General features: G+C 45.3%; 1 protein-coding gene across 1 annotated transcript; it reads left to right on the top strand.

Moving 5' to 3' along the window:
• The first annotated feature begins 13,472 nt into the window (after nucleotides 1-13,472).
• LOC122946704 (cytochrome P450 2F2-like) lies at nucleotides 13,473-62,549 on the top strand. The gene is made up of 10 exons (XM_044306483.1): nucleotides 13,473-13,583; nucleotides 16,891-17,066; nucleotides 18,613-18,775; nucleotides 35,631-35,780; nucleotides 35,979-36,139; nucleotides 36,764-36,940; nucleotides 37,044-37,185; nucleotides 43,698-43,885; nucleotides 56,573-56,714; nucleotides 60,717-62,549. Exons 1-10 carry the CDS (start codon nucleotides 13,562-13,564, stop codon nucleotides 60,896-60,898), a joined length of 1,503 nt encoding a protein of 500 aa, XP_044162418.1. The 5' UTR covers nucleotides 13,473-13,561; the 3' UTR covers nucleotides 60,899-62,549.
• The last annotated feature ends 9,540 nt before the right edge of the window (nucleotides 62,550-72,089 follow it).

Below are 72,089 nucleotides of genomic sequence, written 5' to 3'. Positions count from 1 at the left end.
CTTCAAAGAGACTGGCCTGAAAGTGCTAAAAATGACCCCTCTTCCTCCTCCTCCTCCTCCTCCTCCTGGGCCACCTCCTCTTCCATCATCGCCCTAAGTGTTTTCTCAAGGAGACATAGAAGTGGTATTGTAACGCTGATAACGGCGTCATCGCCACTGGCCATGTTGGTGGAGTACTCGAAACAGCGCAACAGGGCACACAGGTCTCGCATGGAGGCCCAGTCATTGGTGGTGAAGTGGTGCTGTTCTGTAGTGCGACTGACCCATGCGTGCTGCAGCTGAAACTCCACTATGGCCTGCTGCTGCTCGCACAGTCTGTCCAGCATGTGCAAGGTGGAGTTCCACCTGGTGGGCACGTCGCATATGAGGCGGTGAGCGGGAAGGCCGAAGTTACGCTGTAGCGCAGACAGGTGAGCAGCAGCAGGATGTGAACGCCGGAAGCGCGAACAGACGGCCCGCACTTTATGCAGCAGCTCTGACATGTCGGGGTAGTTGTGAATGAACTTCTGCACCACCAAATTCAGCACATGCGCCAAGCAAGGGATGTGCGTCAAATTGGCTAGTCCCAGAGCTGCAACGAGATTTCGCCCATTATCACACACCACCAGGCCGGGCTTGAGGCTCACCGGCAGCAACCACTCGTCGGTCTGTTGTTCTATACCCCGCCACAACTCCTGTGCGGTGTGGGGCCTGTCCCCCAAACATATGAGTTTCAGAATGGCCTGCTAACGTTTACCCCGGGCTGTGCTGAAGTTGGTGGTGAAGGTGTGTGGCTGACTGGATGAGCAGGTGGAAGAAGAGGAGGAGGAAGCCGAGAAGGAGGAGGTGGCAACAGGAGGCAAAGAATGTTGCCCTGCGATCCTTGGCGGCGGAAGGACGTGCGCTAAACAGCTCTCCGCCTGGGGCCCAGCTGCCACTACATTTACCCAGTGTGCAGTTAGGGAGATATAGCGTCCCTGGCCATGCTTACTGGTCCACGTATCTGTGGTTAGGTGGACCTTGCTACAGATGGCGTTGCGCAGTGCACACTTGATTTTATCGGATACTTGGTTGTGCAGGGAAGGCACGGCTCTCTTGGAGAAGTAGTGGCGGCTGGGAACAACATACTGTGGGACAGCAAGCGACATGAGCTGTTTGAAGCTGTCTGTGTCCACCAGCCTAAATGACAGCATTTCATAGGCCAGTAGTTTAGAAATGCTGGCATTCAGGGCCAGAGATCGAGGGTGGCTAGGTGGGAATTTACGCTTTCTCTCAAATGTTTGTGAGATTGAGAGCTGAATGCTGCCGTGTGACATGGTTGAGACGCTTGGTGACGGAGGTGGTGGTGGTGTTTTTGGTACATCCCCTGTTTGCTGGGCGGCAGGTGCCAACGTTCCTCCAGAGGCGGAGGAAGAGGCCGAGGCGGCAGCAGCAGAAGAGGCCGAGGCGGCAGCAGCAGAAGAGGTAGCAGGGGGAGCCTGAGTGACTTCCTTGGTTTTAAGGTGTTTACTCCACTGCAGTTCATGCTTTGCATGCAGGTGCCTGGTCATGCAGGTTGTGCTCAGGTTCAGAACGTTAATGCCTCGCTTCAGGCTCTGATGGCACAGCGTGCAAACCACTCGGGTCTTGTCGTCAGCACATTGTTTGAAGAAGTGCCATGCCAGGGAACTCCTTGAAGCTGCCTTTGGGGTGCTCGGTCCCAGATGGCGGCGGTCAGTAGCAGGCGGAGTCTCTTGGCGGCGGGTGTTCTGCTTTTGCCCACTGCTCCCTCTTTTGCTACGCTGTTGGCTCGGTCTCACCACTGCCTCTTCCTCCGAACTGTGAAAGTCAGTGGCACGACCTTCATTCCATGTGGGGTCTAGGACCTCATCGTCCCCTGCATCGTCTTCCACCCAGTCTTGATCCCTGACCTCCTGTTCAGTCTGCACACTGCAGAAAGACGCAGCAGTTGGCACCTGTGTTTCGTCATCATCAGAGACATGCTGAGGTGGTATTCCCATGTCCTCATCATCAGGAAACATAAGTGGTTGTGCGTCAGTGCAGTCTATGTCTTCCACCGCTGGGGAAGGGCTAGGTGGATGCCCTTGGGAAACCCTGCCAGCAGATTCTTCAAACAGCATAAGAGACTGCTGCATAACTTGAGGCTCAGACAGTTTCCCTGATATGCATGGGGGTGATGTGACAGACTGATGGGGTTGGTTTTCAGGCGCCATCTGTGCGCTTTCTGCAGAAGACTGGGTGGGAGATAATGTGAACGTGCTGGATCCACTGTCGGCCACCCAATTGACTAATGCCTGTACCTGCTCAGGCCTTACCATCCTTAGAACGGCATTGGGCCCCACCATATATCGCTGTAAATTCTGGCGGCTACTGGGACCTGAGGTAGTTGGTACACTAGGACGTGTGGATGTGGCAGAACGGCCACGTCCTCTCCCAGCACCAGAGGGTCCACTAACACCACCACGACCATGTCCACGTCCGCTTCCCTTACTAGATGTTTTCCTCATTGTTATGGTTCACCACAACAACAAAAATATTATTTGGCCCAATGTATTGTATTCAAATTCAGCGGGATATAAATTTGAGGCCTAGTATTTAGGCGCTGGGTGACCGGTATGGATTTAGTGACAGAATTAGACTTGGAAATGCACACTAGCGTGTGTGTGAAGTTATTCTGAATGACCCTATGTGCACCTTGAATATTATATACCCTTTTAGGGATAGATTTCAAATAGCTCTGATATAGCAGAAACCACTAAATTATGAAATTGCTAAATTGGGAATTGTATTTCAACCCAGAACAAAAAATGTGCTTTGACGGACACTAAATAACTTGCCCAGCCACAACAGGACGGCGGTAACGACAGATGTAGCGGGATATAAATTTGGGGCCTAGTATTTAGGCGCTGGGTGACCGGTATGGATTTACTAACAGAATTAGACTTGGAAATGCACAGTAGCGTGTGTGTGAAGTTATTCTGAATGACCCTATGTGCACCTTGAATATTATATACCCTTTTAGGGATAGATTTCAAATAGCTCTGATATAGCAGAAACCACTAAATTATGAAATTGCTAAATTAGGAATTGTATTTCAACCCAGAACAAAAAATGTGCTTTGGCGGACACTAAATAACTTGCCCATCCACAACAGGACAGCGGTAACGACAGATTTAGCGGGATATAAATTTGAGGCCTACTATTTAGGCGCTGGGTGACCGGTATGGATTTAGTGACAGAATTAGACTTGGAAATGCACAGTAGCGTGTGTGTGAAGTTATTCTGAATGACCCTATGTGCACCTTGAATATTATATACCCTTTTAGGGATAGATTTCAAATAGCTCTGATATAGCAGAAACCACTAAATTATGAAATTGCTAAATTGGGAATTGTATTTCAACCCTGAACAAAAAATGTGCTTTGACGGACACTAAATAACTTGCCCAGCCACAACAGTACAGCGGTAACGACAGATTTAGCGGGATATAAATTTGAGGCCTAGTATTTAGGCGCTGGGTGACCGGTATGGATTTAGTGACAGAATTAGACTGGGATATGGCCAAAAAATAACCACACTATTGCTGGTTAAATGCACCTGGTGTGACAGCTTGACCAACCACACTACTGAGGGTTAAATGCACTTGGTGACGGGCGCAGCTTGCCCCTGATGTAGTATATGGCCAAAAAATTAACAGACTATTGCTGGTTAAATGCACTTGGTGTGACAGCTTCACCCTGATGTAGGCTTTAGCCAAAAAACAACCACACCATTGAGGGTTAAATGCACTTGGTGACAGGCGCAGCTTGCCCCTGATGTAGTATATGGCCAAAAAATAAACAGACTATTGCTGGTTAAATGCACTTGGTGTGACAGCTTCACCCTGATGTAGGCTTTAGCCAAAAAACAACCACACCATTGAGGGTTAAATGCACTTGGTCGCAGCTTGGATGTACTTGGTCGCAGCACCGCACAAGACACAAAATGGCCGCCGATCACCCCAGAAAAAAGTGACTGACAAACGGTCTGGGCAGCCTAAAAACAGTGAGCATTTGAATTTCAGCAGCTCAATGATGCACAGCTGCAGATCGATCGATTAATCAAGTCCTTTGGAGGAGTTAATCTGCCTAATCTCGCCCTACTGTCGCAGCCGCAACCTCTCCCTACGCAAATCAGAGCAGAGTGACGGGCGGCGCTATGTGACTCCAGCTTAAATAGAGGCTGGGTCACATGGTGCTCTGGCCAATCACAGCCATGCTAATAGTAGGCATGGCTGTGACGGCCTCTTGGGGCAAGTAGTATGACGCTTGTTGTTTGGCTGCTTTGCAGCCTTTCAAAAAGCGCCAAGAAAGCGTCACAAAAGCGCCAAGAAAGCGACGAACACCGAACCCGAACCCGGACTTTTACGAAAATGTCCGGGTTCGGGTCCGTGTCACGGACACCCCAAAATTTGGTACGAACCCGAACTATACAGTTCGAGTTCGCTCATCCCTAATCATGACCTAGTTACATGTCCACATACCATGTTCTCACTCTGGCTCTTAAAGGGTCACCTTAGTTCACACCAGTAAATGTCTGTTTTTCTGAAGTTACATAAGGCACCTACCCAGTGGGAAGGTGCTTAAGCAATGAGGTCTCTTAGGATGCTAAGTCACAGCAAAGACATTGTTTTAAATTGTCTGCCCATGTACCCACCAGTGTCTGTTCACCCGTACTTGCTGCCTGCCCTGACCTAGGACCTATTTTACATATTGGCCCTGACCTTACTATTACTGACCATACATTTTTTTGATTTGTCGGTGCTCTGCACTAATGTTTTTGATCCCTGTTTCAGCTGTCAATCACATCAGGACTACTTCAAGAGGTAGCAGCCTGGTGGATCTCCTGTAGCAAACTTCAGATCCCTGTACAGTGGTTAAAGGGTGAAAAACAGGGGACTGCCAGGATAATACCCTTAGGTTTAGCCCAAGGTCAGACTGGTTGGTTGATGCTATGGTTCCTCACCCACTGCTAATACACATAATATTAGATTGAATTTAAAGAGGACCAGTCATGATTTGTCTGTTTTAGCAACTAATTGCATTTTCCTTGTAATAACAATTTTAAATCATGATTTCTTACATCAATTTTTTGTGTCATTCTTCTCTTATTTCTGCTGGAAGTTTATGGATAAAGGTGGAGATGAGCATTAACAGCTAGGGGTGTTTTTCTGTTAAGTCTGCCATAAGTGGCACTAATTGGACAATGTCAGACTGTGCAGGAGCAAACCTGGGGGTAACACGCTCTTGTACCTTTATCCATAAACTTCTACCAAGAATAGCAAAGAAGGGCCCCACATAGAGTCATAAGCATGAAAGTTCTAGACCTGTCATTTTATGTGAATTAATGAAATTGTTTACAAAAACAGACATATCAGTAGTCATTAGTGTCCAGCTAATCGAAGTTGCCGAAGTGGAATTCGATCCAAATTTCAGTAAAAATTTGGTTTGTCACAAATCCAAATTTTCTTGCTCTTCATAGTAACAAATCTGATTTTTTGGCAGGAGCAGCATTAGCTCCATCAGCAGCAGCTTAAGTCTGGAGTCTCTAATGAGCACTTTTCTTCACCTGACTACTAAAGAAACCACTCAGCACCAGCAAGACATACAGATAATCCTCAACCAGCAGGTGGTGGCATTCTTATACTGCAGCCTGCCACCCCAGCTCTCCTGGACTAGTGGGCAGCAAAACTTGATTTGTGTCCGTAACTGGCCAAATTTGCCCAGGACAAGCTTTCCTGCTCGGCCAGCAGTGTGGCATCAGAGCGGGTATTTAGTGCGGTGGGGGGCATAGTTATCTCAAAGAGAACTCGCCTCTCAACACAAAATGTTGAGAGACTAACCTTTGTAAAGATAAATCAGGCGTGAATCAGCCAGGATTTCCACATGCCAGTGCTTGTTATATCAGACTAGAACATTCTGGCAGTCACACCAAAACCTTGTGAAAAATGGCCCTTTACTTCTGGCATCGTGCTTCAGCCACTATTCTGATGCCACACACTTGCTGCCTCTGCTTTCATCTTCTTCTACTGCCCCTATCTTGCGCTTTTTCTGCCACTGATCTTCCCCCAACTGTGTGACTGGGCGACTGTGTTAACTCCTCATGCATCAGGATTTGCTCAGGATTTGGAAGGCAAAAGCAGGAGTGTGTCTAAAATATATAGGACATGCAAGTATTTCCATCACATGTTATCTCTGTTTTGGACTCATTCCTATTTTTGCCTTACCAATACTGATCCAATGCTGATGCAAAAAACTGACCAAATACTGATTATGTAATAGAGGACATTAAAGTCATACATGCGGGACTTCTTATCCCATTCAAGTCAACGGATCCGCAAATTGCGGAAAGCATACGGAAACCATTCCATATGTCATCCGTTTTTTGCGGATCTGTTTCCATGTAATTGAAGTTCTTGCTCCCTGACTTTGGTGCAAAATATTCTGATACTATTGCAAAATGCGGACACACGGAACGGATGCGGAAACGCAACAGAAGCAAATTATAGACACACAGTTCCGTTATTTGCGGCCCACAAAATGAAAAAGGATTACACACGGTCATGTGAATGTACCCTTAAGTACGAAGGGTTAGAATTTGCGAATATTTAGAATATAGTGCTATATATTCGTAATGATGAATATATATTTTTTTTATTAGCACACTACATTTCAGGTGATCATCCCTCCCTTCTTCTAGCTTGTGGATCAATGAGAAGGCTTTGTCACAGCTTAGCAACATTCCTAGCAACCAATAGAAAAGTCGCCTACCCCACCCCGATATTTTGCGTGCATTACACGAATAATACATTGCTGATTTTCACAATCTTGAGTAGGGTTATTGGCTATGCTCGGGTCCCCTTACCTGACCCATTTAACTAAACCACCCCCACTTACCATCCCTAATAACCACACACAGCCACTGTTTGGATTAAATCGGCCACAGCAGCCGTTCTTTATTAAATAATATAAATAACATGAACAAAACATAAACATTTGTATAAATATATAACTGACGAGGGAGGTCCTAGAAGCCGCCTAACTGCACCTTAAACGACCACAAACCACCACGGCTATTCCATCTTGCCCCCAGCCGCGTACCACAAGCTCGGGGACACCAACTGACGGACGCCGTACCAAGCCAACCAGGTGCCCCTACTCTGAGAGTCCAGCCCCACCATTGAGGCCCTCTCATTCACCGTTACCATCCAGTAGCCCCAGCTTCTATGACCTCCCCCCGCCAACAACGCGCAGCTTGACCGCAACCTTAAGCTCGCGCGTTCCGCCACACCCGGAGGGCCCTCTCAACACCTCCCTGCAAATCAAGGGACCACAAGTCAATACCCACCGCATTAAGGTGGACCCCATCCTGTCTCCAAAAACCTCCAGTCCCTGCTTCCAACTCAGGGTGCCGCACCACCACTGCACCATGCTTGGCACAAAACCGCCCAATAACCCGGTTCAGTTTAATCCTGGCCTTATTGAGCTTGTCCACAGATCTCGCCTCCCTCCAGACCTTCCTGGGCACAATGTCAGACCATACCGTGACCATTGACGGAAAAAGGGACCATAAACGCAAGAAATCGAAACGAATATCCCTAATCAATTCCCTGCAGGGACGGACCCCAAGGTCATTCCCCCCAACATGTAATACCAAGACATCCGGGGCCCTATCCAGTCTAACGTGACGATGAACCTCCTGAAGCACACTACCCCACAACATACCTCTACGCCCGATCCATCTCACCACGGCCATCCCACGCTCAAACCCCAACTGGCGCCCATTCTGTCGGACGTCCGCCCTCAAGGCCCCCCAAAAAACGAAGGAATGGCCCAAAATCCATACTAACAACGGTGCGGCACCTGCAAAGACAAGACAAAGACGGTTAGCACAGCCCTAAACCGCCCCTAAACGGACATACAGCCGAAAACGCTCCGACTCCCAACGAGCAGCCTCCGTGGCAGCCCCAATTCTGAAGGAATGACCCGTATATTTGGCAGAGTCCATTCCCAGATTACGCAAGCATTTCTTAAAAACTGCTATGAATTGAAATCGCGATAGAAAAGAACCATCCTCGTGCCTGAGAAGCGGGCCAGCCGCGACACCAGCCCCTCCTTGAAAATCCCGCAAACACCGTACCGGACACAACAAACATCCCGGCACCTCAAACAAGGAAATAAAACGACCTCTACCGTCCTGATCCATCTTGGAAAATCTCAGAAATATCACCACCCTGTCGTCATATAAACTGACATCCTCCCATCTCAGACCCCCCTCCTTCCGCACACTCGCACACACTAACTCCCCCAAACGGAAGGCCCCGAAAAAGGCAAGCGCAAAAGCCAATCTGAACAGTCTGACCTCCCAAACCGAATGACACACTGCCGACACCTGCTCCCCCAGCTGCAATAACAATGAAAAAGACACCGGGAGACGGGAATCTTTGACGCGCTGAAACCTTCTATACCCCTTCAGAAGTTGCCGAACCAAAAAGGACTTAGTAACGTCCGGAGCACTCCTCAACTTGAATCCAAAGGCCAGGCCTGCGATGCAGCCGTTGATCTTTGCCACTGACCAACCTTGTTCCTTCGCATGGCCAATGAAAAGCAACAACGGAATCTCCCCGGCCAGCACCTCGACCCCCAGGTCAGCACACCACCGCTGCCACATACTCCACGCCTTATCGTACATCTTCCAAGTCCCCTCACTCAATGACGCCTGCAACAGAAACGCTAAGGTACCTCCAAGATCTCCCACAACGACTCCGGACACACCATCCCGACCCGACTCGCCTCCGGGGCCAACTGGCGAAACCGCTCCCACTGAAAACGAGAAAGTGCGTCAGCTATGCCATTAGAAGAACCAGGAACATGCACCGCCAACACCCAAGCATTCAGGGACAAACACCTCAGGACCAACTGTTGCAACAGGCAAACAACTGGGGGGGAAGAAGCAGTTACGCTATTGATGGCTTGCACCACGCCCAGGTTGTCACAATGGAACCTAACCTTCTTGTGCCTAAACTTCTCCCCTCAGAGCGTGACTGCCAACACAATGGGAAAGAGTTCCAACAACGCCACATTCTTAACCCACCCCTTCAGCACCCAAGACTCCGGCCACTCACCCGCACACCATTGTCCCTCACAGAAGGCCCCAAAACCAACTCCACCCGCAGCATCCGTAAACAATTCAAAATCAAAGGCATCAACCACACCGCCCATAACCAATGCTCTGCCGTTAAACTGTTGTAAAAAAGAATCCCAAACCTTCAAGTCCCCTTTTAACTCCCTGCCTAGCCTAATAAAATGATGCGGAGACACCACACCCCCAGTCGCAGAGGCCAACCTCCTACTAAAAATGCGGCCCATGGGAAGGATCCTACAAGCAAAATTCAATTTTCCCAATAATGACTGCAGGTCCCGCAGGCGAATCTTCTTAGCCCCCAATGCAGCCGCCACTCCTGCTCTCAAATATGACACCTTCTCTACCGGCAGCCTACACTCCATCCGCTGCGTATCAATGACAATACCCGGAAAACTCAGCTCAGTAGTCGGCCCCACCGTCTTATCCACCGCCAACGGGACTCCGAAAAACTCAAAAACAGACTGCAATGTTGATAACAGCAAAGAACAAACTCTAGATCCTCCCGCCCCTAAACACAGGAAATCATCCAAGTAGTGAATGATCGAACGACAACCTGATTCCTGAACAACCACCCACTCCAGAAAGGAACTGAAACGCTCAAAATATGCACACGATATGGAACAGCCCATTGGCAAACACCTGTCCACAAAATAGCCGCCATCCCAAAAACAACCCAGTAAATGTAGACTATCCGGGTGGACCGGTAACAATCTGAATGCCGCTTCAATGTCACATTTTGCCAACAGGGTACCCGGACCCAACCTCCTTACCCATTCCACAGCCGCGTCAAAGGAAGCATAAACCACGGAACAAAGCTCCGGGTCAATGCCCTCATTGACCGACGCTCCCTTAGGGAATGATAAATGGTGGATAAGCCGAAATTTGTGCGGCTCCTTCTTAGGGATTAAACCCAAAGGGGAGACCCGCAAATTACGTATGGGTGGCGTATCAAACGGACCATCCATCCTTCCCAGAGAAACTTCCCTAGCTAACTTCTCTGCCACTATGTCCGGGAACTCCAATGCTGAGCGCAAATTCTTCCGCTTCTCCGCCACTGGTACCGGGTGAGAGGGAATATGAAAACCAAACCTAAACCCTAAACACAAAAAGTCTGCTAACTCCCGGTTCGGATATCTATTTAGATGATCCACCATCCTTTCCACTCGTACCGGAGTCAGCCCCTTTTGCAAAACTATCCCCTCCCCTTTGTCTACCCCCTCTAAAACATCTGCTAGCCCCATGGGCACCTCCACACACGGAACATTCATGCCTAAATTTACATTTCTGGCCGAATTTACAATTTCCCTCATTGAAAATGAAGCAGAAACCCCTCCCAACTGGGGGTGCCCCTGTACCTTGCTGCCCTCCCGCCCCTGAGTCGGTCCGAAAGGACTGACCACTCCTACCTGGCGCTGTCACCCTCATCCACAACGCAATGTCTTTATGGTCCCATCTCATATTGGGGCGGACCGCTTTCCTTTGACGAAACTGCTCGTCATAACGTAGCCACCCTGATCCCCCATATACCCTATAGGCCTCCCCGATAGCATCCAGATAACAGAACAAAGGGGAGCAACATTCGGGACTCTTCTCCCCAATAACACTGGCCAAAATAGCAAAGGCCTGCAGCCAATTACTAAATGACCTAGGGATAAGGCGAAAACGCCGTTTATCCTCATCCTCCTTCCTTACACCATCTTTCTTTACCACGTCTAGATTGAACCGTTCCAACGGGAGCAGCGAGAAGATCTCTACATATTCCCCCTTCCAAATCTTTTCGCGTACCTCAGCCTTCAAATGCGCTCCCAAGGGACCCTCAAAGCAGACATACACTTCCCCTTTAGCCGCATCATCTAACCTGGGCCTATCCTCCTCACCTCCCGCCTGCGTCTGCACTGACACTGCCTCCGCCATACCCGTGCTCGCTGGCTGCGGTATACTGCTATTTCCTGTCCCCAACCCCCACGCTGTTAAGGGGGTGGCCCCCACTCCACCCCTATCCTGACTAACCCCGGCTAAACCACACAGCAAGCGCCCCAAACCCCCGATAATATCACTATTGCTCCCACCTGCATTGGGCGCCCCGTTAAATAAAGATATCAAAGTTCCCAGTGATGTCTCACCTAACTGCCCAGGTGCTGTGAGCCCGGCAGCCGAAGATCCGGATTCCTGACGGACGGCTCCTGGATCCGCGACGGTCCCGGTACGGTCACTGGCGGTGTTCGTAGGCTGCGCCCCAGCCAGGACGCTGCTGGGCGCGTTAGGAATGACTCTGGGAAGCCCTCTGTCCTCCACGCCGTCCGGACCAGCAGAAAGCTGTCCGCCTGCCGCCAAAGGCCTGCACATGTCCCTGACCTCCACATACGCAGCCTCGCGCCTATCTTCCCGCCCAAGAGGCCTGCTCTGTGTAAGGGGGGCGTCCAGAGCAACCTCGTCCTCCTCCTCCAAAGGTGGTGAATCCTGGCAAGGCCTGCGCCCGTCCCTGGCACCGCCAGGCGCAGCCTCGTGTGCCAATGAAAGGGGCTCATCCTGTAAGGGCCTGCGCCGGGCCGCCCTGGCCGACCGCGCAGACCCGCCGCCGCCACTGCTGCCGCTCCCACGCTGAGCAGGCCTCTGCCTCCCGGGGACAGGAGGGGATCCCGCAGGACCTGGTCCGGATTCCCTAGACGCGGCTGCATTGCGCTGAGGGGGAGGCCCCGCAGCCTCCTCAGGGTCCCGCCGGACATATGGATTCCTCCCACGCCGGGGGGCCGTAGGAGCGGGGATGCTAGAAGGCCCCCGGCGTGGAGGGTCCCTTGTGGGGCTCCTGACACGGCGCCGGACCCGGGGGGGTAGATCAGGGCTCAGGCGCGCCGGCGGCCGTACCCGCCGCGACCGTGTAGCAATGGGATTGGGGCTAGCTGTACCCCCCTCCGCTCCCCCCAGTAAATCCATCACCTGCTGCTCTAACCATTCCGGGCCCCTGGAGACCGCCGCCTCTCTCAGCCGCCGCAGCATCGCTTCCACTGCGTCCGACATGGCAGTATGCGATGCTGCAGAGATAGATAGATGTGATGCCGGCTCCTCGCTCAGGCAAAATGGCGGGCGCTACCTCGCCTCACCCTTCCTTAAGCGCGCCGCTCCCCGCCTCTTCCTGGCTCCTCCCCCCCAGCACGTCACCCCGTTAACCCATTGCCTCCCCTAGCCCTCGCTGCCACAACCCCTCATGCCGGCCTTCCCTGAAGCGTACCGCTCCGTCCGGCCTCACTTGAATATAATCTCGAATTCGCGAATTCACGAATATATGATGAATATTCTACTAAATATTCTCAAAATATTGTGAATTCGAATATTGCCCCTGCCGCTCATCACTACTCTTAAGTACATTATGCCAGAATTCACACTTCAGTTATTTGGTCAGTTTTTGACCCGTAACTGCCCAAATAAGTGAAGCGTGAACTCATTCTAAGGCCTCTTGCACACGACCGTATGTATTTTGCGCTCTGCAAAAAATATGGATGACATCCGTGTGCATTCTGTATTTTGCAGAACGGAACAGCTGGCCCCTAATAGCTGGCCCCGCAATGCAGACAATAATAGAACATGTTCTATTTTTTTTTTTGCGGAACGAAAATACGGAAATGGAATGCACACTGAGTGCCTTCCATTTTTTTAAGGACCCATTGAAATTAATGGTTCCGTATACGGTCCGCAAAAAAAACGGTACTAAGGGTCTAAGGGTCCATTCACACGTCCGTAGTGTATTGCGGATCCGCAATACACCCGGCCGACACCTCCATAGAACTGCCTATTCTTGTCTGCAATTGCGGACAAGAATAGGACATGTTCTAGTTTTTTCCAGAGCTGCGGACCTGAAGATCAAGGCCCCGCTCTGGAAATGCAGATGCGGAGAGCACATAGTGTGCTCTCCTCATCCATTGCTGCCCCGTTGAGAATGAATGGGTCTGCACCATATTGCGGAACAGATGCGGACCCATTCTACGGACGTGTGAATAGACCCTAAGGGTGATGTCTGTCATCTACCTGTCATACTGAATCACAGTGTTGTGCATGTTACTGCAATGAACAGTGTTGTACACAGATATACAGGCTGTCCCTGTGCCTTGGTATATTCCTGATTTTCTGTCTGAAATTGTTTCTTTCCTTTATTTGTACAATAATTATTGTGCGTACATTTACACTCTGGAGAGAATCCAAAATAGGAGTATGAGTGATGGATGATCATCGAAAGAACATTGTGGAACACAAACAGGGTACTATCCATAGTTGCTGCAAGTTGATTGTCAGTGTCACACTACCAATATTTACTGATGAAAAGAGACCATCCTAATTCTTCGGAGAGAACGTCTATAAGCAAGACACAGAATAATTGCACCAAGACTGGAAATCAAGCCTGAAGATGTTTCTCAATATGCTAACAGGTCAGGATATTTTATATATATACATTTTATATGCAGCAAGTTTCATTAAGCTAACAGAAGAATTGCGCTGACTCGCAGATCACCCAATCAGGTGTCAATGTTATGTTATCCTATACCTACCTACCTTCAGGTAGACTATAGAATTTAGACATTTTCCTCAGAGAAGGTTCAAACAATTTAGAAAATTATAAGTTTATGGTTCGACGATTTTTCACAAAATGTCAAGAATTTAAATCTTCTTCAATTAAAATTATTTTCCATCTATGAAAAGTAATCCCTCAAGATACAATGGCTTTAGAATACAATATTTTCAATATACAATGGTCTTTTCTGGGCCATAGTAAGTTGAAACTAGACTAAACATACATTGCCTCAGACTCTGATGCAACCAATCAAGGCCACTTCTCTGGTAAAATGGATTATTTGCTAGTTAGCAGCTATTCCTGACTGTTATAAGCAAGGACTTGTTTTATCTGTCTTAGTTACCTGCTTATGTTTCTTAAATCTTCATTTTCTCTTATCTTGGATAACATTTTGGGGCTTTGGAACCGATTACTCAACTTACAATGGTTTCAACATACTGTACAATGCTCATTATTGGACCAATGGAAATTGTAACTCGAGGGACTACTGTGCATTAGATTCTGTTTATATATGGTATAGATTTCTAATCCTTTTAAGGGCACAATTTTTGATAATCATGAGAATCATAGTTTATGTAAGTGATCATACACCACAGTCAAATTACATTTTTTGCCTTTAGATTTGTAGTAGAAAACTACTCCACACATACAAAGAAAACACAAAATAAATAAAAGTTATCCTTTTCTCTGTGACATTTAAGATGATCTGATGTTCATGGCTCATATGGTTTTGTACTAACAATTTGAATGTGATTTGTTTTTCTTTTTCATTCCTTTTCAATTTTAAAACATAATTTCAAGTGAATGTTTAAAATTTTCAGACTGTATTGTTTGGAGATTTTCTCCTGAGCCTCTGAGAAGGTTCTGACAATTTAGAAATGTATTGGGGTGAAGGTTATAGTTAGACCATTGTTTAAAAATGACAAGAACTATATTTTTATTTTTTTACCAAATTCACTTACTTAGCGACTTTACAAAATTAAGGACAAGAACACTCTAATAAGATACAAATTGGAGCATATTTATAGAGTATAGTTTTTTAGCCCTTTTTGGACACAATTTCCATGTTATTTTTAGCATTAAAGTTCCCAAGCCAGTAAAATCACATTTTGCTTTTACTTTGAACTATTCCACACTTATATAGGACACACATGATAAACATTAATAGATCATTTTTCCTGGCTTTATTCATGGCTATTATTGGTTTTGTATTGAAGTTTTGTATGTTTTTTTTTTCTTTTTCATACCTTTTCAATTTTAAAATTACAGGGCACATTTATTCAAATTGGCTAATAAACCCCTAAACTGGTGGTGGATCCACCAGGCACAGATCCACTACCAAGTTGTAGAACTGTAAGGCTTTTATGGATATTTCACAATGTATTTCAGGGTACTCTGGATCCCTTTTTCAAGTCTGACAGCTGGCGTCAGGTGCTTGCTACTCACTACTGAATCGGAGCCGATGCTGGTGTGATGGTGTCAGTGGGAGCAGTTTTTTGCTTTTCAGCAACAATAAAGTAATTTTAGTAGATTGCAAAAATCAATCTAGGCCAATAGTAGTAAGGCACAGAGATTCATCCTGTTTGTGACACAATGATAGTGCAGTGAGCTCCTGGGGAGCCGAAAGTGGAGTGAAAAAGATGATGGTAAAAGGAACCAGGCAGAGATGGTAGAACAAAGAATGTAATTTTGTACTCTGCTGACACAAATACACCGTAGTGTACAAATCTTCCGTGGCCTAGGACCCTTCAGTTTATTTGGGGCAATGATGTCCTCCTAGATTAGTGATGAGTGGCATAGGCAATATTCATTTTTGCGAATTTTTCGCATTATACTTGCAATAAATTCAAGAATTCGTGATCTCCAGTCATTATTTTCGCGATTGCACAAATCGGCACTAATGACGCGCATATTTTTTGCTCAATACATGCAACTTCCTATTTTATCAGGTCTGTGTAGATATTACTGATTGGTGCACTAAGTATTGTTGTGACATCACAGCACTATGTCTGTAGCATGTATGTATGGCCAGCAGAGAAACAGTAATTCCTATCACACTACCTAACACCCTGCACTGGAACTTATCAGGATATAACCTACACTGACTATCTCCCACTAACTATCTGTATTATATATATGAGCTAACTAACTATCTAATGTAATTGGATAAGGGATAGGATCCAGATGAAAGCACAGAGCACAGCAATGTCACTGCTCTCTCTCTCTCTCAGAACTGCAAAAAAGCAGCAGAAAATAGCTGCTGGGGAGTTTCTTATATAGTAAGGGGTCGGCAACTTTCCTATTGGTTGCTAGGGATGTTGCTAAGCTCTGGCAAAGATATTGCAGCCTTCTCATTGGCCCACAAGTAAGAAGGGAGGTTACTGATGAAAACAAATCTAGAATATTAGAGATTATGAATATATATCACTATATTTTACATCTTTGCAAATTTTGATATTCGCGATAAAAATTTGCTATTAGAATATTCGCAATCAACACTATCCTAGATGAGCTGCCTGTGTGGTCCACATGGCCAGGAGAAGCGGGATATGGATCGTATGCTTCCTTACGTTCCTCTATGTATCTCTAAATTGCTCTAACTAGCTCTGCCCCTCCCTTGCAGGAAGTCAAGCTAGCCCACTCATTCCAAAAGTGGAGAAATGGGATAGTAAGTCCCATTTCTGTTGCCAAACACTGCTAACCATACCACATCTGCAAGTGAACAAAGTGTATTGCATGAAAGGTCACAAAAAATTGCTAACCAATTGTAGTACCCCCAGATCTGAGGTACTACAGCAAGTAATGGAATCATCTTGTAGAGGCAATGCCGTCAGGCTAAGCAATGTATGTAACCACCTATCTAAGTAGCATAACAAAAAAATAACCCCTCTTAGTCACATTGTAGGACAGATTGTCTGGATACCATTTTTATATAATTGCCATAGAACCCCTTTAAAAGACATCAGCATTCACTCCATCTTAGTGACCCCTCCAGATAATCCGTAGAGGTGCCAAGAGTAGGACCCTCACCAATCTGATACTAATTTCCTAGTCTGGGGATAAGCCATCAATTTTTCAAAACCAGGATAACCCATTTTATTTTTGATTTGTCTCATACAGTTTTCATGGAGTATAGTTTTAACATTAACATGTTCATTTCTCAGGTTGGGAAAGAATTTGGTTTGGCTCTATGACAATAGCACTCGCTGTTCTATGTTTTTCCTTTCTGATATTACTTCAGAGGAGAAAGAGCAAACTTCCTCCGGGTCCTACAGCCTTGCCCTTCCTGGGCAATTTACATCAGCTGGATTCCAAAGATGTGATCAAATCTTTAAGAGAGGTACAGTGTGTGTAGAACATTGTATATTTACTCAGTGTGGAGCAAAGATAATGTGATAAAGGTTATGCATACTTTTGGCGGCTATTAATTTTAGCATTGCATTGTAAGCATTGTGGGCTAAAAGTAATTTTTTAATTGGTCTTTTTGTTTTACAGCCTTAACTTCCAATGTATCTGTCAGAGAGCTGCTCTGATGGCTCAATCTGTAGTCCTTATCTCTGGGCTCCTGACAGCTCATAAGCAATCATTCAAGTAATATTCTTATGAAAATGAAACTGTGGCTTAAATGAGTGTTTAGGAGCTGTCAGGAGCTGTAAGGTGCACTGAGGATGGGCCTAAGCCACTCTGTGCACCCTTTGCTCCATTGTCTTCCTCTGCCAGTGACTTACCTGGCCATGTCAATCAAGAAGGAAATTAAGGGTGGGGGGGGTCTGGCAGAGGAAACAAGAGGAGGAAGAGTGCATAGATTGTGGATACTATCTCAATGCAGTTAACTTCTCATTTGCATACGGATTAAAAGGTTTGTTTTTCCATAGTGAAGCAACAGCTCATTAAGTGAATGGTATCATTACCTTCAGCTGAGTTAGCCCTACAAGTCGACCGATTTGGCTGAATCGAACTTCGAGCTCATCTCTAATTACGAGCCGATGTTTTTAATTAGTTGGTGGGAGAAATGCAGAGAAATGTGGTATATTTGTAAATGTTACCAGCATGATCTAACTTCAGCACTGTGATACAGATTGCAGTCTGTATCCAGGTGCAGGCCACATCTCCACAGCAACTGGGCCTCTCTGATGAATTCACTGAGCACTGTCCTTAAAGGGGTTGTCCGGGTTCAAAGGTGAACTCGGACATATCCCCATTTTCACCCAGGAAGGCCCTCTGATATAAGCATCAGAGTATTTCATGCTCTGATGCTTTCCTTTTCCCTGCACTGAATTTTTTTTTTTAGAGATCCAGTGACGTACTGGGCTCTCCATGGGTAAAGCTAAGCAGAGGCTTCCGCCTAGCAGTGAGCCCAGTGACGTCATTGGCACTAAAGGGCAAGCTTTAGCACTACCCTAGCTTGTAAAAGAGCTAGGGCAGCGCTAAAGCCCGCCCAGCTAAAGCCCGCCCATCAGTCTCCACTTAGCTGTACCCATGGAGAGCCCGGTACATCACCACATCTCCAAAAGAAGCCTTTGTTCTGTGCAATTCAGCGCAGGCCAAAGGAGAGCTGCTCCGATGTTCATATCAGAAGGCCTGCCTGGGTGAAAATGGGGATACATCTGGGGTCACCTCTGAACCCAAACAAGCCCTTTAAAATGGAGGTAGCGATTGCTGGACCTTGCATGTGAATAAGGCACTTTTATCTCAATCATAGCCATGGTAATATATATTGCTCTTGTCTTGCTTCTCAAGGTTTGTCACTTGTTATCTGAAATTAATTTAAAAAAATTGACAGTCCAGATAGAATGCCACTAAACAATGTATTAATTTGCTATTTTTCTTAAATTTTTCTTAAAACATGCATCTTATGTCTTATATTTATGCCCTTCCATCTAAAGCTGAGCCACAGATATGGTCCAGTCTTCACCATCTACCTTGGACCAAAACCCAATGTCGTCCTCTATGGATACAAGGCAGTCAAGGAAGCTTTGGTGGAACAGGCTGACAATTTTAGTGGCAGAGGAGAGTTTCCTGCATTTCACAGATTCACTCGAGGAAATGGTAAGTGATTTAGTATAATGAGCTATGGTATTATGGATTTGAGCAGAGATCGTAAGCCTTTTTTTTGGCAGAAGAATATGCCCTTAGTTAAGCTGATTTATTTTTATTTTATTTTTTTTTTGTTCATAACTTAAAATGGTTGTCCTGACCTCCAACTATCTGAGGAGGAACAAAGTAGAGCAAGTGTTTCATTTTTCTGCAGCACCACCACAGAGGATATTGAAATAAATGGGTTGTCCTAGTAATGAATGTTCATGCTGAGTTCTCCAGAGTGATAAATGTTCTTTGCAGCTACTCTTCACTGTTTTTGATAGATGAGGTTCTGAAAAGAGCCTCTCCACCCTCTATTAACTATAAAAAAATATAGCCTTCTTTGGTGGCATTTTTTTATCAGTGCATTTAGCTCATCTTGGGCTAAAAAAATTATGTTTTCAGTTGATCTTTGTTAAACAAATTTCAACAGTTTTTCCTCTACAGCTTTTACTTTAAGTGTGTTTACAAACAATTTGATTCTGCTTTACAATGAATGAGCGAGCTGCCCTGATTTCTAGATCAACGGCCCTTATCTCTGAACTTCTAACAGCTCATAAACACTCATTTAAGAAATATTCTTATCAGAATGATACTATAAAAAGTGTTTATGAGCTGTCAGATAAGGGTTATAGATCCAACTGTCAGAGCAGATGTCTCATAAATTCATTGTGAATCAGAAAGCAAGAGTCTGTACATACACTAAAAGTGAAAGCTCCAGAGGAAAAACTGTTGAACAGTTTTGATAAAGACCAACAAAAAAAAAAAATTTTTAGCCCAAAAGGGAGAATATGCACCAATAAAGAATTTTAACAAAGATGCCCATAAACTTTCCTTTCCTTAAAGGGCTTCTGTCAGCCTATACATAAGCTAAATAGTCATTTTCGTTCTGTAGATTTTGCTAAAAAGCTATTTTTATAATATGTAAATTACCTTGCTACCAGCAAGTAGGGCGGCTACTTGCTGGTAGCAGCCGCATCCTCCTCTCATAATGACGCCCCCTCCGCTGTGTGATTGACAGGGCCAGGGAACGGGATCGTTCTCTGCTGGCCCTGTTTGAATTCAAAATATCGCGCCTGCGCCGTACCTGTCTTTAATTGGCGCAGGCGCACTGAGAGGCGGCCGCTCTCTCGGCCGCTCCATCCTCAATGCGCCTGTGCCGGGTGTAGATGTGACGTCATCGGCGCAGGCGCATTGAGGATGGAGCGGCCGAGAGAGCGGCCGCCTCTCAGTGCGCCTGCGCCAATTAAAGACAGGTACGGCGCAGGCGCGATATTTTGAATTCAAACAGAGCCACCAGAGAACGATCCCGTTCTCTGGCCCTGTCAATCACACAGCGGAGGGGGCGTCATTATGAGAGGAGGATGCGGCTGCTACCAGCAAGTAGCCGCCCTACTTGCTGGTAGCAAGGTAATTTACATATTATAAAAATTGCTTTTTAACAAAATCTACAGAACGAAAATAACTATTTAGCTTATGTATAGGGAGATCGCAGTGTAGGGATTATTATTAACCAAAAAAAAAAAAAAAACGGTTTAGTGGGCTGACAGAAGCCCTTTAATATATTTGAAAATGAGTTGTATAAACCAGACAATCACTTTAAATAAACAAAACCAGTTCTGTGCCCTAGCCCTGCACCAGCCGAGTGCGAAACCCCCAGCTCCACCAATGGTACATCTGTACCTTAGGCCTGGAAGCTTAGCATTTGACCCTAGTTTTGGTGTCCAGTGAAGTTTTTGTAGGTTATTATTACTGTGCCATCCTTTCAAAGTCTCTCTTCTTACAGAACTCATCAACTCAATAACCTTTATATTGTCTTCTCCATTGCGGTCATGCGTGCAACACAACCTCAGTGATTTTGAATACTGCATGGCTGTACTCCCCACAGCGGGCTCTAATTACACTAATGAGACTCTTTGTTGGTCTGTATTGGTAATGGCAGTGCAGCACCTTCAATATCTCTTAGCCAGTAACAAGACAGACCTTCTGAACAGTGCAGTCTCATTAGTTTGATTAGAGCCCACTGTGGCCCATATGGCTGCTTGGTACTCGACCTCAGCGCAGCCATTTCACAAGTGCCACACGAATATGCTGTGTAATTGTACCCTTAGCCATAGTCCTTTCTCTTCATAGTGTCATTTTACTATAGAATTCATATGCATTTGGCTTACAAAATCTTTCCCAATGAAAGTTATTATTAAATTAATTGAGAATAAATATCTAATTGGAGGCGACCAATTATGATCTGCCACAATCAATAGAACAAAGCAGCAACAGTCATATGAAAGTGCAGTGCCATTGGGTCTGGTGATGGCAGTATTCAGCAATTTCCAGAAGCAGGAAATACAGTAGCACAGTACTTTCTTAAAGGGCTTTTCCAGGAGTAAAATATCGATGACCTACCCTCAGCATAGACATACATTTCCGATCAATGGGGGTCTGACTTCAAGCACAGCACCCCCTCTAACCAGCTGTTTGAAGAGGACAGGTTGCTCTGTTGAGCTGTGTGGCCTCTTCTTAGGCCAGTGATGTCACGTTCATCAGCCACATAACCTATGTGCAGCTCACTACCATTCAATAGAATAGGCCTGGCCTGCAATACCAAGCACAACCACTATACAATGTATGGCGCTGTGCTTTGTAAATTGTGAGGAGGCCTGAGAATTCACTCTTCAAAGAGCTGAACAGGGGATGGCTCCTTGTCAGACCCCCACCAATCTGATATTGATGATGTATTCTGAGGATAATGACCTTATGTTCCAATATGTGTTGTGTAATAGTATAAAAAAAATCCAGGACATAGAGACACGGGAATGTTAGTTATGTTACATCAACCCACAAAAATATCTAGCATTGTGACTGCTGGCTTCTCTCCCAGTTCAGGTTACATCATAGAACAAGCAGAATTCTGCTCTAAGCCTTTTATTTGGTGGCCGTCTTCTGACCTATAGCTTCACAATAACCGATAAGTGCTTGTATCTGAGCAGTGGGGAATAGATATTCACGAAGCTGTGTTCCTACCATTATTCAGACACGGACACTTCTCAGTTCTCAAACAAATCCTGCCCCGTTCTCAGAGGATAAAATGAGCTGCACGGTAAATATTGTGAAAGCTGCAGATTAGAACCGTAACTGGATCCTCCATTATGTAATTCAGAACGCTCTTGGCCCCAACCCTGCCCACTGGTCTGCAGGATCTGGCATGAATATCTTGTATTAAAACATGCTGTTACTATGAAGTGCTCAATTCTCAGCAGAAATGAATTCTTTTTATATCCAATCAAAATCCCTAAAAATTTTGGAGAAATGAATCTGTGGAAAAGTCTGTGCTTTGTAAGTTGCATAAAAAGCGGAGTCATTTTGTAAACGTATTAAAGTACTTCTTGCACTCACTGAGCCTAAGTTACAGTTTGTCTCAAAGTCCAGAGCTGCACTGAAATTTTTGCAAGCTTCAGAGCTGAAATCTACTCTATTGGCTTAATCTCTGCATAGAGATTGGTGATTTGTATTCCAGGAATTGTCATCTTTTACAGTAGGCACTGTGCAGTTATCTGGCGTCAGAATAATGATCAACTGCATTAAAACAGCGACTGTTTCCAAAAGATACTAGCAGAATTTAAAAGACAGCTTTGAACATTACAAATACAGTCATAGATTTCATTTTTAACCTTTTAATTCTAAATTTACCCAGTGGTAGAGCTGCTGGTTGCAGCCGAATTCTGGAGGCCCTACCGGCATGAGAATCTGTGGCCAGCTTATTTTTGGGGCAAACTTCATCTAAATAAAACACTTTGAAGAGATTTTTCCATCACATTCATTAATGGGATATCAGAAGGCAGGACCACTGGGAGGTCTGACCACTGGGAAAGCTTAGTTTAACAGAACAAAATGTAATGTTAATAAAGTACAGTGCCCGGGGCCCCATAGATAAGGGATCCAATGTTCCCAGTAGGGGATCTGAGCCAATTTATTTTGCCTCACAATTACTGATGGATTATTAGAGACTTTAGAGGGAATACTATGGGCCAGATTTATCATTAGCTCAGGTCAGAATAATGGAGTGAAAAAGTCCCCAAAAAAGTCCCAAACGCTAAAACTGCACACAAATTTTTCTGCTCTGCACTATGCTCGCCAGTTTTCTGAAAGTGGGCGTGTTTTCTTATGTAAATGAATCTCTAGACAGATTTACTATTGGGACTATTTAAAAAGTCACAAAAAAGTCGCAAAAAAGTTGCAATTTCACTCCAGTGAGGACCATGCTTATCTTATGAGACTTTTTAATAGAACATGCGACTTTTTCATAAAATGTGCGACTTTTTCGTAAAAACGTGCGACTTTTGTAAAGCTGCTTCTGATGGATAAACTGCTACCGTCAAACCACATTTATTACAGTCTTAAAACTGACTTTAGCCATATGTTAAAGTGGAGTGAGCTGTCAGAGTAATGATAAATCTGGCCCTATGAGTTGAGCTATTAAAGAATTAGGACTAGTTCACACTGAGTTTTATGGCACTGATTTTGGAGCATTTCAGACGCAAAATCAGCACCAAAAAGGCTTCAAAACAGCCTCCCATTCATTTCAATTGGAAGCAGTAGTTGCTTTTTTTTTTTTTACACGTGTAATAAAGAAGCTTGGGAAAAAAGAAGCAGCATGCCATATTTTGGGGCAGAATCAGCTCTGAATTTCCCATTGAAATGAATAGGAAGCTGAAAAAAACAGCTCCAAAAAAGTCAATACTTTTTTGTGCATTTTCATTCCTTTTTTGGTGCAGATCTGCTTCAAAAACATCCTATTGGTTAAAAAAAAGACCAAAAACTGCATCAAAAACTGGACGAAAACTGCTTGTTTTTTTTGCGCAGATTTTTTATTGATCGTTTGGACTGGCACTAAGAGGCTTATAAACTCTCCTCTCCTGTCTGCGTCGGCCCTGACAGCATCATTCCTGCCACCCATTCCCATTCACTTGAATTAGGCTATGTTGCACTGGGGCACCTTTGTTCTACAAATAAGATGCTGTTGAGTCCCCTTAATTAGTAAGTGATGGCACTATTTGCTTTAGGCCTCTTACCCACGACCGTATGCCCTCCGAGATATACGGTCCGTGAGCGGGCCATATGTCCCAGAGCGGCATTGATCATGTGCACGGGAGCACACAGCATCATAGATTACAATGATGCTGTGGACGTCGGGCTTTCGAGTAGGCTACTTTCAAACTCGCGTTTTGGGCGGATCTGTCATGGATCTGCAAAAACTGATCCGTTCCAATAATACAAACGCATGCATCCATCATGAACGGATCAGTTTGTATTATCTGTAACATAGCCAAGACGGGTCCGTCATGAACTCCATTAAAAGTCAATAGGGGACAGATCAGTTTTCTTTTTGTGCCAGATTGTTTCAGAGAAAACTGATCTGTCCCCATTGACTTACATTGTGTGCCAATATGCATCCGTTTGGCTCAGTTTCATCAAGCGGACAGCAAATCGCTGCAGGCAGCGTTTTGGTGTCGGCCTCCAGAGTGGAATGGAGACTGCGGAGGCAAACTGATGCATTCTGAGCTGATCCATTTCCAGTGTGAAAGTAGCCTTATTATGAAAAATTTAAATGGTTCACACTACAGTGATATTATATCATGAAAGTATGGCATTTAAGTAAAAACACGCAATGGTGATTTCCTCATCTCAAAAATGTATTGAAACAAAAACCAACAACAGTGGTGGTGGGTATACCCCCACAAAAAAATGTAAATGTCTGAATAACTTTTCATGTGGCCTTGAGCATAAATAACAGCTTGAGAACGATGTCTAATGCTGTTCTCAAGTTGACATATTGTCTGCTGAGGTATGGCATCCAACTCTTCTTGAAGGGCATCCCTCAAGTCATTGAGGTTATGGGGAACAGAGTTACAAGCCAATGGCGACTCAGCTGATAGGTTTTCAATGGGATTCAGGTGTGGAAAAAGTGCAGGCCACTCCATTTCAGGTTCCCCAGTCTCCAGCAGCCATTTGCTAATGATGAGACCTCGATAAGCTGGCTCATTGTCATCCGTGAAGATGAGATTAGACCTGTGTTGTTTATGCAGAGGCACAATGACTGGATTAATGATGTTGTTGAAGTAGTTTGTCACTGTACCATTCACAAAGTGTAGGGCAGCTATATATTAACTAGAAACACCTGCCCACACTGTAACACCACCCCTAAAGGCTCGTCTGTGGCTGATGCATAGCGCTCTCCTTGACATCTCCAACATCATTAGCGGCCATCATTTCTGCCCAACTTGAATCGACTTTCATTAGTGAACAGCACTGAGGTCCACTGGTCCCTCATCCAGAGTAAATAATCCCAGGACCAAGCAAGATGATGACGCCTGTGGTCAGGTACCATTGCAGGTAGTCTAACTCACAGACTGATGTAAAGGGTTTTGAATGGTCTGGCGTGACAGTTGGCTGTTTTAAAATGTGAACAGCATTATGAGGAGGACTGTTTGAATACCAATTCTAATTGAACCAGGAAATTTATTGGGTTTTTCATAGATCAAACATCTGTTGTGAATTTTGCCGGTAAGCTTCTTGTTAGAGAACAGCAAGTTGTGCAAAAAGTATTAGAAACATTGAACAGTTGTACATGTGCATTCAAAATGTTCACATTAAGTTCACCTTTAAAGTTTAGAGTGCATTTTAGGTTCATTCTGAAATTTCACCCACAAGTAGAGTTGAGCGAACACCTGGATGTTCGGGTTCGAGAAGTTCGGCCGAACATCCCGGAAATGTTCGGGTTCGGGATCCGAACCCGATCCGAACTTCGTCCCGAACCCGAACCCCATTGAAGTCAATGGGGACCTGAACTTTTCGGCACTAAAAAGGCTGTAAAACAGCCCAGGAAAGAGCTAGAGGGCTGCAAAAGGCAGCAACATGTAGGTAAATCCCCTGCAAACAAATGTGGATAGGGAAATGAATTAAAATAAAAATTAAATAAATAAAAATTAACCAAAATCAATTGGAGAGAGGTCCCATAGCAGAGAATCTGGCTTCACGTCACCCACCACTGTAAGAGTCCATTTTCATAAATTTAGCCCCAGCACCCAGGCAGAGGAGAGAGGTCCCGTAACAGAGAATCTGGCTTCATGTCAGCAGAGAATTAGTCTGCATGTCATAGCAGAGAATGAGGCTTCACGTCAGCCACCACTGCAACAGTCCATTGGCATATATTTAGGCCCAGCACCCAGGCAGAGGAGGGAGGTCCCGTAACAGAGAATCTGGCTTCATGTCAGCAGAGAATCAGTCTGCATGTCATAGCAGAGAATAAGGCTTCACGTCAGCCACCACTGCAACAGTCCATTGGCATATATTTAGGCCCAGCACCCAGGCAGAGGAGGGAGGTCCCGTAACAGAGAATCTGGCTTCATGTCAGCAGAGAATCAGTCTGCATGTCATAGCAGAGAATAAGGCTTCACATCAGCCACCACTGCAACAGTCCATTGGCATATATTTAGGCCCAGCACCCAGGCAGAGGAGGGAGGTCCCGTAACAGAGAATCTGTCTTCATGTCAGCAGAGAATCAGTCTGCATGTCATAGCAGAGAATGAGGCTTCACGTCAGCCACCACTGCAACAGTCCATTGGCATATATTTAGGCCCAGCACCCAGGCAGAGGAGAGAGGTCCCGTAACAGACAATCTGGCTTCATGTCAGCAGAGAATTAGTCTGCATGTCATAGCAGAGAATGAGGCTTCACGTCAGCCACCACTGCAACAGTCCATTGTCATAAATTTAGGCCCAGCACCCAGGCAGAGGAGAGAGGTCCCGTAACAGAGAATCTGGCTTCATGTCAGCAGAGAATCAGTCTGCATGTCATAGCAGAGAATGAGGCTTCACGTCACCCACCACTGCAACAGTCCATTGGCATATATTTAGGCCCAGCACACACACAGGCAGAGGAGAGAGGTCCCGTAACAGACAATCTGGCTTCATGTCAGCAGAGAATCAGTCTGCATGTCATAGCAGAGAATGAGGCTTCACGTCACCCACCACTGCAACAGTCCATTGGCATATATTTAGGCCTAGCACACAGGCAGAGCAGAGAGGTCCCGTAACAGACGATCTGGCTTCATGTCCGCAGAGAATCAGTCTGCATGTCATAGCAGAGAATGAGGCTTCACGTCACCCACCACTGCAACAGTCCATTGGCATATATTTAGGCCTAGCACACAGGCAGAGCAGAGAGGTCCCGTAACAGACAATCTGGCTTCATGACAGCAGAGAATCAGTCTGCATGTCATAGCAGAGAATGAGGCTTCACGTCACCCACCACTGCAACAGTCCATTGGCATATATTTAGGCCTAGCACACAGGCAGAGCAGAGAGGTCCCGTAACAGACGATCTGGCTTCATGTCAGCAGAGAATCAGTCTGCATGTCATAGCAGAGAATGAGGCTTCACGTCACCCACCACTGCAACAGTCCATTGGCATATATTTAGGCCTAGCACACAGGCAGAGCAGAGAGGTCCCGTAACAGACGATCTGGCTTCATGTCAGCAGAGAATCAGTCTGCATGTCATAGCAGAGAATGAGGCTTCACGTCACCCACCACTGCAACAGTCCATTGGCATATATTTAGGCCTAGCACACAGGCAGAGCAGAGAGGTCCCGTAACAGACAATCTGGCTTCATGTCAGCAGAGAATCAGTCTGCATGTCATAGCAGAGAATGAGGCTTCACGTCACCCACCACTGCAACAGTCCATTGGCATATATTTAGGCCTAGCACACAGGCAGAGCAGAGAGGTCCCGTAACAGACGATCTGGTTTCATGTCAGCAGAGAATCAGTCTGCATGTCATAGCAGAGAATGAGGCTTCACGTCACCCACCACTGCAACAGTCCATTGGCATATATTTAGGCCTAGCACACAGGCAGAGCAGAGAGGTCCCGTAACAGACAATCTGGCTTCATGTCAGCAGAGAATCAGTCTGCATGTCATAGCAGAGAATCAGGCTTCACGTCAGCCACCACTGCAACAGTCCATTGTCATAAATTTAGGCCCAGCACCCAGGCAGAGGAGAGAGGTCCCGTAACAGACAATCTGGCTTCATGTCAGCAGAGAATTAGTCTGCATGTCATAGCAGAGAATCAGGCTTCATGTCAGCCACCACTGCAACAGTCCATTGGCATATATTTAGGCCTAGCACACAGGCAGAGGAGAGGTTCATTCAACTTTGGGTAGCCTCGCAATATAATGGTAAAATGAAAATAAAAATAGGATTGAATGAGGAAGTGCCCTGGAGTCCAATAATATATGGTTATGGGGAGGTAGTTAATGTCTAATCTGGACAAGGGACGGACAGGTCCTGTGGGATCCATGCCTGGTTCATTTTTATGAACGTCAGCTTGTCCACATTGGCTGTAGACAGGCGGCTGCGTTTGTCTGTAATGACGCCCCCTGCCGTGCTGAATACACGTTCAGACAAAACGCTGGCTGCCGGGCAGGCCAGCACCTCCAAGGCATAAAAGGCTAGCTCTGGCCACGTGGACAATTTAGAGACCCAGAAGTTGAATGGGGCCGAACCATCAGTCAGTACGTGGAGGGGTGTGCACACGTACTGTTCCACCATGTTAGTGAAATGTTGCCTCCTGCTAACACGTTGCGTATCAGGTGGTGGTGCAGTTAGCTGTGGCGTGTTGACAAAAGTTTTCCACATCTCTGCCATGCTAACCCTGCCCTCAGAGGAGCTGGCCGTGACACAGCTGCCTTGGCGACCTCTTGCTCCTCCTCTGCCTTGGCCTTGGGCTTCCACTTGTTCCCCTGTGACATTTGGGAATGCTCTCAGTAGCGCGTCTACCAACGTGCGCTTGTACTCGCGCATCTTCCTATCACGCTCCAGTGCAGGAAGTAAGGTGGGCACATTGTCTTTGTAGCGTGGATCCAGCAGGGTGGCAACCCAGTAGTCCGCACAGGTTAAAATGTGGGCAACTCTGCTGTCGTTGCGCAGGCACTGCAGCATGTAGTCGCTCATGTGTGCCAGGCTGCCCAGGGGTAAGGACAAGCTGTCCTCTGTGGGAGGCGTATCGTCATCGTCCTGCCTTTCCCCCCAGCCACGCACCAGTGATGGACCCGAGCTGCGTTGGGTGCCACCCCGCTGTGACCATGCTTCATCCTCATCCTCCTCCACCTCCTCCTCGTCCTCCTCGTCCTCCAGTAGTGGGCCCTGGCTGGCCACATTTGTACCTGGCCTCTGCTGTTGCCAAAAACCTCCCTCTGAGTCACTTCGAAGAGACTGGCCTGAAAGTGCTAAAAATGACCCCTCTTCCTCCTCCTCCTCCTCCTCCTCCTGGGCCACCTCCTCTTCCATCATCGCCCTAAGTGTTTTCTCAAGGAGACATAGAAGTGGTATTGTAACGCTGATAACGGTGTCATCGCCACTGGCCATGTTGGTGGAGTACTCGAAACAGCGCAACAGGGCACACAGGTCTCGCATGGAGGCCCAGTCATTGGTGGTGAAGTGGTGCTGTTCTGTAGTGCGACTGACCCGTGCGTGCTGCAGCTGAAACTCCACTATGGCCTGCTGCTGCTCGCACAGTCTGTCCAGCATGTGCAAGGTGGAGTTCCACCTGGTGGGCACGTCGCATATGAGGCGGTGAGCGGGAAGGCCGAAGTTACGCTGTAGCGCAGACAGGCGAGCAGCAGCAGGATGTGAACGCCGGAAGCGCGAACAGACGGCCCGCACTTTATGCAGCAGCTCTGACATGTCGGGGTAGTTGTGAATGAACTTCTGCACCACCAAATTCAGCACATGCGCCAAGCAAGGGATGTGCGTCAAATTGGCTAGTCCCAGAGCTGCAACGAGATTTCGCCCATTATCACACACCACCAGGCCGGGCTTGAGGCTCACCGGCAGCAACCACTCGTCGGTCTGTTGTTCAATACCCCGCCACAACTCCTGTGCGGTGTGGGGCCTGTCCCCCAAACATATGAGTTTCAGAATGGCCTGCTGACGTTTACCCCGGGCTGTGCTGAAGTTGGTGGTGAAGGTGTGTGGCTGACTGGATGAGCAGGTGGAAGAAGAGGAGGAGGAAGCCGAGAAGGAGGAGGTGGCAACAGGAGGCAAAGAATGTTGCCCTGCGATCCTTGGCGGCGGAAGGACGTGCGCCAAACAGCTCTCCGCCTGGGGCCCAGCTGCCACTACATTTACCCAGTGTGCAGTTAGGGAGATATAGCGTCCCTGGCCGTGCTTACTGGTCCACGTATCTGTGGTTAGGTGGACCTTGCTACAGATGGCGTTGCGCAGTGCACACTTGATTTTATCGGATACTTGGTTGTGCAGGGAAGGCACGGCTCTCTTGGAGAAGTAGTGCCGGCTGGGAACAACATACTGTGGGACAGCAAGCGACATGAGCTGTTTGAAGCTGTCTGTGTCCACCAGCCTAAATGACAGCATTTCATAGGCCAGTAGTTTAGAAATGCTGGCATTCAGGGCCAGGGATCGAGGGTGGCTAGGTGGGAATTTACGCTTTCTATCAAATGTTTGTGAGATGGAGAGCTGAACGCTGGCGTGTGACATGGTTGAGACGCTTGGTGACGGAGGTGGTGGTGGTGGTGTTGGTGGTACATCCCCTGTTTGCTGGGCGGCAGGTGCCAACGTTCCTCCAGAGGCGGAGGAAGAGGCCGAGGCGGCAGCAGCAGAATAGGCCGAGGCGGCAGCAGCAGAAGAGGTAGCAGGGGGAGCCTGAGTGACTTCCTTGGTTTTAAGGTGTTTACTCCACTGCAGTTCATGCTTTGCATGCAGGTGCCTGGTCATGCAGGTTGTGCTCAGGTTCAGAACGTTAATGCCTCGCTTCAGGCTCTGATGGCACAGCGTGCAAACCACTCGGGTCTTGTCGTCAGCACATTGTTTGAAGAAGTGCCATGCCAGGGAACTCCTTGAAGCTGCCTTTGGGGTGCTCGGTCCCAGATGGCGGCGGTCAGTAGCAGGCGGAGTCTCTTGGCGGCGGGTGTTCTGCTTTTGCCCACTGCTCCCTCTTTTGCTACGCTGTTGGCTCGGTCTCACCACTGCCTCTTCCTCCGAACTGTGAAAGTCAGTGGCACGACCTTCATTCCATGTGGGGTCTAGGACCTCATCGTCCCCTGCATCGTCTTCCACCCAGTCTTGATCCCTGACCTCCTGTTCAGTCTGCACACTGCAGAAAGACGCAGCAGTTGGCACCTGTGTTTCGTCATCATCAGAGACATGCTGAGGTGGTATTCCCATGTCCTCATCATCAGGAAACATAAGTGGTTGTGCGTCAGTGCATTCTATGTCTTTCACCGCTGGGGAAGGGCTAGGTGGATGCCCTTGGGAAACCCTGCCAGCGGAGTCTTCAAACAGCATAAGAGACTGCTGCATAACTTGAGGCTGAGACAGTTTCCCTGGTATGCATGGGGGTGATGTGACAGACTGATGGGGTTGGTTTTCAGGCGCCATCTGTGCGCTTTCTGCAGAAGACTGGGTGGGAGATAATGTGAACGTGCTGGATCCACTGTCGGCCACCCAATTGACTAATGCCTGTACCTGCTCAGGCCTTACCATCCTTAGAACGGCATTGGGCCCCACCATATATCGCTGTAAATTCTGGCGGCTACTGGGACCTGAGGTAGTTGGTACACTAGGACGTGTGGATGTGGCAGAACGGCCACGTCCTCTCCCAGCACCAGAGGGTCCACTAACACCACCACGACCATGTCCACGTCCGCGTCCCTTACTAGATGTTTTTCTCATTGTTATGGTTCACCACAACAACAAATATATTATTTGGCCCAATGTATTGTATTCAAATTCAGCGGGATATAAATTTGAGGCCTAGTATTTAGGCGCTGGGTGACCGGTATGGATTTAGTGACAGAATTAGACTTGGAAATGCACAGAAGCGTGTGTGTGTGAAGTTATTCTGAATGACCCAATGTGCACCTTGAATATTATATACCCTTTTAGGGATAGATTTCAAATAGCTCTGATATAGCAGAAACCACTAAATTATGAAATTGTTAAATTGGGAATTGTATTTAAACCCAGAACAAAAAATGTGCTTTGACGGACACTAAATAACTTTCCCAGCCACAACAGGACAGCGTTAATGAGAGATTTAGCAGGATATAAATTTGAGGCCTAGTATTTAGGCGCTGGGTGACAGGTATGGGTTTAGTGACAGAATTAGACTTGGAAATACACAGTAGCGGGTGTGTGTGAAGTTATTCTGAATGACCCAATGTGCACCTTGAATATTATATACCCTTTTAGGGATAGATTTCAAATAGCTCTGATATAGCAGAAACCACTAAATTATGAAATTGTTAAATTGGGAATTGTATTTAAACCCAGAACAAAAAATGTGCTTTGACGGACACTAAATAACTTTCCCAGCCACAACAGGACAGCGTTAACGAGAGATTTAGCAGGATATAAATTTGAGGCCTAGTATTTAGGCGCTGGGTGACAGGTATGGGTTTAGTGACAGAATTAGACTTGGAAATACACAGTAGCGGGTGTGTGTGAAGTTATTCTGAATGACCCAATGTGCACCTTGAATATTATATACCCTTTTAGGGATAGATTTCAAATAGCTCTGATATAGCAGAAACCACTAAATTATGAAATTGTTAAATTGGGAATTGTATTTAAACCCAGAACAAAAAATGTGCTTTGACGGACACTAAATAACTTTCCCAGCCACAACAGGACAGCGTTAACGAGAGATTTAGCAGGATATAAATTTGAGGCCTAGTATTTAGGCGCTGGGTGACAGGTATGGGTTTAGTGACAGAATTAGACTTGGAAATACACAGTAGCGGGTGTGTGTGAAGTTATTCTGAATGACCCAATGTGCACCTTGAATATTATATACCCTTTTAGGGATAGATTTCAAATAGCTCTGATATAGCAGAAACCACTAAATTATGAAATTGCTAAATTGGGAATTGTATTTCAACCCAGAACAAAAAATGTGCTTTGACGGACACTAAATAACTTTCCCAGCCACAACAGGACAGCGTTAACGAGAGATTTAGCAGGATATAAATTTGAGGCCTAGTATTTAGGCGCTGGGTGACAGGTATGGGTTTAGTGACAGAATTAGACTTGGAAATACACAGTAGCGGGTGTGTGTGAAGTTATTCTGAATGACCCAATGTGCACCTTGAATATTATATACCCTTTTAGGGATAGATTTCAAATAGCTCTGATATAGCAGAAACCACTAAATTATGAAATTGTTAAATTGGGAATTGTATTTAAACCCAGAACAAAAAATGTGCTTTGACGGACACTAAATAACTTTCCCAGCCACAACAGGACAGCGTTAACGAGAGATTTAGCAGGATATAAATTTGAGGCCTAGTATTTAGGCGCTGGGTGACAGGTATGGGTTTAGTGACAGAATTAGACTTAGAAATACACAGTAGCGGGTGTGTGTGAAGTTATTCTGAATGACCCAATGTGCACCTTGAATATTATATACCCTTTTAGGGATAGATTTCAAATAGCTCTGATATAGCAGAAACCACTAAATTATGAAATTGCTAAATTGGGAATTGTATTTCAACCCAGAACAAAAAATGTGCTTTGACGGACACTAAATAACTTTCCCAGCCACAACAGGACAGCGGTAACGAGAGATTTAGCAGAATATAAATTTGAGGCCTAGTATTTAGGCGCTGGGTGACAGGTATGGGTTTAGTGACAGAATTAGACTTGGAAATACACAGTAGCGGGTGTGTGTGAAGTTATTCTGAATGACCCAATGTGCACCTTGAATATTATATACCCTTTTAGGGATAGATTTCAAATAGCTCTGATATAGCAGAAACCACTAAATTATGAAATTGCTAAATTGGGAATTGTATTTCAACCCAGAACAAAAAATGTGCTTTGACGGACACTAAATAACTTTCCCAGCCACAACAGGACAGCGTTAACGAGAGATTTAGCAGGATATAAATTTGAGGCCTAGTATTTAGGCGCTGGGTGACAGGTATGGGTTTAGTGACAGAATTAGACTTGGAAATACACAGTAGCGGGTGTGTGTGAAGTTATTCTGAATGACCCAATGTGCACCTTGAATATTATATACCCTTTTAGGGATAGATTTCAAATAGCTCTGATATAGCAGAAACCACTAAATTATGAAATTGTTAAATTGGGAATTGTATTTAAACCCAGAACAAAAAATGTGCTTTGACGGACACTAAATAACTTTCCCAGCCACAACAGGACAGCGTTAACGAGAGATTTAGCAGGATATAAATTTGAGGCCTAGTATTTAGGCGCTGGGTGACAGGTATGGGTTTAGTGACAGAATTAGACTTAGAAATACACAGTAGCGGGTGTGTGTGAAGTTATTCTGAATGACCCAATGTGCACCTTGAATATTATATACCCTTTTAGGGATAGATTTCAAATAGCTCTGATATAGCAGAAACCACTAAATTATGAAATTGCTAAATTGGGAATTGTACTTCAACCCAGAACAAAAAATGTGCTTTGACGGACACTAAATAACTTTCCCAGCTACAACAGGACAGCGGTAACGAGAGATTTAGCGGGATATAAATTTGAGGCCTAGTATTTAGGCGCTGGGTGACCGGTATGGATTTAGTGACAGAATTAGACTGGGATATGGCCAAAAAATAACCACACTATTGCTGGTTAAATGCACTTGGTGACGGGCGCAGCTTGCCCCTGATTTAGTATATGGCCAAAAAATGAACAGACTATTGCTGGTTAAATGCACTTGGTGTCACAGCTTGACGCACCACACTACTGAGGGTTAAATGCACTTGGTGACGGGCGCAGCTTGCCCCTGATGTAGTATATGGCCAAAAAATGAACAGACTATTGCTGGTTAAATGCACTTGGTGTGACAGCTTCACCCTGATGTAGGCTTTAGCCAAAAAACAACCACACCATTGAGGGTTAAATGCACTTGGTGACAGGCGCAGCTTGCCCCTGATTTAGTATATGGCCAAAAAAATGAACAGACTATTGCTGGTTAAATGCACTTGGTGTGACAGCTTCACCCTGATGTAGGCTTTAGCCAAAAAACAACCACACCATTGAGGGTTAAATGCACTTGGTCGCAGCTTGGATGCACTTGGTCGCAGCACCGCACAAGACACAAAATGGCCGCCGATCACCCCAGAAAAAAGTGACTGACAAACGGTCTGGGCAGCCTAAAAACAGTGAGTGAGCATTTGAATTTCAGCAGCTCAATGATGCACAGCTGCAGATCGATCGATTAATCAAGTGAAGTCCTTTGGAGGAGTTAATCTGCCTAATCTCGCCCTACTGTCGCATCCGCAACCTCTCCCTACGCTAATCAGAGCAGAGTGACGGGCGGCGCTATGTGACTCCAGCTTAAATAGAGGCTGGGTCACATGGTGCTCTGGCCAATCACAGCCATGTCAATAGTAGGCATGGCTGTGACGGCCTCTTGGGGCAAGTAGTATGACGCTTGTTGATTGGCTGCTTTGCAGCCTTTCAAAAAGCGCCAAGAAAGCGTCACAAAAGCGCCAAGAAAGCGACGAACACCGAACCCGAACCCGGACTTTTACGAAAATGTCCGGGTTCGGGTCCGTGTCACGGACACCCCAAAATTCGGTACGAACCCGAACTATACAGTTCGAGTTCGCTCATCCCTACCCACAAGTCAAATATCCAAAACTTTTTGTGAGTAGTATAGGTCAAATGTTCCTTTGAGAACTCTTTATGTGTGTAATTTGATGGATCCAGCACTTACACTGGAGGCCTTAATGTCGTATGTCCAACTTTAATTGTGAATGATTATTTTACCTTAACTCAGGAATGGCATTTTCCAATGGGGAGAAGTGGAAGGACCTCAGGCGTTTTGCATTGGCAACCCTGCGAAATTTTGGAATGGGGAGGAGCAGCATAGAGGAAAGAATTCAAGAGGAGGCACAATACACGTTGGAAGTGTTCAGAAACACAGAGCGTAAGAACCAAGGCAACCAGTATTCTTGCATATTCTGCACTAAATGTTCTCTTCTTTTTTAAACCAAAATGTGTGAGGTTTTTATTTTGGTAGAAGATGATAATGAAAATACTTATTAACAAATGACTCGTAAGTTGACTTCATTGATATTACTTGAACCTAAATGAGCATTGGTAACTCTGTAACTTTGCTCCTCAGAAAAGCCTTTTGATCCAACTTTCTTCTTGAGTCAAGCCGTCTCCAATGTCATCTGCTCAATCGTCTTTGGTAATCGATTTGAGTATGACAACAAGAAATTTGTGTCACTTCTTGAACATATCAGTGACATTTTTCATATTTTAAGCTCTGGCTGGGGAAAGGTGAGAGGAAATAGCAGAAAATCTGCTGATACAGTAAAGTAGATGAAATTAGAATAAATCTTATACATAGACTGTGGAATTTTTCTGTCCAGAAATTGAACTGTGTTGTGTGGCTTTTTAAGACTACAGAATATCAGTTTCTGTAGCAGAATGGTGACAGATTTGTTGTGGATATTCCCCATGGATTTCAATGGGTAAGTCAAAATCTGTAGCAAAACCAATTTATTTTGCTATACTTTACCTGTGGAAATGCAAGCAAATCTACACCAAAATCCACACAATTTGCTGCGTAAGTTTTACACAGGAAATGTGCCAAGTGTAGAAGATCCTACTGGAAATGATGTTGAATCTGGTAATTTCTAACAATGCAGATCTTGTGGAGGATGTCACGGTTTGTGAAACACAAATAATTATCATCCTCCTAAACCATATAAAACAATCTCAGGATTGGAGGGCAATAATATTTGTCTGGGTTGAGGGCAATACTTCAGAGCATAGACTAGGAGCAGCTATTGTCACACAATAATACAGATGGGAAATGGGGGAACGTTAACATTATCTTGGTTAATTATACTGCAAAATGTATTCCTGCACTTAAAGAATATAAACTTTAATTATTTACAGCTTTATAACATATATCCTGGGATCATGGGTTACTTGCCAGGACCTCATCAACGCATTTTCAAAAATTTTCAAAGCATGAAAGATTTTGTCCTGGAGATTGTGAGGGACCATGAAAAAACATTTCAGGCTGAAAATCCACGTGATTTCATAGACTGTTTCCTTATCAAGATGCAAAAGGTAAGTCAATAAATGAGAGAAGAATTAATTAAACTAATTAAAAAGGCACTTGTTTCTTTTCATTTATGTCCTTTTAACAATAAATCCTTTTATCTGGTACAAGGAAAAAGGAAAACCTATAAGCTACTTCAACATGGAGACCCTTGTGATGACAACTCTTAATGTGTTCTTTGGAGGAACGGAAACTGTTAGTACTACTTTAAGATATGGGATCCTTATTCTAATGAAATACCCAGATATAACAGGTATGGAAGGGTTTGGGGGATTTTATAGTATGATTTCTATTGTCCTAAAATATACCAACTATATAACAATAATAAACTTGTTTGTTATAGCCAGACTAAGGCTCCATTTAAATGGTCATAATGCGGCTCTTTTCAACTGTAGGCTTTCTCATCTAAACTAACAACAACTAGGAATCTATGATGCTACAGTCCTGATCAAAAGTTTAAGACCACTTGAAAAATGGCAAAAAATCATATTTAACAAGGTTCCAAGTAGAGCTTCAACATGCAACAAGAAGAAATGGGAGTGAGACAAAACATTTTTTGAGCATTCAATTTAATGAAAATAACGAATAAACTGAAACAGGCTGTTTATCAGCTGATCAAAAGTTTAGGACCACACCTCCAAAAAAAAAACTAAACCCCCCAAAACAGAAATCCAACTTCCAAACATGAACTCAGTAATGAGTAGCTCTGCTGTTATTGTTTCTCACTTCAAAAATTTGTTTCGGCATGCTTGATGCAAGTGTTTCCATGAGGTGAGTGGGAAGACGGCCGCACGAAGGCCATCTACTGTCTGGAACTGTTGTCCATTTTTGTAAACTTCCCTTGCCATCCATCACCAAAGGTTCTCAATTGGATTTAGATCAGGGGAACATGCAGGATTGGCCAAAAGAGTGATGTTATTCTCCTGGAAGAAGTCCCTTGTCCTCCGGACATTGTGTACTGTAGCCTTGTCCTGTTGAAAAACCCAGTCGTTACCACACAGACGAGTGCCCTCAGTCATGGACATAGCAAGCGGCCGTTTGACGCCCCTGCACTTCCTGAAGCTATACTGAAGAAAAAAGCACCCCAGACCATTATGGCGCCCCCTCCACTCCACTGTGGAGCATAGAAAACATCTCAGGTGGGATCTGCATGTCATGCCAGTAACGTTGGAAACCATCAGGACCATCAAGGTTAAATTTTTTCTCATCAGAGAATAAAACTTTCTTCCACTTTTGAATGTCCCATGTTTGGTGCTCTCTTGCAAAGTCCAAACGAGCAGTTCAATGGCGTTCAAGGAGACAAGGTCTCTGAAGACGTTTTTTGTTTTTGAAGCCCTTCAGTCTCAGATGCCGTCTGATTGTTATGGGGCTGCAGTCAGCACCAGTAAGGGCCCTATTTTGGGTCGAGGATCGTCCAGTGTCTTGACAGCCAATTGGATCCTCCGGCTCAGTGCTGATGACATTTTTTGGGGTCTTCCACTTTAATTTTTTGTTCCATAACCCTCAGGATCATTTAAGAATTTAATAAATTCCAAATGACTGTCTTACTGCGTCCCACCTCAGCAGCGATGGCGCTCTGTGAGAGACCCTGCTTATGCAGTTCAACAACCCGACCACGTTCAAAAAAGGAGAGTTTTTTTGCCTTTGCAACTTGTGACTACCTGATAGAAAATGACAATGAATCCACATCTTTGCACAGATTTGGCCTTTTAAAGGCATGCGGTCCTAAACTTTTGATCAGCTGAAAAACAGCCTGTTTCAGTTTAATCGTTGTTTTCATTGAATGTTTTGTCTCACTCTCATTTCTTCTTGTTGCATGTTGAAGCTCTACTTGGAACCTTGTTAAGATCCAGCCATGCTAAATATGATTTTTTGCCATTTTTCAAGTGGTCTTAAACTTTTGATCAGGACTGTATTAGTTCAGGTGATTAGACCAGCAGTCGGGTTGAGACTTATGGCCATGTGATTAAGACCTACAGTAAGTTTGCCAGAGGTCCACATCCGTCTCTCCCAGGCCCAGCTTTTGGTTCGATAGCACCTTGTGCAGGATTGTTTTGGCATCCACTTTGGCACGACTACCATAGAAGAAAGAAAATTAAATGATTTGTTCAACTTCACACTTTTTTGTTCCAATGCACCTAAAATGAAGCATCTTTGCTAATAGTCTTCCTATTTTTTTGAGATTATTTTTTTTTTATACAGATGTAGCCGAGGTAAAATTGACTCTGATAACATATGTCACGGTGTTATCTCAGTTATATCATGACAAAAATCACTGAAATCCATTGAAAAGTCAGTTAACATTTTCTTGCCATTCTTTACTTAGCGCATTAACTATCAAGTTTAGCTCGGCTGCATCTGTATATACAGAACCAAATGAATCATCTAACTATAATCCCAGCTTTAAATGGCTTCTTCCAGTGGCGTAGTGTGGGTTGCCAGCACCCGGGGCAAGCCAATTATTGTGCCCCCCCCCAAACCTGTTGACACGTCCCTTTTTTACAGACAATGTAGTAGATGTCAACTGCAGTCCTATGTCACACCACATATAACACAGTGATAACTCTCTGATTACACATAATCTATTAGATGAATGGAAGGCCCTAGAATTCAGGACACACACAATCCTCTCCCCAACCCTACCATGAAAGCAATATGTGGATGGACATTACATATACTGGTACAAAAAATACAGTAGAATACAGCAGCACATACCTCTTATATCCAGTCACATCTGCTCTGAGGTACACTCTTTTCTAAACGTCTTCATTCAGAGATAAGAACGCATGATACCTTCTTCCAGCTGCGTCTCATCTCTGAAGAGTTTATCACAGAAAACATTTTTAGATTCCTCACTTTACTATTGTCCTCTACCTCCTGGTACCTCAACACTTTCATCCTGCCACTACCCCTAATGCTGTGCTAGTACCATACAGATAGTCCCCCACCATAATACATTCTCAAACTGTCCTCAATGGTAATAGTGTTCCCTGCAGTATCCCCAATAGCAACCCCATTAGTAGTAATGTCCTCCATATTGCGCTCAATAATAAAACCAGCTCAGCACCCCAGTTTTAATAATGCCCCCATAGGGCTCCTAGTAGAAATAAGGCCACGTGTGACTACTTCTCTATATTGTATTGCTGAATAGTAAACTTAGTCACTACCATGGGTGTAACGAGAATATAATGGGTGGGGTGAGTCAGAAGAACTAGCCTGGGCATGGATGGCTGGGAAACACTGGTGTATGATTGTCATTTACAGTACAGACCAAAAGTTTGGACACACCTTCTCATTCAAAGAGTTTTCTTTATTTTCATGACTATGAAAATTGTAGATTCACACTGAAGGCATCAATACTATGAATTAACACGTGGAATTATATACATAACAGAAAAGTGTGAAACAACTGAAAATATGTCATATTCTAGGTTCTTCAAAGTAGCCACCATTTGCTTTGATTGCTGCTTTGCACACTCTTGGCATTCTCTTGATGAGCTTCAAGAGGTAGTCACCTGAAATGCTCTTCCAACAGTCTTGAAGGAGTTCCCAGAGATGCTTAGCACTTGTTGGCCTTTTTGCCTTCACTCTGAGGTCGAGCTCACCCAAAACCATCTTGATTGGGTTCAGGTCCGGTGACTATGGAGGCCAGGTCATCTGGCGCAGCACCCCATCACTCTACTTCATGGTCAAATAGCCCTTACACAGCCTGGAGGTGTGTTTGGGGTCATTGCCCGGTTGAAAAATAAATGATGGTCCAACTAAACGCAAACCGGATGGAATAGCATGCCGCTGCAAGATGCTGTGGTAGCCATGCTGGTTCAGTATGCCTTCAATTTTGAATAAATCACCAACAGTGTCACCTGCAAAGCACCCCCACACCATCACACCTCCTCCTCCATGCTTCACGGTGGGAACCAGGCATGTAGAGTCCATCCGTTCACCTTTTCTGCGTCGCACAAAGAAACGGTGGTTGGAATCAATTATCTAAAATTTGGACTCATCAGACCAAAGCACAGATTTCCACTGGTCTAATATCCATTCCTTGTGTTCTTTAGCCCAAACAAGTCTCTTCTGCTTGTTGCCTGTCCTTAGCAATGGTTTCCTAGCAGATATTCTACCATGAAGGCCTGATTCACACAGTCTCCTCTTAACAGTTGTTCTAGAGATGTGTCTGCTGCTAGAACTATGTGTGGCATTGACCTGGTCTCTAATATGAGCTGCTGTTAACCTGCGATTTCTGAGGCTGGTGACTCGGATGAACTTATCCTCCGCAGCAGAGGTGACTCTTGGTCTTCCTTTCCTGGGGCGGTCCGCATGTGAGCCAGTTTCTTTGTAGCGCTTGATGGTTTTTGTGACTGCACTTGGGGACACTTTCAAAGTTTTCCCAGTTTTCCCAATTTTTCAGACTGACTGACCTTCATTTCTTAAAGTAATGATGGACACTCGTTTTTCTTTACTTAGCTGCTTTTTTCTTGCCATAATACAAATTCTAACAGTCTATTCAGTAGGACTATCAGCTGTGTATCCACCTGACTTCTCCACAACGCAACTGATGGTCCCAACCCCATTTATAAGGCAAGAAATCCCACTTATTAAACCTGACAGGGCACACTTGTGAAGTGAAAACCATTTCAGGTGACTACCTCTTAAAGCTCATCAAGAGAATGCCAAGAATGTGCAAAGTAGTAATCAAAGCAAAAGGTGGCTACTTTGAAGAACCTAGAATATTACATATTTTCAGTTGTTTCACACTTTTTTGTTATGTATATAATTCCACATGTGTTAATTCATAGTTTGGATGCCTTCAGTGTGAATCTACAATTTTCATAGTCATGAAAATAAAGAAATTTTTTTGAATGAGAAGGTGTGTCCAAACTTTTGGTCTGTACTGTATGTAAAACTTTTCTATGTTTTCTAGGTTTTTTCTACATGAAAACTATGCAGGAAGAGATGATATATTACATGTCTCTCTCATACACTAAGTTGATGGTGCTGGGCATTATAGGAATACACCTCCTGTGGAATATAAATTATGCAGGGCCAGAGGAGTACTTGAAAGTCTTGGTTATGCTCTTCCAACTAATGTTGGACATTTCTAGCAGTGTGAAATGTCACATTTTCTTGCTGGAGGATTCCATCCATCCAAGAGAAGACAATCATTATATATGAGTGTACATGATCTGCAAGGATGGATTAATACCAAAACCAGTTGAGAGTGCCTTCCACATGGATGAATGGGCTCAGAGACTGCCACAAAAACATTCTCAACACCATAACACTGCCACTACCAGCTGTGTTCTTCCAGCAATGGTTGCGGGATGTTTGTTCTCTGATATTTCTTGTCTGACACACCACCTTCCATCTGCTTGATGAAGCAAGGAAGGTGATTCATCAGAGAAGACAACCCTTTGCCAATCAACAAAGGTCCAATTCCAATACCGCTACATAAATTGAAGCCTTTTCTGCCAATGCAACTTTGTTATCAGAGATGCAGTGATTATCCATTTACTTTTGAGCCCCATAGGCAGTAGAGTTTGCTACACTCTTGTTTTAGACAAATGTATGATAGTGCAGTACGCCACTCCTTCAGGGGGAGAGAGTGTGAGGTCACAGGGGACAGTTAACAGACCGAGGGTTGCTATTGGTACTCACGATTTTTAATAAACCCTGGGCAGGCGTACAGCAGTGATGGAGAGGCTGGCACATAGATCCTCTGGGGCACTCTCTGGGTATAGGGACCAGGCTTGGTGGTAGGTGAGGTGCCCTGGGTGTTGTAGATTTAGTGTGCCAGTGGCAAGATCCCTTATAGTTCACGACACCAGTGCCGGTAACGGTAGCACACCGGTTTGTTGGAGGAATAATGGAGGTACACACGTTTGTAGTGAACTAGAACTCCTCTTTACTGAACAGTTCAACTATATACAGGCTTCAAACAGTTCCATATGAGAGATTTTGGTAACAGGCAGGCGTCACATAAATGGCAGGTGGAATCCTAGCAAGATAACTCAGAAGGGAATAAACTCACAGATCAGGCTGTACTTTCTGCAGAATCCTGTCTGGCTTTCTCCAAGGCCCGTATGCCTAATAGTTGGCTTTATCCTTGGGTAGGGAAACCTTCCTCTGGTATAAATCCACTTGCTGTCAATAACCTTCTGCCCTTCAGCTTTTTGCTTGGCTGGATAAGATTGGCACTGCTCTGTACTTTGCAAGATGCAGGATCACTTCAGGAGGAAACTTCTTCTCCTGGACTAGACTGGACTGATTCTTTCCTGTCTGGACCTAACTATATATACTAGGGGGTCCCTAGCTCCCTCTACAGCTTAGGAGGAGAAACTACACCCATAGCATGCCTGGTACAGGAGATAACAGGAAAATACACATTACAATGTTTAACACTCACAGCAATGGCATGTGGTGCTCCTCAGTTTCCATGTTGCTTATTCACAGTGGTTCCATTTGTCCACTTTCACTACACTACAAATTCACTACAGCAGCACACGAACAGTTCTCAAACTGAACAGTTTCAGAAAAACTGCCACCCTTGGCCCCACATAGACAGCAATTTTGCATGTACTTGAACCCCTGCCTTCCAGGTGTCAGGTTTGTTAGTCACAAATAGAATAAAAAATAATTCATGTATGACCATGTGGGATATTGAAAAATGACTGATCTAAATGTTCAGTGGTGGCTGGTCAACTGTATCTCTCTCTGTACGTTGTGTTTAAATTTGGAATTCATAGTAATTAATCTGTGCCCAACCAGAGAAAGTCCACCAAGAAATAGACAAAGTGATTGGAAGAAACCGATGCCCAACAGGGGAAGATAGGACCAAGATGCCATACACTGATGCTGTGATCCATGAGATACAACGTTTTACCAGTATAATTCCACTGAATGTACCCCATTGTGTCATACGGGATACCCAGTTCAGAGGCTATACTCTGCCTAAGGTGAGATGTGAAGCACATTTCAAGGTTGATGACACATTATTCTCTATCACACAACCACTGTTTATACTATATCAGAGTGGTAGTTTTAAACTCCAAGGCTCAAACGCAAACTCCATACAAACAATTGCCAACCAATGGTAAAGCATGTTGATTGGCACTCATTTATTCTTCTAAATGGATCAATCATTGTAACAACTCATGGTAACATAGGAGGAAAATGGTCATTTGTTTAAATATTGTTATCAGCACATCCCCTGCTTACAGTAGAAGATGTTCTGCCAACAAACTATGATTGTCTTTGTTAGGCCTCTTTCACACTTGCGTTGTCCGGATCCGGCGTGTACTCCACTTGCCGGAATTACACGTCGGATCCGGAAAAACGCAAGTGTACTGAAAGCATTTGAAGACGGATCTGTCTTCAAAATGCTTTCAGTGTTACTATGGCACCCAGGATGCTATTAAAGTCCTGGCTGCCATAGTAGGAGCAGGGAGCGGGGGAGCGGTATACTTACAGTCCGCGCGGCTCCCGGGGCGCTCCAGAGTGACGTCAGAGCGCCCCATGCGCATGGATGACGTGCCATGCGATCACGTGATCCCTGCGTTTGGGGCGCCCTGACGTCACTCTGGAGCGCCACGGGAGCCGCACGGATGGTAAGTATGCTGCTCCCCCACTCCCCACTACACTTTACCATGGCTGCCAGGACTTTAGCGTCCCGGCAGCTATGGTAACCATTGAGAAAAAGCTAAACGTCGGATCCGGCAATGCGCCGAAACGACGTTTAGCTTAAGGCCGGATCCGGATCAATGCCTTTCAATGGGCATTCATTCCGGATCCGGCCTTGCGGCAAGTCTTCAGGATTTTTGGCCGGAGCAAAAAGCGCAGCATGCTGCGGTATTTTCTCCGGCCAAAAAACGTTCCGTTCCGGAACTGAAGACATCCTGATGCATCCTGAATGGATTTCACTCCATTCAGAATGCATTAGGATAAAACTGATCAGGATTCTTCCGGCATAGAGCCCCGACGACGGAACTCTATGCCGGAAGAAAAGAACGCAAGTGTGAAAGAGCCCTTAATCATACCATGTGTGCCTCCTATTGTTTTATTGACTTTTCTGCAAACATGTGTTATCAATAGCTTCTCATACTTAGTTGCTGCTCCTTTATCCTTAGGGACCCAACTATTCAGGGGCTGATGATATACCGGTTTTGGATTATTTTTTGCGACCTCTCCTCTCTTGGGCTCTGCAATAGACTGCTCTCTGTTCTGTTCCTAGCTTGACACACACACACACATATAGCACACAGGAACTTACTTTACACCAGGCTCTGCTCACTCCCCCCATGTGGTGCTCTCTAGCAAAGGCTACAGATTACAGAACATAAACAGAGAAAATTATAATGGAAACATTTGCACCTATTCTGTATCTGGACCCAGTCCTGATTTTGGGTTACAAATATTGATGGAAAACATCAAAACTGTGAATAAGGTCTTAGTAACATATGTTACTAATCTCAACATAGGTGCCCAGAGACTTATCACACGTGGACAACATTGTTGGTACCCGTCTGTTAAGGAAAGTAAAAACAACAATGGTCACTGCAATAATTGAAAGTGACAAAATTAATAATAAATAGAAATGTACTGAAAATAAACTAATGAAAATCAGAGATTGCTTTTGAATTGAGGTTCAACAGAAAAATGTATAAAACAAACTAATAAAACTGGGCTGAAAAAAACGATTATACCTCTAAAAAAGATTGAAAATAATTTGACCATAGGGACATGTTAACCTTAGGTGTGTCCTGAAATTATCATCATAGGTATCTTCAAACTTGTAATCAGACAATCGGCCTATTTAAAGGGTAAAAAGTAATTAATGTGCTGTTTAATATCATGGTTGGGTACCACACTTAACATAGACCAAAGAAAGTTAAGGGGGGAGTTCTTTTAAGAGATAAGAAAGAAAATTTTACACAAACATGTTTACAGTAAAGGCTAGAAGACCATCTCCAAACAGCTTGATGTTCCTGTTAGTACAATTGCACATATTATTTAGAAGTTTAAGCTCTATTGGACAGTAGCCAACCTCCCTGGCCGCAAGTGGAAAATTTATGGCAAGTTGAAGAGATGGATAATATGAATGGTAACTAGAGTTGAGCGAACACCTGGATGTTCGGGTTCGAGAAGTTCGGCCGAACATCCCGGAAATGTTCGGGTTCGGGATCCGAACCCGATCCGAACTTCGTCCCGAACCCCATTGAAGTCAATGGGGACCCGAACTTTTCGGCACTAAAACGGCTGTAAAACAGCCCAGGAAAGGGCTAGAGGGCTGCAAAAGGCAGCAACATGTAGGTAAATCCCCTGCAAACAAATGTGGATAGGGAAATTAATTAAAATAAAAATTAAATAAATAAAAATTAACCAAAATCAATTGGAGAGAGGTTCCATAGCAGAGAATCTGGCTTCCCGTCACCCACCACTGGAACAGTCCATTCTCAGATATTTAGGCCCCGGCACCCAGGCAGAGGAGAGAGGTCCCGTAACAGACAATCTGGCTTCATGTCAGCAGAGAATCAGTCTTCATGTCATAGCAGAGAATCAGGCTTCACGTCACCCACCACTGTAATAGTCCATTTTCATAAATTTAGGCCCAGCACCCAGGCAGAGGAGAGAGGTCCCGTAACAGACAATCTGGCTTCATGTCAGCAGAGAATCAGTCTTCATATCATAGCAGAGAATCTGGCTTCCCGTTACCCACCACTGGAACAGTCCATTCTCAGATATTTAGGCCCCGGCACCCAGGCAGAGGAGAGAGGTCCCGTAACAGACAATCTGGCTTCATGTCAGCAGAGAATCAGTCTTCATATCATAGCAGAGAATCAGGCTTCACGTCAGCCACCACTGCAACAGTCCATTGTCATAAATTCAGGCCCAGCACCCAGGCAGAGGAGAGAGGTCCCGTAACAGACAATCTGGCTTCATGTCAGCAGAGAATCAGTCTGCATGTCATAGCAGAGAATGAGGCTTCACGTCACCCACCACTGCAACAGTCCATTTTCATAAATTTAGGCCCAGCACCCAGGCAGAGGAGAGAGGTCCCGTAACAGAGGATCTGGCTTCATGTCAGCAGAGAATCAGTCTGCATGTCATAGCAGAGAATCAGGCTTCACGTCAGCCACCACTGCAACAGTCCATTGTCATAAATTCAGGCCCAGCACCCAGGCAGAGGAGAGAGGTCCCGTAACAGACAATCTGGCTTCATGTCACCAGAGAATCAGTCTGCATGTCATAGCAGAGAATGAGGCTTCACGTCAGCCACCACTGCAACAATCCATTGGCATATATTTAGGCCTAGCACACAGGCAGAGGAGAGAGGTCCCGTAACAGACAATCTGGCTTCATGTCAGCAGAGAATCAGTCTTCATATCATAGCAGAGAATCAGGCTTCACGTCAGCCACCAATGCAACAGTCCATTGTCAGATATTTAGGCCCAGCACCCAGGCAGAGGAGAGAGGTCCCGTAACAGAGGATCTGGCTTCATGTCAGCAGAGAATCAGTCTGCATGTCATAGCAGAGAATCAGGCTTCACGTCAGCCACCACTGCAACAGTCCATTGTCATAAATTCAGGCCCAGCACCCAGGCAGAGGAGAGAGGTCCCGTAACAGACAATCTGGCTTCATGTCACCAGAGAATCAGTCTGCATGTCATAGCAGAGAATCAGGCTTCACGTCAGCCACCACTGCAACAATCCATTGGCATATATTTAGGCCTAGCACACAGGCAGAGGAGAGAGGTCCCGTAACAGACAATCTGGCTTCATGTCAGCAGAGAATCAGTCTTCATATCATAGCAGAGAATCAGGCTTCACGTCAGCCACCAATGCAACAGTCCATTGTCAGATATTTAGGCCCAGCACCCAGGCAGAGGAGAGAGGTCCCGTAACAGACAATCTGGCTTCATGTCAGCAGAGAATCAGTCTGCATGTCATAGCAGAGAATGAGGCTTCACGTCACCCACCACTGCAACAGTCCATTTTCATAAATTTAGGCCCAGCACCCAGGCAGAGGAGAGAGGTCCCGTAACAGAGGATCTGGCTTCATGTCAGCAGAGAATCAGTCTGCATGTCATAGCAGAGAATCAGGCTTCACGTCAGCCACCACTGCAACAGTCCATTGTCATAAATTCAGGCCCAGCACCCAGGCAGAGGAGAGAGGTCCCGTAACAGACAATCTGGCTTCATGTCACCAGAGAATCAGTCTGCATGTCATAGCAGAGAATGAGGCTTCACGTCAGCCACCACTGCAACAATCCATTGGCATATATTTAGGCCTAGCACACAGGCAGAGGAGAGGTTCATTCAACTTTGGGTAGCCTTGCAATATAATGGTAAAATGAAAATAAAAATAGGATTGAATGAGGAAGTGCCCTGGAGTCCAATAATATATGGTTATGGGGAGGTAGTTAATGTCTAATCTGGACAAGGGACGGACAGGTCCTGTGGGATCCATGCCTGGTTCATTTTTATGAACGTCAGCTTGTCCACATTGGCTGTAGACAGGCGGCTGCGTTTGTCTGTAATGACGCCCCCTGCCGTGCTGAATACACGTTCAGACAAAACGCTGGCTGCCGGGCAGGCCAGCACCTCCAAGGCATAAAAGGCTAGCTCTGGCCACGTGGACAATTTAGAGACCCAGAAGTTGAATGGGGCCGAACCATCAGTCAGTACGTGGAGGGGTGTGCACACGTACTGTTCCACCATGTTAGTGAAATGTTGCCTCCTGCTAACACGTTGCGTATCAGGTGGTGGTGCAGTTAGCTGTGGCGTGTTGACAAAAGTTTTCCACATCTCTGCCATGCTAACCCTGCCCTCAGAGGAGCTGGCCGTGACACAGCTGCCTTGGCGACCTCTTGCTCCTCCTCTGCCTTGGCCTTGGGCTTCCACTTGTTCCCCTGTGACATTTGGGAATGCTCTCAGTAGCGCGTCTACCAACGTGCGCTTGTACTCGCGCATCTTCCTATCACGCTCCAGTGCAGGAAGTAAGGTGGGCACATTGTCTTTGTAGCGTGGATCCAGCAGGGTGGCAACCCAGTAGTCCGCACAGGTTAAAATGTGGGCAACTCTGCTGTCGTTGCGCAGGCACTGCAGCATGTAGTCGCTCATGTGTGCCAGGCTGCCCAGGGGTAAGGACAAGCTGTCCTCTGTGGGAGGCGTATCGTCATCGTCCTGCCTTTCCCCCCAGCCACGCACCAGTGATGGACCCGAGCTGCGTTGGGTGCCACCCCGCTGTGACCATGCTTCATCCTCATCCTCCTCCACCTCCTCCTCATCCTCGTCCTCCTCGTCCTCCAGTAGTGGGCCCTGGCTGGCCACATTTGTACCTGGCCTCTGCTGTTGCCAAAAACCTCCCTCTGAGTCACTTCGAAGAGACTGGCCTGAAAGTGCTAAAAATGACCCCTCTTCCTCCTCCTCCTCCTCCTCCTCCTGGGCCACCTCCTCTTCCATCATCGCCCTAAGTGGTAGTGCGACTGACCCGTGCGTGCTGCAGCTGAAACTCCACTATGGCCTGCTGCTGCTCGCACAGTCTGTCCAGCATGTGCAAGGTGGAGTTCCACCTGGTGGGCACGTCGCATATGAGGCGGTGAGCGGGAAGGCCGAAGTTACGCTGTAGCGCAGACAGGCGAGCAGCAGCAGGATGTGAACGCCGGAAGCGCGAACAGACGGCCCGCACTTTATGCAGCAGCTCTGACATGTCGGGGTAGTTGTGAATGAACTTCTGCACCACCAAATTCAGCACATGCGCCAAGCAAGGGATGTGCGTCAAATTGGCTAGTCCCAGAGCTGCAACGAGATTTCGCCCATTATCACACACCACCAGGCCGGGCTTGAGGCTCACCGGCAGCAACCACTCGTCGGTCTGTTGTTCAATACCCCGCCACAACTCCTGTGCGGTGTGGGGCCTGTCCCCCAAACATATGAGTTTCAGAATGGCCTGCTGACGTTTACCCCGGGCTGTGCTGAAGTTGGTGGTGAAGGTGTGTGGCTGACTGGATGAGCAGGTGGAAGAAGAGGAGGAGGAAGCCGAGAAGGAGGAGGTGGCAACAGGAGGCAAAGAATGTTGCCCTGCGATCCTTGGCGGCGGAAGGACGTGCGCCAAACAGCTCTCCGCCTGGGGCCCAGCTGCCACTACATTTACCCAGTGTGCAGTTAGGGAGATATAGCGTCCCTGGCCGTGCTTACTGGTCCACGTATCTGTGGTTAGGTGGACCTTGCTACAGATGGCGTTGCGCAGTGCACACTTGATTTTATCGGATACTTGGTTGTGCAGGGAAGGCACGGCTCTCTTGGAGAAGTAGTGCCGGCTGGGAACAACATACTGTGGGACAGCAAGCGACATGAGCTGTTTGAAGCTGTCTGTGTCCACCAGCCTAAATGACAGCATTTCATAGGCCAGTAGTTTAGAAATGCTGGCATTCAGGGCCAGGGATCGAGGGTGGCTAGGTGGGAATTTACGCTTTCTATCAAATGTTTGTGAGATGGAGAGCTGAACGCTGGCGTGTGACATGGTTGAGACGCTTGGTGACGGAGGTGGTGGTGGTGGTGTTGGTGGTACATCCCCTGTTTGCTGGGCGGCAGGTGCCAACGTTCCTCCAGAGGCGGAGGAAGAGGCCGAGGCGGCAGCAGCAGAATAGGCCGAGGCGGCAGCAGCAGAAGAGGTAGCAGGGGGAGCCTGAGTGACTTCCTTGGTTTTAAGGTGTTTACTCCACTGCAGTTCATGCTTTGCATGCAGGTGCCTGGTCATGCAGGTTGTGCTCAGGTTCAGAACGTTAATGCCTCGCTTCAGGCTCTGATGGCACAGCGTGCAAACCACTCGGGTCTTGTCGTCAGCACATTGTTTGAAGAAGTGCCATGCCAGGGAACTCCTTGAAGCTGCCTTTGGGGTGCTCGGTCCCAGATGGCGGCGGTCAGTAGCAGGCGGAGTCTCTTGGCGGCGGGTGTTCTGCTTTTGCCCACTGCTCCCTCTTTTGCTACGCTGTTGGCTCGGTCTCACCACTGCCTCTTCCTCCGAACTGTGAAAGTCAGTGGCACGACCTTCATTCCATGTGGGGTCTAGGACCTCATCGTCCCCTGCATCGTCTTCCACCCAGTCTTGATCCCTGACCTCCTGTTCAGTCTGCACACTGCAGAAAGACGCAGCAGTTGGCACCTGTGTTTCGTCATCATCAGAGACGTGCTGAGGTGGTATTCCCATGTCCTCATCATCAGGAAACATAAGTGGTTGTGCGTCAGTGCATTCTATGTCTTTCACCGCTGGGGAAGGGCTAGGTGGATGCCCTTGGGAAACCCTGCCAGCGGAGTCTTCAAACAGCATAAGAGACTGCTGCATAACTTGAGGCTGAGACAGTTTCCCTGGTATGCATGGGGGTGATGTGACAGACTGATGGGGTTGGTTTTCAGGCGCCATCTGTGCGCTTTCTGCAGAAGACTGGGTGGGAGATAATGTGAACGTGCTGGATCCACTGTCGGCCACCCAATTGACTAATGCCTGTACCTGCTCAGGCCTTACCATCCTTAGAACGGCATTGGGCCCCACCATATATCGCTGTATATTCTGGCGGCTACTGGGACCTGAGGTAGTTGGTACACTAGGACGTGTGGATGTGGCAGAACGGCCACGTCCTCTCCCAGCACCAGAGGGTCCACTAACACCACCACGACCATGTCCACGTCCGCGTCCCTTACTAGATGTTTTTCTCATTGTTATGGTTCACCACAACAACAAATATATTATTTGGCCCAATGTATTGTATTCAAATTCAGCGGGATATAAATTTGAGGCCTAGTATTTAGGCGCTGGGTGACCGGTATGGATTTAGTGACAGAATTAGACTTGGAAATGCACAGAAGCGTGTGTGTGAAGTTATTCTGAATGACCCTATGTGCACCTTCAATATGATCTACCCTTTTAGGGATAGATTTCAAATAGCTCTGATATAGCAGAAACCACTAAATTATGAAATTGCTAAATTGGGAATTGTATTTCAACCCAGAACAAGAAATGTGCTTTGACGGACACTAAATATCTTGCCCAGCAACAACAGTACAGCGGTAACGAGAGATTTAGCAGGATATAAATTTGAGGCCTAGTATTTAGGCGCTGGGTGACAGGTATGGGTTTAGTGACAGAATTAGACTTGAAAATACACAGTAGCGGGTGTGTGTGAAGTTATTCTGAATGACCCAATGTGCACCTTGAATATTATATACCCTTTTAGGGATAGATTTCAAATAGCTCTGATATAGCAGAAACCACTAAATTATGAAATTGCTAAATTGGGAATTGTATTTCAACCCAGAACAAAAAATGTGCTTTGACGGACACTAAATATCTTGCCCAGCAACAACAGTACAGCGGTAACGAGAGATTTAGCAGGATATAAATTTGAGGCCTAGTATTTAGGCGCTGGGTGACAGGTATGGGTTTAGTGACAGAATTAGACTTGAAAATACACAGTAGCGGGTGTGTGTGAAGTTATTCTGAATGACCCAATGTGCACCTTGAATATTATATACCCTTTTAGGGATAGATTTCAAATAGCTCTGATATAGCAGAAACCACTAAATTATGAAATTGCTAAATTGGGAATTGTACTTCAACCCAGAACAAAAAATGTGCTTTGACGGACACTAAATATCTTTCCAAGCAACAACAGTACAGCGGTAACGAGAGATTTAGCAGGATATAAATTTGAGGCCTAGTATTTAGGCGCTGGGTGACAGGTATGGGTTTAGTGACAGAATTAGACTTGGAAATACACAGTAGCGGGTGTGTGTGAAGTTATTCTGAATGACCCAATGTGCACCTTGAATATTATATACCCTTTTAGGGATAGATTTCAAATAGCTCTGATATAGCAGAAACCACTAAATTATGAAATTGCTAAATTGGGAATTGTACTTCAACCCAGAACAAAAAATGTGCTTTGACGGACACTAAATAACTTTCCCAGCTACAACAGGACAGCGGTAACGAGAGATTTAGCGGGATATAAATTTGAGGCCTAGTATTTAGGCGCTGGGTGACAGGTATGGGTTTAGTGACAGAATTAGACTTGGAAATACACAGTAGCGGGTGTGTGTGAAGTTATTCTGAATGACCCTATGTGCACCTTCAATATGATCTACCCTTTTAGGGATAGATTTCAAATAGCTCTGATATAGCAGAAACCACTAAATTATGAAATTGCTAAATTGGGAATTGTATTTCAACCCAGAACAAAAAATGTGCTTTGACGGACACTAAATAACTTTCCCAGCTACAACAGGACAGCGGTAACGAGAGATTTAGCAGGATATAAATTTGAGGCCTAGTATTTAGGCGCTGGGTGACAGGTATGGGTTTAGTGACAGAATTAGACTTGAAAATACACAGTAGCGGGTGTGTGTGAAGTTATTCTGAATGACCCAATGTGCACCTTGAATATTATATACCCTTTTAGGGATAGATTTCAAATAGCTCTGATATAGCAGAAACCACTAAATTATGAAATTGCTAAATTGGGAATTGTACTTCAACCCAGAACAAAAAATGTGCTTTGACGGACACTAAATAACTTTCCCAGCTACAACAGGACAGCGGTAACGAGAGATTTAGCGGGATATAAATTTGAGGCCTAGTATTTAGGCGCTGGGTGACAGGTATGGGTTTAGTGACAGAATTAGACTTGGAAATACACAGTAGCGGGTGTGTGTGAAGTTATTCTGAATGACCCTATGTGCACCTTGAATATTATATACCCTTTTAGGGATAGATTTCAAATAGCTCTGATATAGCAGAAACCACTAAATTATGAAATTGCTAAATTGGGAATTGTACTTCAACCCAGAACAAAAAATGTGCTTTGACGGACACTAAATAACTTTCCCAGCTACAACAGGACAGCGGTAACGAGAGATTTAGCGGGATATAAATTTGAGGCCTAGTATTTAGGCGCTGGGTGACCGGTATGGATTTAGTGACAGAATTAGACTGGGATATGGCCAAAAAATAACCACACTATTGCTGGTTAAATGCACTTGGTGACGGGCGCAGCTTGCCCCTGATGTAGTATATGGCCAAAAAATGAACAGACTATTGCTGGTTAAATGCACTTGGTGTCACAGCTTGACCAACCACACTACTGAGGGTTAAATGCACTTGGTGACGGGCGCAGCTTGCCCCTGATGTAGTATATGGCCAAAAAATAAACAGACTATTGCTGGTTAAATGCACTTGGTGTGACAGCTTCACCCTGATGTAGGCTTTAGCCAGAAAACAACCACACCATTGAGGGTTAAATGCACTTGGTGACAGGCGCAGCTTGCCCCTGATTTTGTATATGGCCAAAAAATGAACAGACTATTGCTGGTTAAATGCACTTGGTGTGACAGCTTCACCCTGATGTAGGCTTTAGCCAAAAAACAACCACACCATTGAGGGTTAAATGCACTTGGTGACAGGCGCAGCTTGCCCCTGATTTTGTATATGGCCAAAAAATGAACAGACTATTGCTGGTTAAATGCACTTGGTGTGACAGCTTCACCCTGATGTAGGCTTTAGCCAAAAAACAACCACACCATTGAGGGTTAAATGCACTTGGTGACAGGCGCAGCTTGCCCCTGATTTTGTATATTGCCAAAAAATGAACAGACTATTGCTGGTTAAATGCACTTGGTGTGACAGCTTCACCCTGATGTAGGCTTTAGCCAAAAAACAACCACACCATTGAGGGTTAAATGCACTTGGTGACAGGCGCAGCTTGCCCCTGATTTTGTATATGGCCAAAAAATGAACAGACTATTGCTGGTTAAATGCACTTGGTGTGACAGCTTCACCCTGATGTAGGCTTTAGCCAAAAAACAACCACACCATTGAGGGTTAAATGCACTTGGTCGCAGCTTGTGCTGGCGCACCACAAGACACAAAATGGCCGCCGATCACCCCAGAAAAATGTGACTGACAAACGGTCTGGGCAGCCTAAAAACAGTGAGCAATTGAGGATCAGCAGCTCAATGATCCACAGCTGCAGATCGATCAGTTAATCAAGTCCTTTGGAGGAGTTAATCTGCCTAATCTCGCCCTACTGTCGCAGCCGCAACCTCTCCCTACGCTAATCAGAGCAGAGTGACGGGCGGCGCTATGTGACTCCAGCTTAAATAGAGGCTGGGTCACATGGTGCTCTGGCCAATCACAGCCATGCCAATAGTAGGCATGGCTGTGATGGCCTCTTGGGGCAAGTAGTATGACGCTTGTTGATTGGCTGCTTTGCAGCCTTTCAAAAAGCGCCAAGAAAGCGTCACAAAAGCGCCAAGAAAGCGACGAACACCGAACCCGAACCCGGACTTTTACGAAAATGTCCGGGTTCGGGTCCGTGTCACGGACACCCCAAAATTCGGTACGAACCCGAACTATACAGTTCGAGTTCGCTCATCCCTAATGGTAACCAAAGAGCCAAGAACAACTTCCAAAGAGATTAAAGGTGAACTTCCAGGTCAAGGTACATCAGTGTCAGATCACACCATTTGTCAAAGTCTTAGCCAAAGTTGACTTAATGGAAGTGATCAAGGATGAAACACTGTTGAAAGTAAGTCCTAAAAAAGCTAGACTGGAATGTGCCAAAATGTATATTGACAAGCCACAAAGCTTCTAGGAGGATGTTCTTTAGTTGGATGAGAGAAAAGTGGACCTTTTTGGAAAGTCAGATGAGCTCTGTGTTGACAGATGCAAAAATGAAGCATACAAAGAAATCTCAAGACTATCAAGGCATTATGGACCAAAATGTCCTGCCCAGTGTCAGAAAGCTTGGTCTCAGTCATAAGTCATGGGTCCTCTAACAGTAAATTGACCCAAAACACACAGCTAAAACATCCAAGAATGGCTAAGAGCAAAGAATTGGATGATTGTGGCCTCCTTTGAGCACTGATCTAAATCTTATTGAACATCTGTAAAACATGCTGAAACATGCAGTGTGGATAAGGCTCCCTTTAAACCTGAGAGAGCTGGAGCAGTTTGCTCAAGAGGAGTGCTCCAAAATACCAGTGAAACAGTGCAGAAGTCTCATTGAGAGTTAAAGAAATCTCTTGATTGCTTCAAAAGGTTGTGCAACAACAAAACAAAAAAAATAAAAAATTATGGGTACCATCATTTTTGTCCAGGTCCGTTTCATTCGTTTGTTTGATAAATTATTCTGTTGCGCCACAGTTAAAAATGTCAGATTTTCATTAGCTGATTTTCAGTAAATTTTTATTTATTACTTTTCTCAGTTTCAAGTTATGTCAGTGGCCATTGTGAACTTTTCTTTCTTTAATGGACGGGTACCAACAATTTTGTCTATATGTGTATTAAGGATTATTTAATGCATTATACACGTCATGGCAAACAATCAACTAACTATTGCATATATATATAAACATATGTATAAATATATATATATATATATATAACAGCCAGAGCCGTTGCCACACCCATCCTCCGCTCCAATTCTCTGGGGCTTGTGGCATATATACAGTATTTAGTTGTCAGATGAGGACAGTATGGAGTACTGAAAGTGATTGAGTGTTTGAGGGGAATTCTTAAGAGAATAGTTGGACTAATAAAAAATGCAATCAATAAAGTATAATAAATATTCATTATGATTATTCTCCAGGGCACAAACGTGACCCCAGTCCTTGCCTCTGTCCACAACGATCCTGAGAAATTCAAGGAACCCGAAGCATTCAACCCAGAAAATTTCTTGGATGAGAATAATCGGTTCAAGACTAATGATGCTTTTATGCCTTTCTCTGCAGGTACAGTAGCTCTATAACTAACTGTATGAGTCATTTTATATGAAGTGCCTAATACATCCTCTGCGTGATCTCCATATGAATCCAATAGGAATAAAAATAAATAAAGGTGATGTAAGAGTACATTTATAGTACATAGAGTCTTTTGACACTATAAATTTGGCCCTGAGGTGGCTGTCTGAAACCTGTTTCCCAATTTTCTTAACAAAAGTCCATACTGCCATTTGTGCTGCTACAGTTTATAGTCAAAATTTTGCCAAGATAGGATATGCCCTTTTGCCCTTTCTTGGCATGGTCACAGCTGTAAACCATGCATGCCACTAGAAACTTTTTGGCAAGTAATCAATGCCAAATTTGTGGGGTAATAAGAACTTAATAATTTCCCTTATATTGTAGTCCCTATGTGATCTCCAACAGAAAAAAGGTGTCACGTTTTAAATATATATATATACAGTACAGACCAAAAGTTTGGACACACCTTCTCATTCAAAGAGTTTTCTTTATTTTCATGACTATGAAAATTGTAGATTCACACTGAAGGCATTAAAACTATGAATTAACACATGTGGAATTATATACATAACAAAAAAGTGTGAAACAACTGAAAATATGTCATATTCTAGGTTCTTCAAAGTAGCCACCTTTTGCTTTGATTACTGAAATGGTCTTCCAACAGTCTTGAAGGAGTTCCCAGAGATGCTTAGCACTTGTTGGCCCTTTTACCTTCACTCTGGGGTCCAGCTCACCCCAAACCATCTCGACTGGGTTCAGGTCCGGTGACTGTGGAGGCCAGGTCATCTGGTGCAGCACCCCATCACTCTCCTTCATGGTCAAATAGCCCTTACACAGCCTGGAGGTGTGTTTGGGGTCATTGTCCTGTTAAAAAATAAATGATGTTCCAACTAAACACAAACCGGATGGAATAGCATGCCGCTGCAAGATGCTGTGGTAGCCATGCTGGTTCAGTATGCCTTCACTTTTGAATAAATCCCCAACAATGTCACCAGCAAAGCACCCCCACACCATCACACCTCCTCCTCCATGCTTCACGGTGGGAACCAGGCATGTAGAGTCCATCCGTTCACCTTTTCTGCGTCGCACAAAGGCACCAAAGATCTCAAATTTGGACTCATCAGACCAGAGCACAGATTTCCACTGGCCTAATGTCCATTCCTTGTGTTCTTTAGCCCAAACAAGTCTCTTCTGCTTGTTGCCTGTCCTTAGCAGTGGTTTCCTAGCAGATATTCTACCATGAAGACCTGATTCACACAGTCTCCTCTTAACAGTTGTTCTAGAGATGTGTCTGCTGCTAGAACTCTGTGTGGCATTGACCTGTCTCTAATCTGAGCTGCTGTTAACCTGCGATTTCTGAGGCTGGTGACTCGGATGAACTTTTCCTCCGCAGCAGAGGTGACTCTTGGTCTTCCTTTCCTGGGGCGGTCCGCATGTGAGCCAGTTTCTTTGTAGCGTTTGATGGTTTTTGTGACTGCACTTGGGGACACTTTCAAAGTTTTCCCAATTTTTCGGACAGACTGACCTTCATTTCTTAAAGTAATGATGGACACTTTCTTTACTTAGCTGCTTTTTTCTTGCCATAATACAAATTCTAACAATCTATTCAGTAGGACTATCAGCTGTGTATCCACCTGACTTCTCCACAACGCAACAGATGGTCCCAACCCCATTTATAAGGCAAGATATCCCACTTATTAAACCTGACAGGGCACACCTGTGAAGTGAAAACCATTTCAGGTGACTACCTCTTGAAGATCATCAAGAAATTGCCAAAAGTGTGCAAAGCAGTAATCAAAGCAAAAGGTGGCTACTTTGAAGAACCTAGAATATGACATATTTTTAGTTGTTTCACACCTTTTTGTTATGTATATAATTCCACATGTGTTAATTAATAGTTTTGATGCCTTCAGTGTGAATCAACAATTTTCATATTCATTAAAATAAAGAAAACTCTTTGAATGAGAAGGTGTGTCCAAACTTTTGGTCTGTACTGTATATAGTGGGAATTCGCTCTGGTAGACAGGGTGTGCGGACACAGTACAGAGGCAAATTATCAAACTTCCATGTTTATTCACACATAAAGCAAAAAAAAAAAGGCACTTTGCATTCTTGGTGTTAGTTCACACACAATGGAAAGTCCACATAGCAAAAAGTCACCTTGGTGGCAGTTCTGCCTGTTCCCCTGACACATGGGTCTCCGCTCTCCAGCCCAGCACAGGCCTCAGATCCCAGCACACAGACCTCCTAAGCTCCACTGTCAGACGGAGGTAATCCTTACCTGGCAGTGCTGGCTGGTTTTTATGCCTGGCAAAACCCGGCCTGGAACATAGGGAGTAGTCACCCGCCCAGCACTTTGACTACTCCCAGTAAAAGCCGTCCCGGATCAGCTATACAGCCATACTAAGTATTGAGGTGTCAAACAGCAACTGCTGTTAAAAAGGCTCTTACTCCACCAAGGCCAGGAACCTCGGTGACACGTACCTATCATCCACGATGATTCCTTGTACATTCTTACATACTCTCTCTTTGTTCAACCCTGAGGGGGCGAACACATGCCATACAGTATACTCGGGACAGGGCATCCGCGTTTCCCTGCAACAAGCCTGCCCTGTGTTCTACAGAGAACTTAAAGGACAGGAACCACCTGGTGACTCGGGCATTTCTCTCTTTGGCCTGGCTCATCCACTTGAGAGGGGAGTGGTCAGTCATCAGGCAGAATGTTCTCCCCAACAAATAATAGCAGAGAGACTCGATAGCCAGGCACTCTCTCTCAACTATACTGTACCTGGTCTCGGCTGGGTCTTTTTTAACTTTTATCACAAAGCTCACAATATAACAACATATGAACAAATTGAAAGAGTCTGAAGACTTTTTAATTGCATTGTACATAGATTCACATGCCATTCATACTGCATCCCACTTTTCTTCCACTACCTCTGCTGAGGAATTGAAATCTAGATCAAGTCTAGATTTTTTCTATAATTCACAACAATTTCAGGCATAAATGATAATACATTTGGCAAACCAGAGGAGGGCATGTCCCCTTTTCCACAAACCTGTGTCCACTTTCAGAATTGCAGAAAGTGGCAGAAAATTGCAGAGTGGCTCTTCAGTTATTCTGAACCTACAGCCCCAAGCATGACCAGTAAGGGCTTGCTGGGTGTTGCAGTCTTACAACCACCATTTACAGATTGCTGCTCTACATAATATTTCACTTGTTAGGGCAGCTGTTTGTGCTCCAGATCTGCCCTTCATATTCCAATATTGGACAACCACAACCACAATGAACCATATGTGGGCTACATAGAACTGTCACATGTGTCCATGCTCTCTCCTGTTAATGCTTTGCTTATATTCATGCCATATATTACATTATAAGTATTTCTAGAGTGAAGTTAAACCATCCCCATGACTGTCCACATGCACCATGGAAGCTGCCAATAAAATTTTCCTCTTTTATGGTTGACATTCATTTGAATGCTGGACACAGTCTGGGAAAAATCTCTTGTGATATCCTAACTAGTGATGAACTCCTCAGATGCCGCGTTCAATGCTCATGGTGGCATCTGAGAGTCCCAGTCAGCCTTTAAGGGGGTTAATCTGGCGTTAAAACTAAAAATTACATACACATCTCATGCATCTGATCGTGGAGAGGGCATCCCGGCCATCTTGATTGAAGAAAACGTGACATTTCTTGTGCTGACGTGATTAATTAGCGCGTGCAAGAATTGGTGCGTTTTTTAAATCAAGATGGCCAGAACTGCCTTTCCACAGACAAATTGATGATGTGAGTATATATGTTTTATTAATTTACCACTATCTCATGAAAAGTTGATTTGTTACCACGAAGCACCAAGAAGTTCAAATTTGTGGTGAATTTTTCCTGAAATTCGTATCGAATACCATTTTGTTAACTTCGATTCGCTCAACAGTAATCCTAATGTCAGCTATACTATTATGTTCATGATTAAATCTGTTTTTATTCTTCAGGTAAACGCATCTGTCCAGGGGAAGGTTTAGCCCGCATGGAAATTTTCATATTTTTTACTACTTTCCTGCAAAATTTTGAGTTCAAACCCACAGTGCATCCTGATGAGATCGACCTCACCCCATCACTCAGCGGTGTTGGCAATGTACCCGTAGATTACCAGCTAATTGCTGTACCTCGTTAGTATACTGAGAAGTATGGTAATTCATGGTGCTTTATGTACATTTAAAATAAATTCTGTGCCAGACACTAGAGGGCAGCATTATAATGTGTATTGGTAGGCAACGAGCAACTCAGAAACCTGTATTATACTGAAATGTAAAAATTTTCAACATAGTAAACACTAAATAAAGTAAAATATAATAAAGGTAATGCAAGATTAGGTCAGAACAGCCTGTTCATCACAACCTTAAAAGGGTCCCCTTCTTCCCGTACTCAGCCTCCCTGATATGAGCATCGGAGCATTTCAGGCTCCAATGTTCTCCGTTGCCCTGCGCTGTATCGTGCAGGGCAAAGGCATTTTCTGTAAACCCGTGATGTACCGGGCTCTCCAAGGGGAAATCAAGGTGGAGGCTTCCGCCTAGCATTGAGCCCTATGACTACAGCAGCACTAATGAGCGCTCTTTAGTGCTACCCTAACTTGTAAAATGGCTAGGGCAGTGCTAACACTCCCTCCATCAGAGCCGGTGACCTCACCAGGAACACTGCTAGGTGAAAGCCCCCACCTAGCAGTGTAATAATATAAACAAAAACAAAACTTGCCCTGTGCCATACAGCGCAGGGCAAGGATGAGCATCGGAGCATGAAATACTCCGATGCATATGTCAGGGAGGCAGGAGGGGTGAAATTGGCGATATATCCGGGTTCAGCGCTGAAACCGGAAAACCCCTTTAATGGTACTCCCACACAGGGTGGATACACTGTAGGACTTTCAACCATGGAATTGCCGGCAGAAAATAAGTGAATGAGATTTTTATACATTTTATCATCAATTCACTGCTGCATAAAAAATCCATTGTGGATTTTACTTGTCTTGTGGATCACAGAATGTCAGTTTATGCTGAGTATTTCACTGCAGTTTTGATACTAGACACTATGCAATGGATTGGGTGAATTCCCTGGTAAATACACAGCAACATTTATATGTATTATATGTGGATTTGTCTTCAGTCATGGAAAATTACACAGCAAAAAGCATTTGAGGTCAGTCTTGTGGTACATTACATTACACTTGACTTCCACACTTGAACTACATTGAACGCAATAATAAACAGTCTGAAGCTCCATAGATACCACTACTGGTGGCTGCAGTAGAATTATTTCATTTAGCTGTATACCTACATAAAAAAGCGAGGTAATTCAAATTGGTGGCAAAATTTTAAATTTTTCTCATCACTTGTCATAGTTGAAGAGTGAGTAAAAGAATTAGGTGTTACCTTCAATTAGGTTAATCATAGTCAATGTTGGTGTTGGACTGGGGTGCATGTAGGCCATCAGTAGAACAACCTTTGGGGGTCCACAGTCAATCTGCATGCAAAAAATTGCCTGTTAATTTATAGACCTTCAAGTTCTTTGATTAAAGCGTTCCAAGAACCATAACTTTTCAATTTTAATTCTGTCATATAAAGGTTTGCTTTCTTCAATGGGGTGGATATTAAATGGTTCATTTTTATTTATTTTTGGTGGGTGGAGTAGAAAAAATATAGTAATCTGCTTTTGTTGTTTGCTGTTTTTAACGTTGTTTATTTCACATTATTCTTGCCGTACCGAATATATATATATATATATATATATATAAGCTTGACAAAGGCTCCATTGAGAGAGCTGAAATGCTGCATTGCTGTTGGGTGTAATAAAATCCACCTTTTTCACCACAAGACCGGAGTGTTGCCCTCATTTCATAGATTATATATATATATATATATATATACACATACATATACAGTTTAGGTTCATATATATTTGGACAGAGATAAAATCTTTCTAATTTTTGTTCTGTACATTACCACAATGGATTTTGAACAAAACAATTCAGATGCAGTTGAAGTTCAGACTTTCAGCTTTCATTTAGTGGGTTGAACAAAATGATTGCATAAAAATGTGAGGAACTAAAGCATTTTTTCAACTCAATCCCTTCATTTCAGGCGCTCAAAAGTAATTAAACAAATTAAATAATTGTAAATAAAATGTTAATTTCTAATACTTGGTTGAAAACGTTGGCAATGACTGCCTGAAGTCTTGAACTCATGGACATCATCAGACGCTGTGTTTCCTCCTTTTCAATGCTCTGCCAGGCCTTTACTGAAGCGGTTTTCAATTGTTTGTTTGTGGGTAGGGATGAGCGAACTCGAACTGTATAGTTCGGGTTCGTACCGAATTTTGGGGTGTCCGTGACACGGACCCGAACCCGGACATTTTCGTAAAAGTCCGGGTTCGGGTTCGGTGTTCGTCGCTTTCTTGGTGCTTTTGTGACGCTTTCTTGGCGCTTTTTGAAAGGCTGCAAAGCAGCCAATCAACAAGCGTCATACTACTTGCCCCAAGAGGCCATCACAGCCATGCCTACTATTGGCATGGCTGTGATTGGCCAGAGCACCATGTGACCCAGCCTCTATTTAAGCTGGAGTCACATAGCGCCGCCCGTCACTCTGCTCTGATTAGCGTAGGGAGAGGTTGCGGCTGCGACAGTAGGGCGAGATTAGGCAGATTAACTCCTCCAAAGGACTTGATTAACTGATCGATCTGCAGCTGTGGATCATTGAGCTGCTGATCCTCAATTGCTCACTGTTTTTAGGCTGCCCAGACCGTTTGTCAGTCACATTTTTCTGGGGTGATCGGCGGCCATTTTGTGTCTTGTGGTGCGCCAGCACAAGCTGCGACCAAGTGCATTTAACCCTCAATGGTGTGGTTGTTTTTTGGCTAAAGCCTACATCAGGGTGAAGCTGTCACACCAAGTGCATTTAACCAGCAATAGTCTGTTCATTTTTTGGCCATATACAAAATCAGGGGCAAGCTGCGCCTGTCACCAAGTGCATTTAACCCTCAATGGTGTGGTTGTTTTTTGGCTAAAGCCTACATCAGGGTGAAGCTGTCACACCAAGTGCATTTAACCAGCAATAGTCTGTTCATTTTTTGGCCATATACAAAATCAGGGGCAAGCTGCGCCTGTCACCAAGTGCATTTAACCCTCAATGGTGTGGTTGTTTTTTGGCTAAAGCCTACATCAGGGTGAAGCTGTCACACCAAGTGCATTTAACCAGCAATAGTCTGTTCATTTTTTGGCCATATACAAAATCAGGGGCAAGCTGCGCCTGTCACCAAGTGCATTTAACCCTCAATGGTGTGGTTGTTTTTTGGCTAAAGCCTACATCAGGGTGAAGCTGTCACACCAAGTGCATTTAACCAGCAATAGTCTGTTCATTTTTTGGCCATATACAAAATCAGGGGCAAGCTGCGCCTGTCACCAAGTGCATTTAACCCTCAATGGTGTGGTTGTTTTCTGGCTAAAGCCTACATCAGGGTGAAGCTGTCACACCAAGTGCATTTAACCAGCAATAGTCTGTTTATTTTTTGGCCATATACTACATCAGGGGCAAGCTGCGCCCGTCACCAAGTGCATTTAACCCTCAGTAGTGTGGTTGGTCAAGCTGTGACACCAAGTGCATTTAACCAGCAATAGTCTGTTCATTTTTTGGCCATATACTACATCAGGGGCAAGCTGCGCCCGTCACCAAGTGCATTTAACCAGCAATAGTGTGGTTATTTTTTGGCCATATCCCAGTCTAATTCTGTCACTAAATCCATACCGGTCACCCAGCGCCTAAATACTAGGCCTCAAATTTATATCCCGCTAAATCTCTCGTTACCGCTGTCCTGTTGTAGCTGGGAAAGTTATTTAGTGTCCGTCAAAGCACATTTTTTGTTCTGGGTTGAAGTACAATTCCCAATTTAGCAATTTCATAATTTAGTGGTTTCTGCTATATCAGAGCTATTTGAAATCTATCCCTAAAAGGGTATATAATATTCAAGGTGCACATTGGGTCATTCAGAATAACTTCACACACACCCGCTACTGTGTATTTTCAAGTCTAATTCTGTCACTAAACCCATACCTGTCACCCAGCGCCTAAATACTAGGCCTCAAATTTATATACTGCTAAATCTCTCGTTACCGCTGTCCTGTTGTAGCTGGGAAAGTTATTTAGTGTCCGTCAAAGCACATTTTTTGTTCTGGGTTGAAGTACAATTCCCAATTTAGCAATTTCATAATTTAGTGGTTTCTGCTATATCAGAGCTATTTGAAATCTATCCCTAAAATGGTATATAATATTCAAGGTGCACATTGGGTCATTCAGAATAACTTCACACACACCCGCTACTGTGTATTTCCAAGTCTAATTCTGTCACTAAACCCATACCTGTCACCCAGCGCCTAAATACTAGGCCTCAAATTTATATCCTGCTAAATCTCTCGTTACCGCTGTCCTGTTGTAGCTGGGAAAGTTATTTAGTGTCCGTCAAAGCACATTTTTTGTTCTGGGTTGAAGTACAATTCCCAATTTAGCAATTTCATAATTTAGTGGTTTCTGCTATATCAGAGCTATTTGAAATCTATCCCTAAAAGGGTATATAATATTCAAGGTGCACATTGGGTCATTCAGAATAACTTCACACACACCCGCTACTGTGTATTTCCAAGTCTAATTCTGTCACTAAACCCATACCTGTCACCCAGCGCCTAAATACTAGGCCTCAAATTTATATCCTGCTAAATCTCTCGTTACCGCTGTCCTGTTGTAGCTGGGAAAGTTATTTAGTGTCCGTCAAAGCACATTTTTTGTTCTGGGTTGAAATACAATTCCCAATTTAGCAATTTCATAATTTAGTGGTTTCTGCTATATCAGAGCTATTTGAAATCTATCCCTAAAAGGGTATATAATATTCAAGGTGCACATTGGGTCATTCAGAATAACTTCACACACACCCGCTACTGTGTATTTCCAAGTCTAATTCTGTCACTAAACCCATACCTGTCACCCAGCGCCTAAATACTAGGCCTCAAATTTATATCCTGCTAAATCTCTCGTTACCGCTGTCCTGTTGTAGCTGGGAAAGTTATTTAGTGTCCGTCAAAGCACATTTTTTGTTCTGGGTTGAAATACAATTCCCAATTTAGCAATTTCATAATTTAGTGGTTTCTGCTATATCAGAGCTATTTGAAATCTATCCCTAAAAGGGTAGATCATATTGAAGGTGCACATAGGGTCATTCAGAATAACTTCACACACACCCGCTACTGTGTATTTCCAAGTCTAATTCTGTCACTAAACCCATACCTGTCACCCAGCGCCTAAATACTAGGCCTCAAATTTATATCCCGCTAAATCTCTCGTTACCGCTGTCCTGTTGTAGCTGGGAAAGTTATTTAGTGTCCGTCAAAGCACATTTTTTGTTCTGGGTTGAAGTACAATTCCCAATTTAGCAATTTCATAATTTAGTGGTTTCTGCTATATCAGAGCTATTTGAAATCTATCCCTAAAAGGGTATATAATATTCAAGGTGCACATTGGGTCATTCAGAATAACTTCACACACACCCGCTACTGTGTATTTCCAAGTCTAATTCTGTCACTAAACCCATACCTGTCACCCAGCGCCTAAATACTAGGCCTCAAATTTATATCCTGCTAAATCTCTCGTTACCGCTGTCCTGTTGTAGCTGGGAAAGTTATTTAGTTTCCGTCAAAGCACATTTTTTGTTCTGGGTTGAAGTACAATTCCCAATTTAGCAATTTCATAATTTAGTGGTTTCTGCAATATCAGAGCTATTTGAAATCTATCCCTAAAAGGGTATATAATATTCAAGGTGCACATTGGGTCATTCAGAATAACTTCACACACACCCGCTACTGTGTATTTCCAAGTCTAATTCTGTCACTAAACCCATACCTGTCACCCAGCGCCTAAATACTAGGCCTCAAATTTATATCCTGCTAAATCTCTCGTTACCGCTGTCCTGTTGTAGCTGGGAAAGTTATTTAGTGTCCGTCAAAGCACATTTTTTGTTCTGGGTTGAAATACAATTCCCAATTTAGCAATTTCATAATTTAGTGGTTTCTGCTATATCAGAGCTATTTGAAATCTATCCCTAAAAGGGTATATAATATTCAAGGTGCACATTGGGTCATTCAGAATAACTTCACACACACCCGCTACTGTGTATTTCCAAGTCTAATTCTGTCACTAAACCCATACCTGTCACCCAGCGCCTAAATACTAGGCCTCAAATTTATATCCTGCTAAATCTCTCGTTACCGCTGTACTGTTGTTGCTTGGAAAGATATTTAGTGTCCGTCAAAGCACATTTTTTGTTCTGGGTTGAAATACAATTCCCAATTTAGCAATTTCATAATTTAGTGGTTCCTGCTATATCAGAGCTATTTGAAATCTATCCCAAAAAGGGTATATAATATTCAAGGTGCACATAGGGTCATTCAGAATAACTTCACACACACCCTCTACTGTGTATTTCCAAGTCTAATTCTGTCACTAAACCCATACCTGTCACCCAGCGCCTAAATACTAGGCCTCAAATTTATATCCTGCTAAATCTCTCGTTACCGCTGTACTGTTGTTGCTGGGCAAGATATTTAGTGTCCGTCAAAGCACATTTTTTGTTCTGGGTTGAAATACAATTCCCAATTTAGCAATTTCATAATTTAGTGGTTCCTGCTATATCAGAGCTATTTGAAATCTATCCCAAAAAGGGTATATAATATTCAAGGTGCACATAGGGTCATTCAGAATAACTTCACACACACGCTTCTGTGCATTTCCAAGTCTAATTCTGTCACTAAATCCATACCGGTCACCCAGCGCCTAAATACTAGGCCTCAAATTTATATCCCGCTGAATTTGAATACAATACATTGGGCCAAATAATATATTTGTTGTTGTGGTGAACCATAACAATGAGAAAAACATCTAGTAAGGGACGCGGACGTGGACATGGTCGTGGTGGTGTTAGTGGACCCTCTGGTGCTGGGAGAGGACGTGGCCGTTCTGCCACATCCACACGTCCTAGTGTACCAACTACCTCAGGTCCCAGTAGCCGCCAGAATTTACAGCGATATATGGTGGGGCCCAATGCCGTTCTAAGGATGGTAAGGCCTGAGCAGGTACAGGCATTAGTCAATTGGGTGGCCGACAGTGGATCCAGCACGTTCACATTATCTCCCACCCAGTCTTCTGCAGAAAGCGCACAGATGGCGCCTGAAAACCAACCCCATCAGTCTGTCACATCACCCCCATGCATACCAGGGAAACTGTCTCAGCCTCAAGTTATGCAGCAGTCTCTTATGCTGTTTGAAGACTCCGCTGGCAGGGTTTCCCAAGGGCATCCACCTAGCCCTTCCCCAGCGGTGAAAGACATAGAATGCACTGACGCACAACCACTTATGTTTCCTGATGATGAGGACATGGGAATACCACCTCAGCATGTCTCTGATGATGACGAAACACAGGTGCCAACTGCTGCGTCTTTCTGCAGTGTGCAGACTGAACAGGAGGTCAGGGATCAAGACTGGGTGGAAGACGATGCAGGGGACGATGAGGTCCTAGACCCCACATGGAATGAAGGTCGTGCCACTGACTTTCACAGTTCGGAGGAAGAGGCAGTGGTGAGACCGAGCCAACAGCGTAGCAAAAGAGGGAGCAGTGGGCAAAAGCAGAACACCCGCCGCCAAGAGACTCCGCCTGCTACTGACCGCCGCCATCTGGGACCGAGCACCCCAAAGGCAGCTTCAAGGAGTTCCCTGGCATGGCACTTCTTCAAACAATGTGCTGACGACAAGACCCGAGTGGTTTGCACGCTGTGCCATCAGAGCCTGAAGCGAGGCATTAACGTTCTGAACCTGAGCACAACCTGCATGACCAGGCACCTGCATGCAAAACATGAACTGCAGTGGAGTAAACACCTTAAAACCAAGGAAGTCACTCAGGCTCCCCCTGCTACCTCTTCTGCTGCTGCCGCCTCGGCCTATTCTGCTGCTGCCGCCTCGGCCTCTTCCTCCGCCTCTGGAGGAACGTTGGCACCTGCCGCCCAGCAAACAGGGGATGTACCACCAACACCACCACCACCACCTCCGTCACCAAGCGTCTCAACCATGTCACACGCCAGCGTTCAGCTCTCCATCTCACAAACATTTGATAGAAAGCGTAAATTCCCACCTAGCCACCCTCGATCCCTGGCCCTGAATGCCAGCATTTCTAAACTACTGGCCTATGAAATGCTGTCATTTAGGCTGGTGGACACAGACAGCTTCAAACAGCTCATGTCGCTTGCTGTCCCACAGTATGTTGTTCCCAGCCGGCACTACTTCTCCAAGAGAGCCGTGCCTTCCCTGCACAACCAAGTATCCGATAAAATCAAGTGTGCACTGCGCAACGCCATCTGTAGCAAGGTCCACCTAACCACAGATACGTGGACCAGTAAGCACGGCCAGGGACGCTATATCTCCCTAACTGCACACTGGGTAAATGTAGTGGCAGCTGGGCCCCAGGCGGAGAGCTGTTTGGCGCATGTCCTTCCGCCGCCAAGGATCGCAGGGCAACATTCTTTGCCTCCTGTTGCCACCTCCTCCTTCTCGGCTTCCTCCTCCTCTTCTTCCACCTGCTCATCCAGTCAGCCACACACCTTCACCACCAACTTCAGCACAGCCCGGGGTAAACGTCAGCAGGCCATTCTGAAACTCATATGTTTGGGGGACAGGCCCCACACCGCACAGGAGTTGTGGCGGGGTATTGAACAACAGACCGACGAGTGGTTGCTGCCGGTGAGCCTCAAGCCCGGCCTGGTGGTGTGTGATAATGGGCGAAATCTCGTTGCAGCTCTGGGACTAGCCAATTTGACGCACATCCCTTGCTTGGCGCATGTGCTGAATTTGGTGGTGCAGAAGTTCATTCACAACTACCCCGACATGTCAGAGCTGCTGCATAAAGTGCGGGCCGTCTGTTCGCGCTTCCGGCGTTCACATCCTGCCGCTGCTCGCCTGTCTGCGCTACAGCGTAACTTCGGCCTTCCCGCTCACCGCCTCATATGCGACGTGCCCACCAGGTGGAACTCCACCTTGCACATGCTGGACAGACTGTGCGAGCAGCAGCAGGCCATAGTGGAGTTTCAGCTGCAGCACGCACGGGTCAGTCGCACTACAGAACAGCACCACTTCACCACCAATGACTGGGCCTCCATGCGAGACCTGTGTGCCCTGTTGCGCTGTTTCGAGTACTCCACCAACATGGCCAGTGGCGATGACACCGTTATCAGCGTTACAATACCACTTCTATGTCTCCTTGAGAAAACACTTAGGGCGATGATGGAAGAGGAGGTGGCCCAGGAGGAGGAGGAGGAGGAGGAGGAAGAGGGGTCATTTTTAGCACTTTCAGGCCAGTCTCTTCGAAGTGACTCAGAGGGAGGTTTTTGGCAACAGCAGAGGCCAGGTACAAATGTGGCCAGCCAGGGCCCACTACTGGAGGACGAGGAGGACGAGGATGAGGAGGAGGTGGAGGAGGATGAGGATGAAGCATGGTCACAGCGGGGTGGCACCCAACGCAGCTCGGGTCCATCACTGGTGCGTGGCTGGGGGGAAAGGCAGGACGATGACGATACGCCTCCCACAGAGGACAGCTTGTCCTTACCCCTGGGCAGCCTGGCACACATGAGCGACTACATGCTGCAGTGCCTGCGCAACGACAGCAGAGTTGCCCACATTTTAACCTGTGCGGACTACTGGGTTGCCACCCTGCTGGATCCACGCTACAAAGACAATGTGCCCACCTTACTTCCTGCACTGGAGCGTGATAGGAAGATGCGCGAGTACAAGCGCACGTTGGTAGACGCGCTACTGAGAGCATTCCCAAATGTCACAGGGGAACAAGTGGAAGCCCAAGGCCAAGGCAGAGGAGGAGCAAGAGGTCGCCAAGGCAGCTGTGTCACGGCCAGCTCCTCTGAGGGCAGGGTTAGCATGGCAGAGATGTGGAAAACTTTTGTCAACACGCCACAGCTAACTGCACCACCACCTGATACGCAACGTGTTAGCAGGAGGCAACATTTCACTAACATGGTGGAACAGTACGTGTGCACACCCCTCCACGTACTGACTGATGGTTCGGCCCCATTCAACTTCTGGGTCTCTAAATTGTCCACGTGGCCAGAGCTAGCCTTTTATGCCTTGGAGGTGCTGGCCTGCCCGGCAGCCAGCGTTTTGTCTGAACGTGTATTCAGCACGGCAGGGGGCGTCATTACAGACAAACGCAGCCGCCTGTCTACAGCCAATGTGGACAAGCTGACGTTCATAAAAATGAACCAGGCATGGATCCCACAGGACCTGTCCGTCCCTTGTCCAGATTAGACATTAACTACCTCCCCATAACCATATATTATTGGACTCCAGGGCACTTCCTCATTCAATCCTATTTTTATTTTCATTTTACCATTATATTGCAAGGCTACCCAAAGTTGAATGAACCTCTCCTCTGCCTGTGTGCTAGGCCTAAATATATGCCAATGGATTGTTGCAGTGGTGGCTGACGTGAAGCCTCATTCTCTGCTATGACATGCAGACTGATTCTCTGGTGACATGAAGCCAGATTGTCTGTTACGGGACCTCTCTCCTCTGCCTGGGTGCTGGGCCTGAATTTATGACAATGGACTGTTGCAGTGGTGGCTGACGTGAAGCCTGATTCTCTGCTATGACATGCAGACTGATTCTCTGCTGACATGAAGCCAGATCCTCTGTTACGGGACCTCTCTCCTCTGCCTGGGTGCTGGGCCTAAATTTATGAAAATGGACTGTTGCAGTGGTGGGTGACGTGAAGCCTCATTCTCTGCTATGACATGCAGACTGATTCTCTGCTGACATGAAGCCAGATTGTCTGTTACGGGACCTCTCTCCTCTGCCTGGGTGCTGGGCCTAAATATCTGACAATGGACTGTTGCATTGGTGGCTGACGTGAAGCCTGATTCTCTGCTATGATATGAAGACTGATTCTCTGCTGACATGAAGCCAGATTGTCTGTTACGGGACCTCTCTCCTCTGCCTGTGTGCTAGGCCTAAATATATGCCAATGGATTGTTGCAGTGGTGGCTGACGTGAAGCCTGATTCTCTGCTATGACATGCAGACTGATTCTCTGGTGACATGAAGCCAGATCCTCTGTTACGGGACCTCTCTCCTCTGCCTGGGTGCTGGGCCTAAATTTATGAAAATGGACTGTTGCAGTGGTGGGTGACGTGAAGCCTGATTCTCTGCTATGACATGCAGACTGATTCTCTGGTGACATGAAGCCAGATCCTCTGTTACGGGACCTCTCTCCTCTGCCT

This window comes from Bufo gargarizans, chromosome 9, assembly GCF_014858855.1.
Source record: "Bufo gargarizans isolate SCDJY-AF-19 chromosome 9, ASM1485885v1, whole genome shotgun sequence".
In the NCBI taxonomy this organism is placed as follows: Eukaryota; Metazoa; Chordata; class Amphibia; order Anura; family Bufonidae; genus Bufo; species Bufo gargarizans.
Note: the sequence above shows the minus strand (reverse complement) of the source record. Positions and strands in the feature narration are given on the sequence as shown.

Coding starts and splice junctions, on each gene's coding strand:
- LOC122946704 (XM_044306483.1), top strand. CDS start 13,562: ATGTTTCTCAATATGCTAACAG. Junction 17,067..18,612: donor TGATCAAATCTTTAAGAGAG/GTACAGTGTGTG, acceptor TTCCATCTAAAG/CTGAGCCACAGATATGGTCC. Junction 35,781..35,978: donor AGTGTTCAGAAACACAGAGC/GTAAGAACCAAG, acceptor TTTGCTCCTCAG/AAAAGCCTTTTGATCCAACT.